The sequence below is a fragment of the Lolium rigidum genome, chromosome 7, assembly GCF_022539505.1.
Source record: "Lolium rigidum isolate FL_2022 chromosome 7, APGP_CSIRO_Lrig_0.1, whole genome shotgun sequence".
Classification (NCBI taxonomy): domain Eukaryota; kingdom Viridiplantae; phylum Streptophyta; class Magnoliopsida; order Poales; family Poaceae; genus Lolium; species Lolium rigidum.
Window position 1 is genome coordinate 59,371,343 of NC_061514.1, and position 62,181 is coordinate 59,433,523.

At 44.2% G+C, this 62,181-nt stretch overlaps 3 protein-coding genes and 1 long non-coding RNA gene across 5 annotated transcripts; 2 read left to right on the forward strand and 2 right to left on the reverse strand.

Moving 5' to 3' along the window:
- Window positions 1–23,294: 23,294 nt before the first annotated feature.
- Window positions 23,295–24,286, forward strand: LOC124673061. 2 transcript variants are annotated; one of them, XR_006992743.1, is made up of 3 exons: window positions 23,295–23,380; window positions 23,519–23,629; window positions 23,734–24,285. It is a non-coding gene; the product is annotated as an uncharacterized LOC124673061 (long non-coding RNA). The 2 variants fall into 2 exon arrangements; XR_006992744.1 differs by having other exon boundaries at window positions 23,321–23,410; window positions 23,734–24,286.
- An 88-nt stretch (window positions 24,287–24,374) lies between these two features.
- On the reverse strand, window positions 24,375–27,041 carry LOC124671416. Its single transcript, XM_047207789.1, has 11 exons — window positions 26,784–27,041; window positions 26,575–26,709; window positions 26,272–26,478; window positions 26,136–26,198; window positions 25,754–26,065; window positions 25,513–25,677; window positions 25,265–25,390; window positions 25,074–25,198; window positions 24,931–25,006; window positions 24,747–24,842; window positions 24,375–24,662 (listed from the first exon to the last, which is right to left on the reverse strand). The coding sequence occupies exons 3-11, from the start codon at window positions 26,476–26,478 to the stop codon at window positions 24,375–24,377; spliced, it is 1,458 nt and encodes a 485-aa protein (XP_047063745.1). The 5' UTR covers window positions 26,575–26,709; window positions 26,784–27,041.
- Window positions 27,042–31,291: 4,250 nt separating this feature from the next.
- Window positions 31,292–36,234, reverse strand: LOC124673060 (protein FAR1-RELATED SEQUENCE 5-like). Its single transcript, XM_047209193.1, has 4 exons — window positions 36,078–36,234; window positions 32,751–34,904; window positions 32,590–32,647; window positions 31,292–31,743 (listed from the first exon to the last, which is right to left on the reverse strand). Exons 2-3 carry the CDS (start codon window positions 34,896–34,898, stop codon window positions 32,618–32,620), a joined length of 2,178 nt encoding a protein of 725 aa, XP_047065149.1. The 5' UTR covers window positions 34,899–34,904; window positions 36,078–36,234; the 3' UTR covers window positions 31,292–31,743; window positions 32,590–32,617.
- Window positions 36,235–54,842: 18,608 nt separating this feature from the next.
- Window positions 54,843–57,002, forward strand: LOC124677559 (protein RGF1 INDUCIBLE TRANSCRIPTION FACTOR 1-like). Its single transcript, XM_047213541.1, has 4 exons — window positions 54,843–55,163; window positions 55,284–55,475; window positions 55,851–56,066; window positions 56,220–57,002. Exons 1-4 carry the CDS (start codon window positions 55,095–55,097, stop codon window positions 56,490–56,492), a joined length of 750 nt encoding a protein of 249 aa, XP_047069497.1. The 5' UTR covers window positions 54,843–55,094; the 3' UTR covers window positions 56,493–57,002.
- The last annotated feature ends 5,179 nt before the right edge of the window (window positions 57,003–62,181 follow it).

Here is a 62,181-nt window from a genome sequence, read left to right on the forward strand (position 1 = left end):
CAGAGAAATATCGCTAAAGACCAAGAAAACACTGAGCAAGACTGAAGAAATAAGGATAACATGACTGAAGAAATAAGGATGAAATGAATTTTGATGAAACGAAAGATACAGAGGCCAAGAAATAAGACTGAAGAAATAAGGATAAAATGGCTAAGACCAGAAGTAACAGAGAAATATCGCTAAGACCAAGAAAAAACTGAGCAAGACTGAAGAAATCGGAGGAATGAAAATGACAAAAGGAGCACTGAGAGAATAAGGCTGAGAGACCAAGGAATAAAAGACTGAGAAAATAAATATGAGAAGAGACTGAAATAAAGACTGAGTAAATAAATAAAAATGAGAAAATTAAACTGAGAGACTGAAGAAGGAAAGACTGAGCAAAGAAGGAGGGACTGAGCAAAGATGCCTGAAAACTGAGGAGAAAAAAATGAAGAAGAAGCATACTGAGGTGAGAAATGAAGAAGAAGCATACTGAGGACTGACCACAGCGAAATGAAAAAGAAGCATACTGAGGTGAGAACTAAAGAATGAAGACCATTAAAAAGAATGATGAATGATGAGGCTGAATAATAAGATAAAACTGAGAAAGACTGAAGAAATAAAGATGAAATGAAATACAGAGGCCAAGAATAAACTATAGGACTAAGTGACAAAATGAGATAAAACTGAGATAAAACTATAGACCATTAAACTATAGGACTAAGTGACAAAATGAGATAAAACTGAGAAAGACTGAAGAAATAAGGATGAAATGAAATACAGAGGCCAAGAATAAGACTGAAGAATGAATTAATGAAGAATAAGACCGAAGAATAATGAAGAATGAGACTGAAGTATAATGATGAATAAGACTGAAGAATGAATTAACCAGAGGCCGGAGCTCGCAATTATCACAACTTCACAGCAGAATTTCAACAGTATGGACGGTTGCAACTTGCAAGTAGTAGATAACAAAAATGGTAACAATGCAAACTAGAGTATTACCAACCAAGATCGCCTTGAACTTGGGAGTCTTGGTTGCACAACTGCAAATTAAGCAAACTATATACGTCACAGACACTAATTAGTTCCTTCCAAAACAAGGCCATGATCCACCGATCGAGATGACATCAAAACAAGTGGTGCCATGCAATGCAAAAGCTAGTAGAAGGCGTCATAGGGCTCATAGCAATCCTCGTCATGCACATACACGTCCTCCACCTGATCATAGCAATCGCTGCCGTCATCATCCTGACCATAGCCGTCCTCGCCGACCTGGAACACCCAGGTGCTGTAGCCAGTAGAAGGAGTAAACAAAAACATTAACCACCTGAAAAATCAATGGAGCTGCCGCACAAATTCATCCTGCAAAAAAATTAACAAAAATAAAATAAAAAATACAACACTATGGAAGAACACGCAAAAGATGCAAAAGAAAAAAAGGATACCTTCACATAGTAGTTGGTAACTATGGAACGATCAACTAGATTTCCACTATGGAAGAACAGGCGGTTTGCGTACTGAATACGCATATGAATAATATCAGCACTACTGAACTCTCTGCGTAGGTCCTTGGTGGGATCAAAAACCTCAAGAGACTTCATTGCAAAGACACCACAATCATGACTACTCAAAAAAAAAAAAAAAAGGTTATTTTACTTATAAGAGCATACAAACAATGAAAGAAATGCTGAGACTACAAAAACAACCAGGAACTGAGAAAATTCTGATATATTAAGGAAAACATAGCTGCCAATACAAAAAACTTACGCATTCTGCTGCCGTGGCATATTTGGAGTCATAACTTTGAATTTCTTGAAATCAGGTTCATCAGTGTTGAAGATCTTATTCCATAGAATTGTAAAATTCTCAATCTATTGCCAATAAACAAAAAAGAATGTGATTAAAAAATCATGTATGTATGAAGTATATAAAATGAATATAATTATTAAAATCAAGAAATAACGTACTAAGGGGCCACGGACAGCAATCTGATAATCTGACTTTGGGCCATAGAATGAGTCAAGAAAAGCAAAAAGCTTCCATTTGAAGTCCACCACGAAAGTAAACCAATGATCAACATGACAAATTGGGAAAAATAACTGCATGGAATATGTATAAGAAACATTTTAAAAACACGAGATACGAGTCCACAGATATTTGTACAAAAAACTTACAAACTCTACCTACTTTCTCAGAGTTTTCAAGACGTTTGCCTTTACTAGCACTGGCGGCCCCAAGAAAAGAAGTACGAACAATGTTCTCATGCATTGTACTGGATAACTCGAGAAGGCTTTCCTGAAAAAGGGAATGAACGACGGATATGAGAAAAGGCCATACAAACAAACTAGTGTAGGATAAATATGTACATATACATACCCCCACGTAGGAGAAGAAGTAATGCCTCCCAGATTTTGTAGGATGGTTGTCTTCAAAAAGCTTCCACAAAGCAAGGGATTAAGAAGTTGTCGATGTGTCCATCACGCATGAGGGTCTGACCAAGAGATACAAAACTACAATGCACTCCATGATATTTAAGGGCACAGTTCCTGTATTCAAAAAGAAGAAACCCAAAAAAGGAAAATGTGACATAAGTTACAAAAATAAAACAGAAGTTATGAAGCAAGGAGAGACTGAGATATAAAACTCACTTCTGAATTCGATCAGTGTAAGCCAGCTCAACAATTGCACAGTAATGCATGATATCGTCATCTGATACAGGGAAGCGTGAATTCTGTGCTAACGGAAAAACTAGACGGTTCTTTGGCTGAAGACTGATAAACCCATTGACTGGCCTTGTCTGCTTCTGAACTAAGGTATCAACATCTACACACTCAGCAACTTCTGGAGACTCATGCGAGCTGGAAACTCCAACTTTCACAGAATTCTTGACATGATTAAGTTCCGGATGAACCGCCACATTGTAAACTGCATCAGCTTCCGAAGATAGCTTGCTTTGCCTATCCTTGAACCTCGATGTACCAGTGATACAAACATCAGATGATACATCCCCCTTTCAAGAAAAATCAAAAATAAACACAAAAACAAAAAAGACTATATACCAAAAGATTTTGGAGAAAAAAGAAAATTACCAAGATGGATTTAGGTGTTGTGTCGCCAACAGGTATTGGATCTTGTTTGCTTCCATTTGATGCTTTAGATAGCATCTTCTGCATTACAGCGGGCGCTGGTACCTTCATAGCTTCCTAAGTGAGAACAAAAAAGGGAAAAAGAGTTGGAAAATAATGATTAAAAACCAGAGCTAAAAATGATAAAAATAGAAATGGAACAACTATATTAGAATCAATGAATACCTTCACAACAGGAGCAGGTGACAGATTCATACGACCGATAGGAGAGATAAGATCAGATTGACAAAAGCCGGGTACATCATTTTCTGGTAAACGTATATTTAATCTTGACTTGACCTTAGCTACGGGTTGCATTTACGGTGCTGATTTGAAATGAAAAAAGAAAACAAGGGACATATTAAAAAAAGAGGAGAAATGAAATAAAACAATCATTGAAGAGGATGCTGTTGTTGTTCTTTCACACATTTTAATCGACTTCCGAGAATCAACTTCACATGGCATGAAAAAAAATGCTAGTTGTCTAACTCAAATACAAATAAAACAGTAGCAAGTGAGAAATAGTAGAAATAACTTGTAACTCATGTCCAAAGAAAAAAGAGAGGAAAGGTTATAGTGTCATCATGAGCTGCATAGTTGTAGAAGAGAAAATACATAGGAGGAAATGGCTACAACTCTAGTTGCCCCTGTCCAGTGGAACTAAGTATTTTTGGTCGTTATTGGTTAAGGTGGTTGTTCATATCAGCAAATCAAACCTGTGGCAGACCACAAACCTTCTATTCAAAAAAATACACAAATGACTTCCCTTCTATACTTTAACTTCCCATGATATATTAAAAAACAGTTGTCAATCAGTTATGCATGGTTGAAACTAGGTTTAGTTTAAAGAGAATAGCAGTGCGAGATCAACATCTTCGTAAACGAGAAGACAAGTACACTAACACCAAAAACATAAGCACAGCTAAGGCAGAAATCTACAAAACAGAGAGGTGAAATGAAAAAATACCTGTCATCTTCGAGTTCTGAACAATATGAGTACTTTTTATGCCAACAGGAGTATCTGCACATTAAAAAGAGGTTCCATCCCCATAAAACATGAGCACATGAAAAATAAAGGATGACATGCCCAGAAGTCAAAAACTGAATAACCAAAACAACCTATGTCCGTCGGGATGCTTCTGCTGCTCTTGTAACAAGGCAGTGAGTTTGATAGATATTCTAGAACATTGTGAGATAACAGTTCTAACATGTTACTGGTACCACATTGAGATGAGTGGAAACACTGGATAGTTTCGAAGATACCATCTATTATCTGCGGCGGATAAAAGTAAAAATAAAGAGAGGTTAGAAAAGCAGGAAAAGAGATGCATATAACACTAAAAAATACAGAAAAGTATAATCAAAAAATTTAAAAAAGGAGTTATGAAAAATCATAATACCTTTCCATCCAAAATCATGCCAAATTTGAGATGAAATGATTGCTTTACTTGTGCAGACATAGGCTCACAATGTGTACCACAGTTCATGCAATGCATGTTACTCATGGGCATTCTCTAAAAAATGATAAAGCAGAATACAGAATTTTATATTAGAATTACAAAAAAAAATCAGAAAATAAAATGAAAAACAAAAATTGATGACCTAAAAAGACAAGAAATATACATTCAAGTAGCAGCTTGGAAGATCGGTTCTCATGCGTCTCCTACCAAAACATCTATTGCTTATACGGTCCAACTCAGAGTATTCTACAATCATATCACCGCGCCACGAAACTGACCTAGGAACTCCACTACCAACAGTATGAGCACCGAAATCAAGGCAATCTAGGTATTGTACCTGCATGAAATCAGAAAAAATAAACACAAAAAGAAAAAAGAATAAAGAATAAAAAAATGAAAACAGATGGAAAAATCAAACTATGAAGAATTACTAGACTTACTGCAAGGGCATATGAACAGAACTCAAACGACTTCGGTTTCCTTCCTTTTGCTTTTATGAACTTCAAAGTTTTTGCAATCCCAATGATGAAATGGTTGTAAACTAACTGACAAATATCAAAACTGCGCGCTTGTTCGACATCACCAAGCTGCTTTATGTATTTAGTGTCCAAGCGGTCATTGGCGGATGGACACAAGAAACAAGAGATGGCAATTTGCATGAAACGGACAAAAACCTCTTGATCAGATAGGGCTTTTGTGGACTTAAGCTTGTCACCAAAGAAGGTGATGTGAGGAACTTCTGATAAATTGAATAGTGACATGATGAAGTCCGCTCCACCATCACTGTCATCAACCACCTCAGCACCAGAATTTGGCAAGCCAAGAACAAAGTGGAAAGAATCTTTTGAAAGATTTATTATCTTGTCATCGATAATAATTTGCGAAGAATGAGAGTCAACACAACAAGAGAGCCAGCGCATGAAAGATGAAGGAATGTGAGTCTTTGAAAATACAAGCAAGCAACCAAAACCAAATTTCTGGATAACACTCTTCTGCTCAACAGTAAGCCGATGCAATACTTCAAAGAAGTACTTGAATGAATATACAGTGAAGCATGATTTGTCAATTCCAGACATCTTCACCTTCTTATTCTGGAAAAATAATTTAAGAGGTACACAAGGAACAATTTATAAACCCCCCAAAAAGGGAAAGCAGAAGGCAAATCAGAAAAGACATAAACACAAAATAAAACGACAAAAAAAAGCTATCGGACCTCTTTCCATACAGCAGAATCAGTACAGAAAATTGAGAAATCTCTCTTCAATGATTTCATAGCCTGGCAAAAACAAAATAAATATGAGAAGAGGGGACATTATAAGCAAAATAAAAAGTAAGCAGAAAAAGAATAATAACAAAAATATGAGAAAAAGGTACTTCAGAAAAGCAAAACTGCTACCTCCTTGCTGAAAAACTGAAACAATGCATCATCTAAAAATCTCCTCCTTCTTGATTTTACAATCCCCTATATAATTTAGAAAATTCAAATAAAAACACAAATGAAAAGAAGATGAAAACATGAAAGGATAGACAACGCAAAACTCTGAAGTATTAACTGGAAAGTCATCACTAGATAAGGAGATATCATCATGGCTATCATCATTTGGTAACCCATGTACAGACGAGTCGCAACTATAAGAAGAAACACGATGCCCCTTCCTGCAAAACATGCCACGAGTGTCGTTGATACGATGCCTACAAACACAAACACACGGTAGCAAAAAATGAGCATGTTGACATATGCCATGAACCAGGAAAAAAATAGACAGTATCAACTGGGCATATTTATCAGAAGATATTATTTCCATTGCTCAAAAGAAAAAAATCGATGTGCCAATGATAGTTAGACAGGACAGAGTTATTCAAAAAACAAGACAAAACTGAAGATTAGAACTAGCTAGTACACATACTTGCTAGTACCACCCACTATACCAAACAACAAATTCAGATTCGGAGATTACATAAGCTACATTCAGGTTTGGTGTTCATTTGGAGATGGACTTCGCCTTCTCCTTCCTCCCCCGCCGCGGATGGCCCCAAGATTACTGAAGATTTCCCTTCCCACCATTATTTAGTGAGCTTCGACAGTGTTTGCAAAAACTGAAAAAGATTTCTAACAGAACAAGCAGGTCCCCCCACTCATTTCATATACAAAACTCTCAAACCTATCTAACATACTTATCAGCACTGAACACAATCTAAAAAATAAGCTATGATAGTGATGATGTGTATCATTAATCGAATGCAACTACAAAAAGGACAGCAAACACACATACAGGAAAAAGTTTGCTGCATATTAGTGCTAACAACAAAACCATCCCCAAAAATCCTTTTACACGGAGCTGGGGGCACACAGAGGAGAATACATTCACGCAAAAAAACCACCTACATGGATTCGTGTTCACCTCGGCCCCAATAACTAAGAACAGGAACTAAAATCACCAGATCCGCGCATAAAAACACATACACACCATGGATCCACTAGTTAGGGTTTAGGATGCCGAGGAATGTGCAGCTAGAGGAGCGAAAATCGACAAAGCACCACGGATTCGTGTGCACCCTGATCCCCCATTAACTAATTGCATGAACTAACAACGCCAGATCCGAGCACAAACCACACGCGCCATGGGGGGGGAGGGGAGGGGGGGGAGGGGAAATCTAAAGGAGAGGTCGACCAACGAAGAAAACGTACCGTCGACGCCGGCGACACAGACTCCTACCGCCGCCAAGGAACGATGGAAGCTCGCTGGACGCTTCGGCTTGCGGGGACACATCGCCATGGCCGCCACGCGCGACCATGCCTCCCGCCCTGAAGCCAGCAGATCTCTTGGCGGCGCCTCCCCTCCGAAACCCCCGTGACGGCGGAGGAGCTCTCCCGCCGAGCGAGACGGCAACCCGGCGACCAACTCCCTCGTCGTCTCCGGGCTCCTCTCAGACACACGCAGCGGAATGAGATAGACCTCTGTCGCTGGCTACAGACAAAAAGGGCACGGACCACGAAATTCAAACAAAAAAACCACCGCTGCCGATTAAAACCGAAAAAAACCCAGAAAACCCACTGCTGCCGCGCGGGACAACTGAAACGACGAGAACGTCGATGGTTGCTACAAGATTCGCGCCGAACGACTGAAACGGACGGCACACGATCTGACTTATGGCCAAATGAAAAAACAGCTAGCTGAAAATTAGGAATTGTGAAAAAAAAAAGATGCAATTTTTATACCTGACACGTTCCAAATAAAACATATAAAATGAGAAGGACACGGTCTATGGTAAACTTGGTATCTCCATGGGACTCTAGGTGCAACCTTTTTTTTTATGGTAGCCAATCTATAATATTTGTAGTATGTACAAGATCAAACCTGCTGAACTACCGATGCATGTGCATCCTAGAGAGATGAAAAAAACGCATTTCTCTGACATGTAAAGCACCCCCTACAAAATATTACACGGCACAAAATTACAGAATCGTACGGGAGTTACCTATCCGGGCCGGTTCTATTTGAAACCAAATAAGCAGACTACCTAGCTAGCTGAGTCCGCTCCCAAAAAAAAAAAGATGCAATTTTTATACCTGACACGTTCCAAATAAAACATATAAAATGAGAAGGACACGGTCTATGGTAAACTTCGTATCTCCATGGGACTCTAGGTGCAACCTTTTTTTTTATGGTAGCCAATCTATAATATTTGTAGTATGTACAAGATCAAACCTGCTGAACTACCGATGCATGTGCATCCTAGAGAGATGAAAAAAACGCATTTCTCTGACATGTAAAGCACCCCCTACAAAATATTACACGGCACAAAATTTAGCAATTAGGCTAATGCGCAAACTTGATTAATATGGGCTTAATTCTTTTCTCGGATGCATTTCCAAAATTTCTCCTCAACCCGGTTTTTCCGGTTAGTAGCGAGAGAATTTGTACAGGACAAAAATTACTGGTATCTATATAATTTACTCAAATTTGATATACTTTGGCTAATTTTTGATGATTTTGCAAATTTGTTTGACAAATCTCAGATGATATTACTAAATGGTATTTTCGAAAACCAGTAATACCGGTGACCATCGGTATATTTTCCCACCCGAGATAAAAAAACGATAATACACATTAATACGCCAATGTATAGAAAAAATTCAAGGGAAAAAAGTAAAAGAAAATTTGAAATATCGGTCGGTTTTTCCGGTTACTAGCGAGAAAATTTGTACCATACAAAAATTCCCGGTACCTTTTGTAATTTTCTAAAATATAATTTTCTTTCGTAAATTTCGGATGAGTTTGTACATTCGTTTGACAAATCTTGGACGGTATTCGATCAGTATTTCCGGGTATTTACAAAAAGAAAATATTTGTGACCACTGGTATTTTCCACCACCAGAGATACAAATGATGATAGAAGTTAACCCATCAACTTAAATAAAATTTTCATGGGGCGAAAGTAAAGACAGATTTGAAATATCGGTCAGTGTTTCTGGTTATTAGCGAGAAAAATTGTACCATACGAAAATCACTGTCGATATAATTTCTATTGGCCGGTGTTTCTGGTTATTAGCGAGAAAATTTATACCAGACAAAAATTACTATGTCTATATAATTTTCTCAAATTTAATTTTCTTTCGTAAATTTTAGATGAATTTGCCAATTCATTTGAAAAATTTCGAATGGTATTCGATCGGTATTTCCGAAAACATATGATATTTGTGACCACATGTTCTTCCCACCCGAGATAAAAACGATGATATACGCTAATACGTCGACCTATATATTTTTTTTATAGGAAGCAACGGTGGTGTATCAACAACAACCTATTTTCAAAAATAGCAATGTATTTGAAATATTGGTATTTTCGGAAACCGGTAATATCAGTGGGAACTCGCTGATATAAGCTAATATGTCGATGTAATTTTTTTTTAGGGAGGCATTAGTGGCATACTAACAAATACATCCTTTCCAGAACTAACGACATATATGAATATTAGTAGGGACATGAAAAAATTAGGCATTAATTGCATGATCTACGTCGAGTACAACAGTCTATTAGTTGTATGATAATTGACTTGGTTTTATCTCATATGTTATCTACGCAAACATTTCTTTTCTGAATGGAGTATGTTTAATAGATAAGAACCATTACCCGTGCAAAGTTAGTGCAAAAATTTCATGGTCAAATCTTAAATAGTCACGAGTCTTTCTAAGAAAATGCTGATGTGCCACCGTATCTATGTATCAGAGACACCACATTAAGCCATATCACCCAAATTATATTGATAGTTAGATCTAAATATGTGACTAGGATTTAAAAAAACATAAACAATTAATTGTATAATCTGATTTGACACTGTTGATTATCGAAATTCAAATATGAAAGAGATGAACGTACCAAATAACCGTTAAAAATGAAACTTGTACTTCTAAGCAAAGGCGATTATGTAATAGTTTGTAAAAAAATTATCATACCCGATTAGTCTAGCGTCAGTCCAGTTCGGAGAGCTTGATAGATGCACAACATATATAAATTTAGGAGAGAAGATAACTTCCTTTTTGAGGACATGCATGACCTCATTAATAGCATCAACAAATGCAACATACGGTTAGTATATTTATTTTGCAACAACCATAACAATTAGTTTTGATTCACGTGACATCCTGAGAATAGAACGCTATTTGCTTCAATGTTAAAATAGAATGCGATCACCGAAATTAAGAAGAGGTTTGCTTCCGTAGGTACATGCCAAATCACATAAAAGAAGGACTGCTACAGTTGTACTTCACGTATGGATAAGGAAATCAGTTTTTTTTTTCTTTTCTAAATAGCTTCGTTAGTTATTTCAAAGGAGCTAGATATGTGCGCTGACAGTGTGTCAGGGGAACACATGCTAGATTATAGATGGAATATATGTAACCAAAACTATACTGTATTGCTTAATTATGGTATTTATTAAACTATAAAATTGTGAGACGTCCAAGTCTACTTCAATTTTCTAACTGCTTTCTTCATGTGCATACTTTAATTTTTCTATCCACTTACAAATGTTTTCGTATGTAGGTAAATCGGAGCAACTTATTTTCAAACGGAGGCCGTAGATCCGAAAACTGAAAGGATAGACAAAAAGATAAAAAAAAATGATAATAGAGCATCACGCTAAGCAACTTTGTCCAAATTATTTTGATATTTAGATCTAAATTTTATTGTTACGATTTAATGAGAGGTTAGTTAGATGTACGCCCTCCTCTTATGAAGCATGTGTTAGCTTTGTCTAAATTTTAACATATCTAGACACTAAATATTGTCTAGAGATCGGACAGTACAACAATAAACTTTGTCATGTGCGATTGATCTCTCTCGCATGCACTTCATCACTTTGTCAAGTATCATGTACGCATCTTCTTCAAGCGAAAAATAAATATACGTAAGCAATTCCAGAACGACACAACATGCAACACAATTCAATTTGCCATCCCAACCGATATATCACGTAAAAATTGAGTCCCATCTGATATATACATTAATTCATTCTACACACGCATCCCGTTGGTTCCGAGAAACAAAAGCTCACCAAGATATCTTGCCCTAACTTGAATATAGTTTACTTTGGATCAATCCACACAAGCAGCAGCAACCTGATCGATCATCACTCCCGCGACTTCATCTTAAGCGGATAACCGAGCGATCGTACCTCGCCAGCTTCTTGCCGTCGCTAGACAACACCTGCAAACCATGGAAAATGAAGGCAATGAAACTTTTTTTTATTCTGAAATATTTCATGAGTATAATATTATATGAGTAATTTTATCTGTCATGTCCCCATGCTGATTATGTTAACACAAAGCAAAACTGACATGGATATTAACGGATATGGCAAGGACGTCGATAGTTGAGCCAAAAATAACGAGAAAATTAAAAGAATTCATTTGAGTAAAATTCATTATATAATAGTTTTGGTACTTTAAATAATTATCTAACATTACTTCCATAATATAAAGTTACAACATATAAATTAGATAAATCATTATAATTATAGCTTTTTAAGATGTTGCCCTCGCATTTGCGAGGGCCACCTTGCTAGTTCATAGAAATTCATACGAAGTTCATACAAAGATAGCTCGAATTTAAACATAAACTAAAACTTAATCCTATCTACTGGCCGCCGTCGGTTGGGCCGCTCGACGACCCTGCCTCGTCGTCGTTCTTCGCCATTGGCGCCTGCGACCGTGCCCGCTTCTCCTCCCTTGCTTCGCGCATCTGGCGGTGCAGCATGGCGGCCGGCGTCGCAGGGGCTTGCCGGCGACACTGTCCCGCGCTTCCATCCTTTCCCGAGAAGCGGCGATCTCGGCGCGCCGAGCCACCTGGCGGGCGAAGGCCTCGTAGTGCCGATGGGCGTTGAGTTCTGTCGCTCCGCCGCCATGAGGCGGCGTCTCGCCTCCTCTGTGGCCGCTCGCTGGCGCGAGATCTCGAGGCTGTGCTGGAGGTTCACGTCGTTGACGAACTCGTCCTCCTCCACCATCAACCGCTTGTACCGTTGGGCCTTCAGCGACGCGAGGATCGCCGCCTGATCCGGGTGGGCGGGGACCTGCGGCGGCTGCCCCGACTGCGTTGCCTCCTCCGCCGCCTCTTCTTCCGCGGCTGTGACGTAGATCTCGTCCCACGCCGCGAACCATGGGTCTGCGTCCTCGTCGGTGCTGTTGTCGGTGTCGGCCTGCGGCTCCGGCTGCGATGGTGACGGAGGAAGCGCGCGGCCGTTGAGGCCAAGCATGGAGTACGTGGTCTTCAGACGGCGAGGCATTTTGGTATGGAGAGGAGAGAATGGAGCGGCGGTGGTGGACGGCGTACGAACTATATAGCGGTGGCAACTACCCACATTTACGCCGACTGGACGCCGCGTGGCCAGTCGCTGCTCTCGTGGCCGCCTCGGTTTCCACGCGGAAGGCCATTAAACGCCGACGACCAACCTTCCCGCGTCGCGGTCGATGCGAACCGTCGCGTCCTCTCGCTGACAAGGCGCCCCCACCCGCGAATACCATCATTCCGCGATGCGCCGGCGCGCCCGATTTGTGCCCTTGGTGAAGGGGCCGGTACGGGGATGTCGGCTATTCTATTGGGCTCGAAAAATGACCGACGCCGTTTGGGAAGCGCCGGTGCGAGCCCAAAAATGACGCCGGCCCCCAAATCGCTATTGGGGCCGCTATCGGGGCCGCCGGTGGAGATGCATGAAGCTAGCTAGCTTGACGCCGCGGTGTCGGTCTATGTTGATTGTTGAAGGACGTCCTTTAAGCCCTGTAGCCAGCGAAAAACCGTAGGCTTTTGAGGTGTGCGTACGTCTTTCCCCGGAAATGAGATGCTGTCTCACCGGATCAGATAACTGATGTCCTGGAGATGGTGTGTGCATCAGTGCATATGATATGGACACCTAGGTACTCCTATCTGGCTAACTATATATGCGATGGAAAGCGACGAATCATGGTTAGGTACCCTAATTAAGCTCGCAGAAAAATTTCGATTACATTACCTGGTTTGTGAACGCATGGTGTCAAGAGCGGTGCCTGTCAAAGCATAATGAAACGTAAATCATGGACACGTACGTCAATTGGTCTCCGCCGGGAATATGGCAGAATTGCTTCACACAATAACTTCGATCAGAGTTCAGACTTCACCACCATGAATTAGGGGACGGACGATCGGCGCGTCACCATTACATCAGGCACCAATAATTCGTGCATAATGCAGCACCAATGGACTTTGAGTTACTCAAGCTAGGGGTGGAATGATTTAAAAGGGAAGCTCAGTGTCATACTCTTTACTTTTTCATGGTAATTTGCCGGCATTTTCGTCGATCGCAGCCTGGCCTGATTGGCTCGTTTCATCATCCTTCCGATCGATCGAGTTGTTAATTGGTTGGTGCGTCATGATCAGCCTTTGGATTAGGACTGGTTCCAAGAGGTTGATGTGATGTTTAACCGTAACATGATTACTTTACGCGACACATGCGTTGTTGTAACCGACCCTAGCTATATCAGGTGCATAATTCAACACCGATGGTGTAGGTTCAGTACTTGATCCAATATGGAAGTCATGCATGACTGGCCGTCCAAGAAATTTGACGCCTTAGTTATGTGTAGCACAATGTCATTCATGTCGCAGCTAATAAAGATTAGGAGTTTTCAAAAATCATGAAATAGTACGCAAATACAAGTCCAAAGGTGTTAGAGTAGTTGACCAAACTACCGAGCACCGTACATTGGCTATGCAATTTTTCTGCTCCTTAGCCTACTAGGCTGCTACATTACTCATCCAATGACATGTGAGCAAAACAATTATTTTGTTTGTTTGAAGTAGACCAATTAAAACAAAGGCGTCCACACGGCTTAATCATCAACAAAAACAATATAGGTGATTACAAAATGAACATATTCCGGGAGAGTTTTGTTATTTAGCTTATGATTCTAACAAGGCCGAAAGAAATTAAAGGTGAAGCAATTAAAACACATGTAGGAGGGAACATGCATGAGTATAAAATTTTCCATTCACACTAAAGAAATAAAATCATCATGGCATCAATAGCAGTTCTCCCATCGAGATCATTTTTTGCATGTAAGAGTCTTGACTTGTGATGCGTCAAAGTGCGTTCTTGACGAAACCGTTGATTCCCTTAAAAATCAGTTCTAACCACGTTTCATTCATAGTGAGCTTACAAATGTTAAACAAAAGAATCAACATAGTCGTCCTCAGGATACCATAGGAACTTATTTCCTAAGCTTCTATGCCACTGAAAAATGTGTCATCAATGAAACCATGACCGGGATGAGCTTTAGTTATTTCACTGTGTTGAAAGGGTCTTGCAAACCTGTTGACATAGAGAAAAATGTGACAGCCTTGATGTTAAAGATAGAAGTTTATAACCCATATGCACGAGCCTTTTTTGATCTGAGCTGGAACAAGGAAATATTGGTGTTAGATGCTATTATACTACATAGAAGTGGTTGTTGGGGCTGCATCGCGTCCCCTCTGATCAACAGTTGAGTTCCTTCGCCTTTGGTTTCTCCTTCAAGAGGTTGTCCTCTCTATTGAAGATGATTAAATCTCCTGGCTCTTGAACGATACAACCACATAAACTATGACGTTTTGCTTGTGAATGCCAATTTGTTTGGGTTCTTCTTATCACATATGAACTTCAGCCCAACCTTTGGAAGTCACTGGTTGAACCCCAAATGCAAGTTCTTATGGTTGTGGCTTTGGGATTTGACCCTCACCCAGACTCTCATTCAAGCTAGGACCCGGGGACTGCCTAGATGAAACTTGTGTCATGTGTGATCAGGAGAATGGAGCTGTTTTCCACCACATCATCAACTCCTTTTTTCACTCGATGTGTCTACAATTGGTAGCTGATTGGTTGTCTTTGGCATGCCTCTCCAGCAAGAGTGCCTTGCAGCGCATCATATGTTGCTATTGACACATCTGGAAGGAGCACACCATTTGTATCTTCCATCAGCAGTACTCCTCTGCGGCTCAGGTCTTGAGCACATCAAGCAGTATAGTCTTTTGCACCATATGAAAAAAAACATTGGAACAATATCGACAGATATGAGGTGGACATGTTACCCACGAGCAATCAGTTATGTATCCGGACCTGTAATCTTCTATTTTAGAGGGCACTATATCAACCTCTTCTATAGTTAAATGAATTTGCAATACTACTACTTTTTTCCTGAAAACATAAAACATGGAATGTGTGTACTTGGTAATGTGAACTTAATAGGCACAAGTCGAGTCAGAATAAATTATTGACACATGTTTATAGTGAACATTTTCACTTTTTGCTACATCTTAATTAATTGATACAATATTTACTTAACATTATTACTAGCTATTAATTTTAAAATTATTTATCAACATGACCATGATAAGTTGATAACATTGCTAGGTAGTAGCAAGTCTCAAAATTATGTTCTACAACTCAAACTTCATTAATCATATATGTTCATTTTCGTATCTGTTGTGCCTATTTTAGAGAGTTCTAAAATGTACACTAGTATAACAAATATCTAAAATGGACACTAGTATAACAAACCATCTCTCACAATTTGTCGACCTTTGGTCCCTCCTTTCCTCCATCAACCTCAACCCCGAGGTGGAGGATGACATCACCTGGAGGCTTACCCCGAGCGGGTATTACACGGCTAAGTCGGCTTATGAGCTTCAACTTCTTGGGCCAACCGCCTCGCCCATGAATAAGATGATTTGGAAGGCATGGGCGTCGCCCAAGGTCAAGTTCTTTGCATGGCTTGTCTACCAAGGTAGAACTTGTACGGCCGAGCGCTTAGCAAAACGAGGTTGGCCTAATTGTGGCCTTTGCCCCCTATGCAAACAATGTACGAAATCCACCAAGCACCTTTTTGTCCATTGCCGCTTCACCATACGTCTTTGGGGCCTCGTTCGAGAGTGGTTGGGGCTTACCTCCATCAATGTCACGCAATGGACTAACTTTGATACGCAAGATTGGTGGAACCACATGGCGGGTGGTGGTGTGCCACAACGCAAGGCTATGGCATCTATTAATTTGTTGGTCTCTTGGGAGGTTTGGAACGAAAGAAACGCTAAAGTCTTCCGCTCTAAGAGTGTGCCGGCACAAGTAGTTCTTGATAGAATTAGGGGCGAGGCCCGTCTTTGGGTTTTAGCGGGAGCCAAGAGCTTGGGTACCTTGATGCCGCGAGAGTAATCCTCTTTTGTAATAAGGTTCGGTCCGTTTGTAACCGCATGCTCTTTCATGCAAACCTTCTCCTTAATTAATAGATTGGGGAAAAGCTTTTGCCCCCGTTTCAAAAAAAATCTAAATAAAGATTCACAAAATATTATTGTCTTGCTTACTTTTAGCTAACATGAATTTCAATATAATATGAAATGCAAGAATTGTGTACCATGTGTCTAAAAAATTGATTTTAATAATATCACCTAAGAAAATGTATGCAACAAATAGCAAAAAAGTAACTTAAGTATAGGAAACACATTTTTCTTTCTCATAAATAACCATGCTAAAAGGTCTTGAGAACAACATTAACAGTAGGCAAGTAATCTCCCCGACATGGGAAACATAAGTGGGGAAACAGTGTATATATAGATTGATTGACTTATAACGAGCTAGAAAGATATGAACAGAGGAACTTGTAGGAAATCGGCAAAGCCCTTTTAAGAGTGTTGGTGATGTACCCCAGGTACTAAATATTGTACGTGTGGCATGTTAAGCGAATCCAAATATGGATTTCCAATTTGGAGAGGGTCCACCAAAGAGCAGAAGTTACTCTAGGGCGATCGGGAGGCGATCGTGGTGAGCTAGGGTTTTGTCCTCGAGGGTGGTGTGTCTCCGGCGGCGGGGCTGATCTCGGCGGCGAGGTTGGACATCCGTTGGCTGGATGAGGCGCTCTCGCGGTTCTTCCTCGGGGGAGCGAGGAGCAGGCTAGGTCGCCGGCCAAGAGTGGAGGCCACCCAAGGATGACAACGTCGCGGTCACCGGTGAAGACGGGAGCAGACGATCTGGCTGCGGGTTTGTCTACAAGGATGGGTGATCTCATGTTGACGGATAAGGAGGCCACTTGGCTAGTGATCGGAGAGATCGGATCGTCCTCTGTGCCGCGACCCCGCTGGGCGGTCGTGGGCAAGGTTTGCTCTCCGCGTCGATTGATGATCGGCGCCTGGAGAGGGCAATGGAGAAAGCCTGGGGACTCCACAAGTCTGCGATGTTCAAAGACATTGGAGATAACAGGTTTGTTGTCCGATTTATTTCGGAGGGAGATTGGAAGCATGTGATGTGCAATGGCCCATGGCAATTCGATTTTAATCCCATCCTGCTGCAGAAGTTCGATGGCTCTGTTAGACCGTCGGACATGGTCTTCAATTCCCTGGATGTGTGGGTGAGGGTTTTGAACTTGCCGCTGGATAAGATGAATAGGGCTTATGAAAAGTTGATTGGAAACTGGGTTGTAAAGTTCATCTCGGTTGAGGTGAACGAGGATGGCATGGCATGGGGAGAAGATCTTAGGATCCCCACAGAAATCAGAGTTGATCAACCCCTTATGCGTGGAGTAAATCTTAGGAACTCTGATGAGGACGCTGATGGTTTGTGGTTCGACCTGAAATATGAAAAGATTCCTCATTTTTGCTTCGATTGCGGGTGCCTGGTTCATTCTAAAGATGGGTGTCAGGGAGAAGTTGGAGATGTAAAACAATGGGGAGAGTGGCTCCGGGCGGAGCCGCGCAAACACAGGAAGTCTCCATCGCAAGTCAGGCCGACCTTCTCTTCTAGCAGCTTCAGTAGCAGGTCTGCTGGGACTGATTCGTGGAATAAGGGTGGTGCTTCTGTCCGTGACCTCCCGCCGAAGAGGAATCAGCCATGTGACTACTCTTTCTCTATCTCTTCCCGCACTGGCGGTAATGAGCTAACAAGGCACGAGGGAGATGTGACAAGCCCGGAGAAGCGCAACAGGGCGAGGGCAAATGAGAGAGCTGATGCAGAAGAACTTGAGCCACCGCTAGACCAAAGGACCAGACCAGGTACTTATGTGAGGAAGCGGAGGCAAACAGAGCAGACTATCCAATCAAGTAAACCCCAGGCGCCACAGAGCACTGGGAGCAGGAAGCGTGTGCAGAAACAAGTATGGATGCCTATCAATGTACAGGTTATTGGAAAGGGCAGCTCTGAATCTCAAGGAAAGAGGCAACGCACAGGGTCTATCTTCGACATGCTTGAGGAACCAACGGCGGATCCTACCGGTTCTGTTTTTGATAGACTTGAAGAACCAGCAGCGGACCCTGCGGTGCAGGGCCGCCGAGAGCAATGAATTGCCTTGGCCTCAACTGTCGTGGACTGGGGTTGGACTCAGCAGTTGGCGAACTTAGGGACCTATGTAGGTCTTACAACCCAGCGGTGGTGTTTTAAAGCGAGACAAAGAAGCGTTCAAAGGAGATGGACAAACTCAAATGGAGTCTTGGTTTCCCACATGGTGTTGCTGTAGATTGCAATGGCATGAGTGGGGTTTGGCATTATGGTGGAGGGACGGTGTGGAAGTTTCTGTAAGACCTTGGTGTCAGTACTATATAAATGCAGAGATTTCATACAATGGCAAGAAATGGAGGTTCAGTGGCATTTACAGGGAGCCACGAACGGAGCAGAGACATAGGACATGGGAGGCATTGAGGTATCTAAAGTCACGGGACAATTTACCTTGGTTATGCATGGGGGATTTCAATGAGATAGCCTTTCAATCGGAACAGAGGGGAGGTAATCCAAGAAACCAATCGCAGATGGCTTCTTTTTGCGAGTGTTTATCTTTCTGTGGCCTTACCGATTTAGGGTATAAGTGGTATGTTACCTGGTCCAACAGGAGAGAGGGGTTTGACAATTTTTTTAGGGATTTTAGCGTGTTTCCTTATCTTCTGAAAATCTCTCTATACTCCCGCGTCAATTGTCTAGGGGTATTCCACCCAAAACCTTATGCAATGTTTTGACTATTGTGTCGGTGGTCACAACACGGATGCACAGAGCATCGGTGTTCTCCAAACCCGGGCCCGCCTGGCGGTGGGCAAGAGGCCCGAATCGCTGCCCTCCTGCACGGCTGCATTCACATGATATTTACCTCATCTTTTTAGGTTGATAAACTCTTGTTTCAGTATTTTATGGGGCAATTCCTACCAAATATTAGGACTGTTGCAATATAATTTTCTATGTTTAGATTGTACATGTAGGTCTTTCTCTTTCTTTTTCTCTGTTTTGGTTTGTACATATGGTGGGGTTGGTAATAAATTGTTGTGGGCATTTTTGCCTCACAGTTTCATGGTCAAAAAAAAAATATTCGGACTGTTGCAGCAAAAAGAAAAGTTTTTTTTGACATATGCAGATCCTTTTCCACGTCATCAGAGTCGACGCTCGCCGGTGCAGCCCTCTTCCCCTTCGCCGAGAATGATGCGGGGCAAAGCGACAAATGGCGGGAGAATGAGGCAGGACGCAGCGAGAAATGATGGGAAATTTGGAGGGAAAACTGGTGGCAAAATATAACATTTTGGCCATATGTAAGCCAATAAGACTTATTGGCTAACAGTTAGCCTATAGCTCCTATCAGCGTCGAGCACTGTTCAAAAACTAGGCCGATTCAACGATTACTAGGCCGATTAATCGCTACTAGGTGACCGTGTCGATTACCATTAATCTCTCGTGTTAATCCTTTAGCCCGATTAATCAGTTCGAAAGTCCGATTACTAGGTATTTTCCCGATTAACTACCACACTTGGTCAAAAAAGTTACAATATTTTCAATGCATATCGCTAATACAGGCGCTACCTCTCCTCAATAAAGTAGATTTTGCGAAGCTCCCGCTTGATTGCAGCCTCCAGTAGCTTCATTTCCACTGTTGCCAAATAGTTTCTTGCCCTCCTAGACTAGTTACTCATAGTTTTCCAGACCTCAGATACAGGAGCTCGATCACCATGAGGAGCTCGTCCAGGAACTGGAGGACGCCTTCAATAGGTTAGGTGGTTGAGGTGTAAGCGGGGTCATACCCTAGGTAGGTGGTGGGAGAATATAAACTTCAGAGGTGAGAGGAGAAGAAGTGGATGGAAGGAACGCGGCTTCGGCTAGTGATCCGGATTCGCTCCTGGCCTTAAAGATTAAGTCATGGAGGAGAAGCGTACAAGTTTTTCTAGGATTTTAGGATTTAGAGAATTAGGGAGAGACATATAGAGTCTTATATACTATTATTTTTCTTATATATATTATTTTAAGTGCTAATTTGTGTAGGTTGTACCGATTAATAGCCGACCGATTAAAGCAGTTAATCGTTCGAATTCCGATTAATCTCTACTCCCAAGCTAGCCGAGCAGTTAGCGATTACCGATTTCCTTAACATTGGCGTCGAGTACGCCAATTAGTCAGATGATGTGATGACTTTAACGGACGACAGGATAACTAGGGATTTATTGGGAAACAGTTAGCTAATAAGTACTCTGTTGGTCGAAAGGTTCTTGTTTGCGAACTGTTGGTCTTGGTCATATTATTTTTAATACCTCCTATTTATGTAATATTTGTTAAATTTAATAAAAAATGTATTATTTAAAAAATAGCGAGAAACATAGCATTTAGTAGGAATGGAAAGTGCGTTTAGTAGGATAATCATATATCATTTTTTTAAAGGAGAAGCTTCAGCCTCTGCATCGATCTTTATTTAAATTTTGTTCAAGAGAGATGTGTAGAGAGCATACATTGCTGAACTCGAAGTCACCACTTCATACCGACATACCCAAAAACAGTTGAACAACATGCCGTTACAGTCTTATGCCCTAGAAGCACAAACCACACACCATAAACCGGGAGCACACATATACTGGGGCTTCACTGAGACACCATATATATGGTCGAAATACGAGCACACATCCCGTGTAACTCTCGACGAGTACCTCGTGCACTCTCACTTTATAAGTTGTCACCTCCATCAACCTCTGGTCCATTTTGATAGCAATGCGTGAGTCCATCACGCCGCGTTGGTCACCGAAGCCCCGCTACGCCATGCCACCTTGGCTTGCCGACGACGACTCGGTAGATGCACACCACTCTAGCACCTTTCACGATCCAGCAACAGCTCCAAAGACGATGCCCCGAGCCATCGTCCATTACAGTATACCCATATATAAAGTTTTCTCCGAAGCAGAACGATGAGTAGACGTTGGTTGCAACGGCGATGCCTTCAACAAGGTAACAACGCGTAGAATTTGCCGTCGGCCGCCATGACCAGGATTGAAACTCGGTTTTCACGGCAACTACGCCTCCCCATCTTACCACCGGCACTAGATGTGAGATAAACCGCCACACGCAACCGCAAGAAGACCGACTGCCTCCAACGAATGAAGATACCGCCATCGCCATGATCGGCATTGTTGACCCAGTTGTCCTGAGTGATGCGGAAGCAGCCCCGGGGGGGCCTCCGCTGGCCGCCGACGAAATTGCAGCGGGAACAACTGCACAAACGCTTGCCGCCTAGCATGGCCCAATGGGCCTAAATCAAGCCTGGCCTCCGCGCGGCCGCTGCCCGCTATCATCGCGGCCACCAGCCCTCACAGCACCACGTTGGTCGCTGCCACTCAGCGTCACCGTCGTAGGATACGAAGGAGAAAGTCACCGCCGCACCCACCCGATCGGCGAGGAGGCCATTGGGAGGGAGCTGATGGACGCCTCGGAATGACGCGGCACCCCCGTACGGAAGCGAGGGTTCAGTATACTAGCGATTCAGGCTCTATGTGGCTCGTCGAAAGAGAGACCCCGCACTTGTCCTACTAATGCATCCTCAGCATTCAGCTAATATATTGCCAGACAATATGTAGTACTACTATATTGGACGGCTGAGCATTATCCGGCAGCCTCCATGAAATCAGCAACGCAACATGTCGATTGTCAGCATCCGATCGATGCCGTGGCCAACTCCGGCACTCGTTTTCCTTGAGTAGCGTGCAGGTGGAGCTCTCACTTTGCCGTGCCTACATAAAGATCAAAATCTGGCCTAGCAAACGTAGCAGGTGGTGGTAGCACAATGCTGTACGCGCATCGATCATGTATGCTTTCAATTCGTCCCCTTCGGCCAAACCGATAGCGTCACCCATTTCGTCTGCTGGCATGGGCTCTCTGTTGTTATCATTGGGTCGACGCTCTCGAACGGGTGTATTGATAGCACGATCCGGTGCATCACTTCCCTTTTTTCTTTGAGGTTGAATGGTGGGTTTCCCCACTATATATTTTTTCTTTTACAAGTTTTAGGGTGATTGGCATTTTTAATAACCGTTCATCTGCCCCGATCTAACGGTGATAATTAGACGGAACCAAATTGACGGAACCGGAACCGCGGGACCGGAACCAAAATTTGTGGGACCGGAACCTCAAATATAATTTACCAACATTATAAAAAACACCTCATATTTACACATATCTTAAATCTGCCCGGTGTAGACCAAAAAAAAAACCACCTCATATTATCAGTACTATCCGCTCGTCTCTCTCACAGCCGCTCAGCTCAGTCTCTCTCACTCTCTCCACAGCTGCGACTAGTACTGGCGTCGGGACGGAAGGGATGGCGAGGGGACGGCGACGGAGGAAGGGGCGATCCCCGCGACGGAAGGGATGGCGAGGGTTCGGCGGCGGCGGGTCTCTCCCGTCCATCTAATGGAGGGGAGGGGAAGGGGACGGACCAGCCTGCCCCGGCGATCCCCGCGACGCAGGTGACGGTGAGGGGACGGCGACGGAGTCCCGGCGATCCCCGTGACGGAGGGGACGGCGGCGGCGGGTCTCTCCCGGCCATCTAATGGAGGGGAGGGGAAGGGGACGGACCGGCCTGCCCCGTCGATCCCCGCGAGGCAGGGGCGGAGACGGCCGCCATCCGACGGAGGGGAGCCTGTCCCGGAGCCGCCGCCGCCACGGAGCCGCCGCCGCCACCGCGAGCCGCCGCCCTCCCCGTGGCGGGACTCACAGCCCCGGCCTGTCCTTCGAGCGTCGACACCCCCTCTCCTCCGCCGCGAGCCGCCACGCCCTGCTCCCGTCGCGGGACCCGTCTTGTCCGCCGACGAAGGGGATGGGATGGTGGGAAGCGCTTGTCGCCGCGGCTGAGGAGGGGAGGAGCGGCGGCAGCGACGTTTGTAGAGGCCGGAGAGGGAGGAGCGGCGGCTGCGGCGTGTAACGTGACCGGCGAGAAGAGAAGCGGTGGCGGCGGCGGGTGGCTGTCGGCCGACGGAGCTAGGGGAGGAAGGAGTGGGCGGCGGCCGCTTCGGCGCAACTTCACATGCCCGGTAAGGCATCGATCATTGCCAAAATGCCAGGTGACCTTAGTATAGCCTACTTCCGATGCCCTGTGCTTATCAGTATTTGATGTATCTCCAGTATTTGATTTATCTTCGGCGTTTCTTCTGATGCCCTGTGCTTATCAGGATACAGAAGGTATGATTGTTCTGATATCGTTAGCTACATGGGTGGTGTGAACTGTGGCAAAACGACAATGACAAGAATCTGAATGCACTTAAGAAGCATAATCTTGTAAGGTTGTCCTCCTCCGATAGTTCTTCCCCCTGTTCTTGAAATTTTCAATTTTGGACTAATATTCTCTGATGCTTCTGTTACTGAACTTTTGTAATTCTGTTTCTAGGTCCAGGCCACTGGTGAGGACTTTTCTGTTGAGCCATCTGATGAGAGGAGGCCGTTCAACTACACATTTTTACAGTATGTAAGACGGCAGGTGCATGTGTTTGATCTAAGGTAATGTATAGCTGTGACTGGAGCAAATATCTTACTATGCTTACCACATTACCGATGAACAGAAAAATCAGAAGCGGTATGGTGAAACAATAAAAATGCCTTCTAATGATGTTGGAACTTGTTCATTTGGCGTTTGTGAATAGTGATATAGTCAACCTTTATATACAATAACTGTGGTACTAATCATACTGATAACATCAGCCCTTATTATCAACTTGAAACTTATCGGAAGCCAGCTGATGATCACAAGGATTTTGTAACCTATAACATTGCTTAGAACTAGTAGCATAGAAATAACAAGTCAAAACAACTGGAAAATTGAAGAGAATTCTAATAAGATCATTCATCACCGTTTGAGCAACTTCAAACTTATCGGAAGCTTAAAAATAATAGGTGATGGTCACGAGAATTTTGTAAGCTATAACAGTTGCTTAGAAGTAGTAGCGTACAAATAATCAGTGAAAAACAACTGAAAATTGAAAAAAAAATGCTAATAAGATCATTCATCTCATTTAGAGACCACATCAAACTTCATGGTGTTGTGTACGGGCTGGTCTTTGTTTTTGATAGTTTGCGTATGCGTTTGCCGTCGGCAAGTCCAGCGGGAGTCTCGGTGGCAATTTCTTGTTCGACCGTATCGGTAGGAGTGTTAGTCTTTACTTTTCTCGGACGGCCACGTTTGCGCTTGGGTAGAGGAGGGCTGGTTTCCATGACGACGTCTTCCTTGGGTTTCTCGGAAACATTAGGATTGCTGATTTCCGTGATGTCGTCTTCCGCATCTTTAGGATCCTGTGCAATGCTGGCAGTATAGTTCTCTTTCTGTACAGCAGAAAGCGGTGTGTCAGTTGCATTCATGAAAAGTAGGAAATATGTGACATGAAACGTTGGCTGTGTAGCACTAACCGTTATAGATTTCTTGTAGGATTCTTTTCGAAGCGGGTTGCAATCTGAACGCAGCAGCCTTGAGCATATTTTGAAGCTAAAAATATCTATCAGCGCCTAAATTCGATACCGACGTAGATGTTAGCATAGCCTTGAAGGCACAGAAAATTAATGGGTGCAAATGAAATAGTTTTTTCACACTGACCTGCGTGAAATAATCCGTCATATCATTTCCGTCCCATGACAACATGTATTTCAACGTGTACGCCCCACAGGAGTGGCTGCAATGTAAAGTAAAATTTTGGTAATCTTGTGCAGGTGAGTAATAACTTAGCAAGCATCACATACCCATCCTTCTGTTGTGGTATGTTAGTATAGCATACGGTTTTCCACTTGGCAATATTGATCTGCTTAGACGTTGTTACCCAGCCAGTGTACACGGCTTCGTTAATGCACGACTGAATGGACAACACCTGATTTACAAATAGTTGTGTTAGTAATTTAGAAGTTCACGTGCCATGCGGTACTCACAGGCTTACCAGGTCTCTTTCCGACTGTTCGTCACGATATGCTTGGTGGGAGTTGAGGACCTGAACCTCTTCCTTGTCGAAATTAAAGACTAGTAGAAGCCAATGGGAATTATGTACATTGAGTGGGACACGCACCTGCCGAAAAATAAATGCAAGACTCGTAAGGGCTATTAGAAGCCAGGTTGATAGGACCGAGGAGATGAAATGTTTCATCTTGTTTGTGTTTACGAAATAAAAAATCCAGGAGATGTATGTACCATTCGGCGCCCTACAAATTTCTTCGCTATACGTTCAACCCAGCTTCTGGGTCTTTTTGGAGTTAAACCCTGATATTCCTGTATCAGCTTCCTGCTTTCTGCTGTTGTTAAGACTGATGCCGTAGCAGTCTCAGCATTGCTTATGTGTGCATATGCATCAATAACCTGCGAAAGTTGCATTTATGTAACATACGCCACAAGTTGGAATAATTCATAGAGGTTGCGGCATAAGGGGGCTCACCTGGTCGTAAAAGAATCCTTTGTTCACGCATGGCTTCAGCTGGTAGACTTTTAGGACACATTCTCCAATGTTGGCTACTTCAGCAAAATCGTAACTCTCGCGGAGGAAAAGTGCCACTTCCATGTCTTCATCTGTAATGTTGTAATCGTCGTCGAATATAGGCTTCCGCGGCTGTTTGCGTTTGTCACACTCCTTGTTTGGCACGACGTGCTTTGTGCTTTGTGTTCTAGCAGAAGTATCACTAAACATTGCCGTCGATGCTTGAGCCCGAGGATCTGGTCGCAAGTCATATTCTCCTCGATTGACTTGCTCCTACAAGCAAAAGTTGATCATTGATCAAGAATTTGTTTATTTTATCAATTTGTTTAGCCGTGATTATCACCTGGACGTATGTATCCTTTGATGCTGATGGTTGTGTATTTGTCCGAATTAGGAATTTCATTTCCTGTACAAAAGAACACATGTTATGCATACATAGTAAGATATATGGGAAATTTTGATGTTGCCGTATCGGTTACCTCGAGTTCTTTTTTGACGTCTCTAAGTTCGTCCTCCGCCTTTGACAGCCTAGGTTGTGCTCCATTGGTTCTCTTAATATCTATCAGCTCCTCATTTATGGCAATTAGTTTGGCGTCAAGTTTGTGCTCTATTTCCATTAGTTGCCTGCCTATCTTCTTCTCATGATGTGAAATGCGCTCGTCGACGGTTTGAAGTATCATATCCATCTGTGAAAAATAAAATAGCAACCCGTTGTGTACAAAGCTAAATGATTAAATTTCATGTATCCTTTCGGTGATATAGAAAATGAACCAAGGACTTACTTGTTGGCTACTAATAGTCTGACATTGTGGTTGTGCTCGATAGGTAACATCTTCATCCACGATTTTATTTGTGCAGGTAGCATGACCATTTGTAGTGTTTGTCGGTCCATTTGGCGCACAAATTTGTTTGGTAACCTTGCACAAGGTAGAATTCATCAGTCTTAAGAAACAAATAATCTTAAATATAAAAATCATGTGTAGAAAGGTACCACTCCTCGATCTAGATAGCCAGCACCATAAGCATCTGTTCTAAGTTTTGCATTGTCTTCATTCCAACGTGCCAGCAGCGGAGGTTGTATAGCAGAATAGATAACAGAGCCAGCACGGACATGCTCCCAGTACCAAACCTATAGCATACATTAGTTGATCAATGATAAAGAAGCATGCATCATGTCATTAATTGTAGAATGTTAAACTAGTGTTGTGGCACATACTTGCAGCAAAGGTAGATTTCCTTGAAGAGCCTGGTCATCGTCTTCATTAAACTTACAGATGCAACTAAACAAATGGTTCAATGTGAAAAATCCCCAGTTAAATTTGGGAATGTCTAGCACATTCTCAACAAGTTTTAAATATTTATTCTTAACGTAGCCCTTTGTTGTTGGTGCTAGAATAACGCCGATAGTGTACAACACAAATGTCCTGATGAAATGATCATCAGGAGTTTTGGATGCTATAATGAGTTTCTCAAGGTTAGAAATTGAAAGTTGCCCTCCAGTTCCATAAGCATCCAACATATTTTCGTCAAAAGGTTGTTGCATATGGACACTTATGTCTTTCCCTTCTATCGGAAGGTCCATTATTTGCTTTACATCTGTTAGAGTGATTGGAATGTCGGTACCACCGATGTAGATAGACTGCTTGTCACTGCTGTAGCGCTTGGCAAGCCTCACCATCATGGGACGTCGGAGTTGCACTGGGTGCATATGTGTGAGCCCTCCAAAACTGGTCTTTGATGAGATTGCTTCTTTGTGGGCTGGTGATAAACGTTTCATTGTGGTCCCGAACCTTCCCGGTGAGCATGCTATTTTCATTTGTGCATGTTTCTCAGAGATTTCCTGGTGCACAACATGAAATATGTGTTTAGTCCGAAAAACGTATCTATGTATGCAGATATTTCAATAAAAATGAGTAATAAAAACGTATCTTTTTGGAAAAACTAGATAGGTAGCAATGCTGGAGTGAGGCCATGGTTGACAAATGGTTGCACCATGGCATGCCTAGCACTGCTAGCCGTGAGATCTACAAGAAATATGTGGGGTAGACCATGCTCGGTTGCACCAGACACCCCAAATATAGGGTTTTTGCCCAAAACGGAACTTTTCGGAAAAACTATATAGGTAGCAATGCTGGAGTGAGGCCATGGTTGACAAATGGTTGCACCATGGCATGCCTAGCACTGCTAGCCGTGAGATCTACAAGAAATATGTGGGGTAGACCATGCTCGGTTGCACCAGACACCCCAAATATAGGGTTTTTGCCCAAAACGGAACTTTTTGGAAAAACTATATAGGTAGCAATGCTGGAGTGAGGCCATGGTTGACAAATGGTTGCACCATGGCATGCCTAGCACTGCTAGCCGTGAGATCTACAAGAAATATGTGGGGTAGACCATGCTCGGTTGCACCAGACACCCCAAATATAGGGTTTTTGCCCAAAACGGAACTTTTTGGGCAAATTAGATAGGTAGCAATGCTAGAGTGAGGCCATGGTTGACACATGGTTGCACCATGGCATGCCTCACACTGCTAGCCGTGAGATCTACAAGAAACATGTGGGGTAGACCATGCTCAGTTGCACCAGACACCCCAAATATAGGGTTTTTGCCCAAAACGGAACTTTCTGGGCAAATTAGATAGGTAGCAATGCTAGAGTGAGGCCATGGTTGACAAATGGTTGCACCATGGCATGCCTAGCACTGCTAGCCGTGAGATGTACAAGAAATATGTGGGGTAGACCATGCTCGGTTGCACCAGACACCCCAAAAATCGTCGATGGCCCTGCGCCGTTCTTCTTCTCCTCTGCCTTCCTCGCCGCCTTCTCGGCCCTCGCCGCCTTCCTCGCGGCGGACTCGGCGCGGCGCTTCTCGCGGCTCGCCTTCATCTTCGCCTTGAGCGCCGCCTTCTCCTACTCGACGCGCATCGCCTCGTCGCGCTCCGTGATGAGGAGGCGCTGCTCCAACTCCCGTCGCCGGCGCGCCTGCTCCTGCGTGATGACGGGCGGCGGCGGCGCGAGCATCTCCGCCTGCTCGCGGGTGTAGACGTCGTGGAAGTTCAACGACCGCCGGGAGCGGCCGAGCCGCCACGCGACGGCGTCGTAGGCGCGCGCCGCCTCGTGCGCCGTGTCGAATGTGCCGAGACGGATCCGCTCCTCGCCGGAGCGGATCTCCGCGTCGAATCGGCCGCTCGGCCGCGCGCGGACGCCGTGGTAGCCGGAGGATGGGCGGCGGCGCGGCGGCATCTTCGCGTCGTCGGGGAACGGCCGGAGGTGGAGCGGCGCGGGAGGGAGAGCGGCGGGGAGAGAGAGAGGCGCGGGAGGAAGACGCGTGGGAGGAGTGTCAGTTGACGCTTCGAGCGTGTCGTCTATATAGCGCGCGGCGGACGCGGCAGATTTCCCGCGCGGAATAGCGCAAACGCGGACGCGCGGCAAACTTTTTAGCGCGCGCGCTTTTTTCCCGCGTCCGCTGGAGCTGCGCGCGAGCGCCCGCGCGCGCCTAACCGGCGGTTTTTTTGCCGCGCGGGGCATATAGCGCGCCTGTTGGAGATGCTCTTAGGGTTTTTTTTCGATGTCTTTAACTATGCAAATTATATTTTCATGTTATAAAATAGGGAATTCGAGCAAAAAATGCGTCGTGTCACTGAAGTCATCTCCGACGCAAACAGACGCGACGACGGCGTCCAAACCACAGTCTCCGAAATTACGGGGATTTAAGCTACCGGCTAAAAAAAAATGGACCGAACCTACTCCTAAATTACAGGGAGGACAAAAAAAATTGGACCGAACCTACCGGCTAAATTGCAGGGATTTAATTTTGAAAACAAGATTATCTTCTCCAAGAAAACAACGTTTATTATCCCGTGATTAACTACCAAATTCAACTGATTCACCCCTATATGAAACATATTCACGCCACGCCCGCCCTATACGAACTCCTCCCGTCTCTGCCGCCTGCGCCTCCCGTCTCGATCCGTCGCCTGCGCCTCCCGTCTCGATCCGTCGCCTGCGCCTCCCGTCTCGATCCGTCTCTGGTACTAAACTCCGCCGTCTCATCGATCTTTGTTTTACTTGCTTCGCTTGTTGCTATGATCGGTTGTATGCCTAGAGCTGGATATATATCCAAGATCCATATGGACATGAATCCGCCTGTAAGCCAGCGGGAAAATGCGAACGTATGTACGCATGCAAAACTCAAAACGCGTATGCCTCCAGATTTCTTTCTTTTTTAATTGTTTTTTATCGCGATCTGATAACAAGCCCTGTACTACAAACCCAATTAATACCAGTTTAATGTTTTGTTTTGAAATTTTCATCGGGTGTATAGGATCCCCACCTGAATTTAATTGCAGTCCAACCTGTCTTACGTCTCAGAATTATTGTTACAGTATAATGCACTACTTCCTCCGTTCGGATTAAATTGACGTGAGTTGTACAGAGAAAGTTGCCTACACACGTACATGCCTGGCGTCAATTAATAAAGAACAGAGGTAGTAGATTTTAAATTCATATAGGATGTGTGGTGCCAGGAGTTTTTCTCCCTTTAACTTCGAACCTTTGTACAAATAATTGACTACAACTTTCATACTATGCTCCTTGACTATTGGTTTGCGTGCCGTAGGGAACATGGATGCAAATAAAGCACACCAGGAGATGGAGAACAAGATTCAACAGGAGCGCCAGATGGTGGATGACAACATTAAGAAAGAACGTGCTGCATTAGATAAGTTTATAAGGGAGGAACGGGAGAAGCTGTTTGGTGACTTGAAGGTCGTTTATGGGGAGATAGACAAGAAAATGCAACTTGAACGTGAAGAAATGGATAAACAACTGAAGATACAGCGTGCCAGGATGAACCAGAATTTGAAGATACAGCGTGCCAGCATTATTTTTAAATTAATTTTAATACTTTACTATGCTTTTCGCCAGGATGGTGATGATGGGTCGAATGATGAAGCCCCTTTTGGTGCCTGCCTAGATGTTGGTCAGAGTGGGAAGGACGAAGATAGATCGTCGCCATGACCGAATATTATGTGTGCTTTTCATTTAAAATGATGAAGCCCCTTTTGGGTTGAATTATAGTGTCCGAAAGTCTTTTTGGCTTTCACTTAGGTGCCACTTTGGCCGTTAGAAGAGCAAATTTGCTCCTCTAAAGGTTTTTTTGCCTTTGGGTTACAGTCTTACAGATGCTCTTATTTGAAGACTCGAATAGTCAATTTATTTTGCATGAAATAGTCAATTTATTTTGCATGAATGAGCAGAGTACTACACTTGTGAAGTCTAGAAACAAATGCATGAATGAGTTACGTCTTGTTGGGCTTACTGAATGATGAGTAAAATGCAGTTATCAACCTGTATACAGTTACTAGTATATCAGTAATAAACAAGATTGCAGCGCTTCCGTTTCTACAGAAACATGCGGCTAAAAAGACGAAAGAACCGCAAATAGGCCGTTTTGAGACTGCCCGAGGAAATGAAGCAAACCATCACGATAAACAGGTACTTCAGCCAAACATGAACAAGACCACTCAATTTCAGCAAAATAGTACTAGATGCAGCAAGTCTTGTCAGACATGGTTGATACAGCAAACATTCTAATGGTGCAAAAGAGCAGGTTTTTGCTTGTGGCCGGATTGAACAAGAAAACGATAATCCAGCAAGCATTTATCAACACCAGAAACCTCCAAAGTGCTTAATTAAACAGTTTCAAAGTAGCGACCACAACAGTACGCGTACTAGAAGATTGCTATCGAAATCCAAGACCATCGGTTTCTGTTACACCCCAAGAACAGCTGGCGCATCAGACAAGTGTCTGGATTCAGCTTACTGTCCTTCTCCAGATTCTTTCGGAGCTGGGGCTTCCTTGATCTCATCACCACCATCTTCCTGCAAGAGTTGGAAAGAGTAGGATTCTTCACCCAGGCTGTCCAGCTCTGATATAGCCTCATCAAAGGCCTGCGACACAAAGGAAAGTACATTTGAGCAAATTCATAAATCACAAGTATATCAAAAGTGGAAGTAATAGAATGTACTAAGTTGCAAATGGCAAGTATAATTAACACATTTCAAGTCCATACGTGAAGGATATGTCGATTTTATATGACATATTACTTGTGGAAGAACAATACTGCATCAGTTACCCTCATGTATGCAGTGATACTAGCAAGTAAGGATCAATGGGTAAAATACAAATCAACAGTTCTCACATATCTCCTTTTTTAGTTCTCACTTCAGTTAAATGTAGGTAGCATAACACAGATCAAGAGGAATTATTTACGGGCCATGTGAAATTCAATCAACATAGTACACCTGAGAAACCACTACAAGATGATTGAGTTCAGATAATATTACTGCAGACATAGGGACACGTCAATTCAGTCAAATAAAATTGGCGTTGAAGCAGACTGCGCAAAGTATTAATTTACGATTTGTCAGATACACATACACAATCCATGATAAATGGCAATATGTAGTGCATCTTCAGATTATGCAGTTCATTAAGTTCTCAGATATGAAAGAAATGCAAGTTTCCTAGCAAAGTATATGCTTCCAAGACGAAGACAAATTGAAGTAATTAGGGAGTTTTACACAAGCAGAATGAGTGTTCCCCACAAGCCTAGATGCTGAAAGTGGATTTGGTTTCCTGCAACTTCATTTTCCAAGCAGAATGAGTTATTGAAATTAAAATTTACGCAAGATGCTTCCACCTATACAGAGATAACATGTTTTCTTTTTATTTTTTCTTGAAATCACTGACAAGTTGATAGAAAGTGAAGCACAAAGATCAGACAAGAATAATACCTCTACAATCTGACTTCAAATGCACCCGTCATAAAGCTTCTTCTCGCAGCTTGTTGTCCTACACAACAGAAGCAACCATTAATGGCACACACCACATTAATGACTAATGCACACACACGAAACAAGATCAGATATATTTTGAGTTTCGATATATTTTCTACCTCTTTCAACTTTTTGCATGTACGAACATTGTGACCCTCGTCCCCGCAATAGCCACATTTGCCCTTTGATCTTGGCTTCTTCATCTTTGCCTGCAGCCTTTTCTTCGGCGCACCTCGGCCTTGCACACACAAGGGATCCAGAACCTTCCCCAAATCCCCAGGAACAGTTTGCTCAGTTAGAGGCAGCACCGGGCCAAACCTAATAGATTCATTCTGACCACTAGTTGATTCCATGCTGTCGTCTGGTGCTTTCAGAACCATCTCAAGACGATGGTACGCCTCGTCCGACTGACATGCCCTGAAACATGCCGCGTGACTCAATTTCCGCAACTCACGGTACCTCATCAGGCTTTTCGAATAGTCATACATGCCACTATTTCTGCTCGGAAGAGGGTATGCAGACCTTGCACTCATCGTCCACCTGGTGGGAACACAGCACCTAGGAAGTTCTTTTGCTTTAATTGTTCCTAATACGTACAGTATGTGGGAGCATGGTGTGCCTACGCATTCCAGCTTACGGCAAGAGCAACTGATCCTGTACGGAGAGCCTTCTTTCTCCACAGAGCGCACTTCAAACTTCTTCTCTCTTCTATCTTTCTTAGCCACAACAAACGTAACCAAGTCGGATCCATCTAGGTCACTTCCATCTAGTATATTGCTCATAAAACATTTGCTGACAGCATCTAAGCTATATCTGACCAACTTAAACACACTAGATGTGAAAACCATTGCAGCGTGTACCTCAAGACTTGAAGCATCCGGCTCTGTATATGGAACGGACTGCAAGGACACGATGTTTAGGACCGTCTCATTCAAGCGTCGTGTCGAAAGACAACGCTCATAATGCTCTAGCATTTTAAATAATGTCATCTGCGAACTAAGATGCGTATGAAGGACAGAGTTTAAGCTCTCGCTCCGCTGATTACTGCTCAATCCTAAGAAACAACGGCCCGCCAGATATGGGGCACACCACAGCTTCCTCATCTGATACATCTGATGCAGCCACGACTCCTCACTTGTTACTTTATTCCTTTCCAAGAAATCTAGCCATTTGCTCTCATGCTCGGTAATGGAAGAGGAATCATATATGAAAGATCTGAATTCCTCCTTAACCTTGTCATCACTAAGATGACGTACAATGTTCTGCTGAATGTGCCATACACACAGCCTATGGTTCGAGTCGGACCAGATCACCCTGATTGCTCTCTGCATTGCAAGGTCCCCGTCGGTGATCACAGATATTGGGTGCTTCTGGGACATGGCTTCACTGAAAACCTCCAGCATCCACTCGTACGCCTCCGTCGTCTCATGGGAAATAATACCACATCCAAAAATAACAGTGCTGCGGTGGTGATTCAACCCAACAAACGGCACAAATGGCAGATTGTACTTATTGGTCCTGTAGGTGCTGTCGAAAACAACAACATCGCCGAAAGCCTTGTAGTCAAGCCGGGATTGACTATCACACCAGAACAGTCCCTTCAGATGATCATCTTTATCAACCAGGTATCTGAAGAAAAAACCTGGATCTCTCTCTTCACGCGCCATCATGTGACGGATCACAGTTTGAGCATCACCGTCAGCAACTGTTTCCTGCTTGTACTGATGGCAGAAATTATAAATGTCCCTTGTCGTGCATCCAACCTTATCGAAACCACCGCATTGCATGCGCAATACATCCATGATTTTGTGTTTGCGGATCCCAGCAGTTTCCATCTCTATAATGTCCGCTTTCTGCTCGGCGCTGATTCTTCTGTGTGAACGTAGCAGGCAAGCAATATCCCCTGGGGCCAGTTTATGCGTGTGTACATCGATAAAATCCTTCACAAACCACTGCCCTGTTTCCTCGGCTCTTGCGATGACCAGTTTGGCTTTACACCCAACACGAGTGATATTCCGTGGCCTCCTCTTCATATCTGCTCTCTTCCTCTTCATGTGCTTCTCTTCACGACAACCTTCGCGACTACACACAAATTTCCTCAAAATTATCTCCTTGTTGGCTTCATCCCACTCAACGTAGCTTCTCCGCACGCTAAATCCTTTCTCAAGAGCATAACTGTTGTAGAAATTGAATCCGTCTTCCTCGCTAACAAACGTCTTGATAACGATCTCATGGTACTCTTTACAATCCCCGCTCATATCAGCCATATCTTCCTGCATATCACATACAAACTAACAATTCATATTTTTAATCACGGTACAAGTATAAAGCAGAAAAGACCGAGGACAATATTATACGTGAATCATTAACGATTTAAAAAAGATTGTATGTACAACTAGTCCTTACCTCATTATATACTACGATATAGAATGGTTAAGTTCATAGCTATAATGGTACCAGTCAAACAAAGCATCCGAGGCCATACACTTGCCATAAATATACAACTAGCCCTACCAGCAATATTGTATCTAGTGGTGAACATGTAATAGCAAGAAGCAACCAGGTTCAGTTTCATGCCAAACTGTTGATCATCTATTAAAAACTGGACTCTCGTATAGTTGATTACAGTATCGCGTTATCTTGCTGATTTATTTGCTGCTCATATATCTGAGCACATGGGTAAGCTGATACAGTGATACTTACGGTACTTTTCATGCATATTTGGAGAAAGCAGCATCAGACTGCAAGCTCAACAGATTCAGAACACTATGTATAAAAATGGAAGACTTGTCTTGGCGGGACTCAGCTAAAGCACAGTACCAAAATAAAACTTACACTGTTACACACTATGTACCAGGTAGGACTTTAAAAATCTAGATATTGTGTTAATATAATTAACAATCTATAATTGCAACAGAAAAAGAAAAAACACTCGCAAAGCTGACACCAAGTTTCAGACTTCAGAGAACAAATGGGTGCACTTGCATGGCAAGAAGCAAGCAGGTTCAGTTTCAGCAGATGTTGTACACAGCAGATAGCTAAAGCATTGACAGACGGTGCCCGGAGAGGTCAAAGCTAATCAAACAGCGGAAAATGATAGGGCTTAGTTCAAGGATTAAGCCAATGTATCAATATTGAAGGACGCCAACACACGATCATTCTTGTCACCATTACCACATGGGCAGGCACCAGATCTTGAGACCCTTACATTAGTAGTATAGATTTACTCAGTAATGCGCGTCGACCGGCCAACCGATCCAATGCTACAAGAGACTCCTTTGATGATACTTTGTGTGCAAATTTTAATACTGTGGTTCCGCAGTGAAGAACAAAGCAATGTGCTGGCTCAATTTTAATACTTTGTGAAGAACAAAGCAATGTGCTGGATCAATTTTAACAAAGCAATCTTAATACTTTGTGTGCAAATTTTATGAATCGGAGCTTACCGACGTCCACAGAAGCGATGCTCCCGGCGATCCCAGCGAAGCTCCGGCTGATTCCCGATACCGAGGGGATGGGCCAGTGACTCCCCCGGCGATCCCCGTGACGGAGGGGAGGGGGTGGCGACGGAGATGAAGGGGCAGTGAATCTCCAGGCGATCCCCGCGACGGAGGAAGGGGCGGCGGCGGCGGCTCTCGGCTGCGGCGGACAAGACGGGTCCCGCGACGGGAGCAGGGCGTGGCGGCTCGCGGCGGAGGAGAGGGGGTGTCGACGCTCGAAGGACAGGCCGGGGCTGTGAGTCCCGCGACGGGGGAGGGGCGGCGGCTCGCGGTGGCGGCGGCTCGCGGTGGCGGCGGCGGCTGGGCGGCGGAGGCTGCGGGGCGGCGGCGGCTCCGGGGCGGCGGCGGCGGCTGAGGGGCGGCGGCTGTCTCTCTGGAAGACGAGTCAACTCGTTTCTGTTCTGGCCCGTTTTTCCTTTTCTATCCCTTTTGATTTTGGTTTCATACAGATTCAATGAGTTGGAGTTTAAAAGGTGCTTTCAGAATTATCGTAATATTGTAGAAGTTACAGAAAAAGTTATCACTGATTTAATCAACGGTCAAGATAAATTAGATTAGACGGAACCACATTTTAGTTAGACGGAACCAAAGTTCCGTGCCAATCACCGTAAAAGAGCTTTTTCTTTTTATTTATAAATGAAAAGAGAGTTATTTACAAGAGTTGCTTGAGAACATCAACTTAACAAAATAAAGCAAAAGGAGGGCTAAGAATAAAACTTATCTAAAACATTCCACCCAGGTGGCTAAGCCATGATAGGATTTCCATTTGGCCTTATGAATAAGAAGGGCCATTTCATCTCTACATTTCTTCCGGCATCTATAGAGGTTTGGGGACACAACCTTAAAGATGTAGTCATTTCCGACAGTCTAGATTGCCCAAGTGATCAACATGATGATCTTCATAAAGAAAGGCCTATCAATTGTTGATTTGAGACTGATCATGGTACCCTGGAAATCCAGAGGCCCTTGAACTGATGGAATCCACGATGGACATAGATATTGCCAACATATATAGAATAGCAAACGGACGTTGAAAAAACAAGTGATCCTGGACTCAAGCTGCTGAAGACCACTCATCACATAGGAGCAATCCTCAAGCATGAAAATTTTCCTCTGTAATTAATAAAGCCCTTGTGTTTAGCCTGTTATGAGTTAATGAGTTATCAACCACAAGAATACCTTACATCACTTCCCTTTAATCGGAGCTCATCTAGCTTTCTGGAAGCATCGATCAATTGTGGGGGTCTTGAAGGAGACGGCACACAAAAGAGGAACATGTATCTTTCTAGACGATGTATGGATCTCCAAGCCACTAGTAGCTGAATAATGCATTGCTCTACGTGCATGATGAGAGCTTGAAACCTCTGTAGCCAGCGGCCGGCCGTGGGCTTTCGACGTGTACGTCTTTCCCCGGAAACGAGATGCTGTCTCACCAGATCAGATACCAGTGCCTACCTGCATATGCGATGGAAAGCGACGAATAATGGTTAGGTACCCTAATTAAGCTCACAAATTTCCATTCATTAGTACAAGGTTTGTGAACAACAAAGAGCCAACAGGCGCAGCGCATATAAAAACATAATGAAAAGCGAATCATTGATACGTACCTCCGGAAATATGGCCGAATTCCTTGCCACAATAACTTCAGAGTTCAGACTTCACCACCACGAATCAGGGGTCGATGCATCAAAGCACGTCACCGTTACATCACGGCACCAATAATACATGCATAATGCAGCACAAATGATGGACCTTGGATTAATCCAGCTAGGAGGGAAATGATATTTTTTGAAAGCTTGGCGTCATGCTCTTTTCTTTTTAGCTGTAATTTGCGTGTGTTTTCCCTCGATCGCACCTGGCCTGATCGCCTCGTTTCATCATGCGGCCCTCCTTCATCGACTAGGTTAGGACTGGTTCCAAGAGGCTGATGTGATGTTTAACCGCCGCATGGTTTTTATGGGACAGACGGCACTGTTGTAACCGACCCTAGATCAGGTGCATAATTCAGCACCAATGGTGTATGTTCGTAGCTTGATCCAGTACGGAAGTCATGCATGGTTTATTGGCTAGTAATGTGTGTCCCACAGTGTCATTCATGTTGCAGCTAATAAATATTTGTACGAGTTTTGAGAAAAGAATGAAAGAATATCCTAAAGCGTCAGTATATAGTTGACCAAACTACCTAACGCCGTACGTTGGCTATAAAAAAAATCAGTAGATTATGCAACCTTTTCTGCTCATTAACCTACTACATACTCATCCAAGGACATGCATGCAACAATTATTTGATTCGTTTGAAATAGATAAATAAAAAAGCATCCACGGGCCCAATCTTCACCAAACAAGCCCATGATTTGGAAGAGTCTTGTTATAATTTGATTCTAACAGAGGACGGATGACTATAAAGATGAAAATTTATAGCAACATAATGACTACCAAAATACCATTAGCACCGAAACGAATAGAAACATCATGGCAATAATAGTAGTTTCACATCAAGAAAAAAATTATGTACATACGATTTATGACTTGGGGTGAGCTAGAGTATGATATCAATGAAACATATTGTTTCCCTTTAAAGACTCTAGTCATGATTTATTTTACATCGAGTTTACAAACGCTAGATAAATGAACCGACACCGATTATCTACGTGATAACATAGTCCATTATTTAATTTTCTAACCTTCTATGGTCCTAGAAAATATGCCTTTGTCTAAACCACAATAAGTATGTGATTTATATACTTTGTTTTGTTTATGGATTCTTGCGAGCGTTGTTGACATAGAAGAAATTGTGACAACTTTCATGTCAAAGACAGAAATTTATATTCCACATGGGAAAAATACAAGTTAGAATATATACTTGGCACATATTTATAGTAAACACTTTTACTTGTCACTACAACTCAACGAGTTTTTACTTGATATATTATCATGTACTTTTTATTTCTGTATTATCTAATAGCATTAACATAATAACATTGTTAGGAGTAATAAATCTAACAATTTACACTATACAACAAAAAAAGTATCCTCGTAGTTAATCCTAAAGCCACTTAGATATATGATTGTGTTTATATGTGTTGTGCCGATTTTAGTACTACCTGAGAATATCATGATAGAGAACATTAAAATGGATAATAGTGTAACAAATATCTAAATAAAAATATTCACAAAAGATGATTGTCCTTGTTCATCTTAGCTAACATTAAAGTTAGGATTACATGAAACACAAGTAATTTGTACCATGTGCCTAAAAATTAAGTTTACTCTTATCGCGTAAGAAAATCTTGGTAACAAAGAGAGAAAAAAAGTAACTTGAATACGATAAACACATTTTCTTTATTATAAACAACCACGCTAAAAACTCACGAACACAACATTAACACTTGGCAAGTAATTTTCTCGACATGGGGAACATAACTGGGGCAACAATGCATTGATTGATGGACTTATATCGAGCAAGAAACATATGAAAAAATGGAATTTAGAGGAGATCGGCGAAGCTGGTTTAAGAGTGTTGGCGATGTACCACAGTCCCTAGGCTACTTAAGGTTGTACATGTGGCATGTTAAGCGCATCCAAATATGGATTTCTGCATAGGTGCACATGTGTCGGCATCTTGTGCATTGGCCCAACATTTTCCTTAAGATCAGAGACGTAGTTATCACAAACCATGAGTCATTTAGACGGGATTTGCATAGCATGCAGTTTTTTTCGGTGTAACATTCAACTTTGGAGAACAGAAGTTCGATTCAGACCTGAACGGGTATGCAATAACTAAATTTAAGATTTAAAATCAAATTCAAGATGTTCCTCTCAATTTATGTCGTGGGGTTATTATGCTTACTATCGATAATTTAACTAAATGAATGTGGCAAGTGGATACACGATAGTAGAATTTTGCATGAACATGAAACCATTGTGCATCTTTGTGATTGTGTTAGCACCCCAACATTGTACATCTAGCATTCGACAGTACTCCGTACATAAGCATTCTTGGATGCAGAGTTATTACATTCCATAGTTTTTATTTGGGTTGTAAGTTTTGGATCTATCTGGCTATGCAGAGATAATGTTGTGTTCGACGAGTACGCCGCCATTGGCGTCTACTCCTACTCGTACGTGGCTGTAACTGTCCAAAGACGCGGCCTAGCTACTCGCCCAGGGCAGAAAATTTTGAAATAAACGACGGGTCTTGGAATCAAAGATAGGACAAGCAAGTTTGCTGTTGAAGGCTGCAGTGGCGCTGCACGGGCAGGGCGATACATTCCCTCCTGTCGACACGAAGTGCCCGAGAAGTTTCAGGCAGTAAACGTGGCAGAAACGTAGTAGTAGGACAGGTACTGTACTATCTTCGTACGCGGGTGTGGGTGGACTTCGCATGTGCCGTTGTTTGGTTCACTATCCGGTGCACCAAAGTCCTCTCCTGTAGCGTAGATTATTATATGATGAAGCTGGATTAGCTTGAACGCTGACTTACATGTATTTACTATATTTTTTTATTGCGTGGACAAGTCAAACAGTCTACGGATCTCAGAGCATGGGCTTTTCGTCGCATGCACGGGGATTGACCGTTGGCCTGGCTGCGTATTTGCGGGCTATATATGTCAGCAGCACCAACAATTCCACTGTGCTCAAGTTAATTTTTAACAGATTATCGAGCACACATGCGTCAAGCCCTCGCTTGGGCGGAAAGTGCACACCCCCATCACTCGCGTCTGTACCAATCAATACCCGAGAGAAGAAACGACGAGGCCGGGAAACTCCTCTCGGAAAACTCCTCTCGGAAAAGCTACCTGGCCACGGAACTCACGACACGCACACGCTCGAGTTAACTAATCAAGTCGACGCGCCACGAAGGGCCGCAATAAGCTACGCACATCACCACGGCCACCATCCATAGATTACTCATTTCGTTCTTCCACCTATCCGTCACACACAATAGACTCGCGTCGATTTTGACCTATTTCTGATGACAACTCACGAAATAACCTCTAGAAAAGATTTAACGAATCGATCTTTTTGTTTGGCTCCGCACCAGACGGAGCCAAGCTTCATACCTTGACTACCCCCGATGGTGCCGTGCCACCACGACGCCACGGTGAGCGGCGCTAAGCTCACGCAGACGTGGCGGTCAGCGGCTATGGTAGGATCCGCAACTAGAAAACTTGGCTCCGTCCCGGACGGCGCCGTGCCATGCCCCTGGATGGAAATAACACTCAGGCCCGCATCTAGACTGTCCTTAGCATCAAAACGAATCGTTTCTTCCACCTCCCGACCCCGACCATTGGTATCTCCCTCTCTCACTCACTCCCCCACTTAAGTGCCCCATCAAATCCTTCAGATCTCTCTCACTCATTTCGTTTACCTTTAGGCCCAAGAGGTAATCTCCCCTATTTTCCCTCTTTTTGTCTAATTAATTTTGTGGATTTGGTGCTTTTCTTCACAAGTAATGAAACCCTAGATCTTGCATTTGAAAGAGTTTATTCTTATGAATTGGCCAATGGTTCTTGGTTAGACGGCTATGAAATATTAGGTGTTGAAGTTGGTGCTTAGGGTTAGGGTTATCAAAGATTTTGGTGCATTTGGATTAATGTCATTGTTTAGATGACAAGAATTGTGAATGTTCATCATGTGGACAAAGCGGCTTTCTTGAAAGGCAATGTTGAGTGTGTTGTCCCGGAGGAGGTATTCATAGTATTCATCACTAGTCCTACCTACGCAGAGATTGTTGAAAGAATTAGATTCGATTTGAAGTGGATGGAGCCAAGTGATGCACGTGAACTGATTGGAGGGTATAATGCTAGATTTGGACATCACAATCGGTTGAAGATAATGCTCATTGACTCCGAGTTGAATTGGAGTGCATACAAGGAGATTGTGGTGGGTTCCCAAGATAAGTCTCTTGAGGTATTTGCCACAGTGAAGTTTGTTGCTCGGTTGAGCATTGAATTGAACCGGCATGCTTCCCCATGTGCTCGCGATGAGCCATCTCAGTACCATATTGCCGATGTGTACGACACTCGTATGAGGCAACCTCCAATGAGCTCGTTCGTAATGACCAATATGAAGAGGAGGAAATGGAGGGTGGTGACTACGAGGGCGATGAAGCGGAGCATGGTCTCCGTGAGAATGAAGTCGGTGACATGGAGGCAAATTGCCTATAGGATGACATGGACCATGACCTCCCTTGTTTGCGATCTCATGCATCGGACTCGGAGGATGAAGGGCCCGACGAAGATGTTGATGAGGATGGGCTAACGGCTAAAGAAGCCGCAGCTCAAAGAAGGTGGTAGGCCGTGCTCATCGCCCATCATTGTTCCGAGATCTTAGCCTTGCGAATAAGGGTATAGTTGATGGTGGCGTTAGTAGAGTGCTTGAACCAAGGGCATCCGCTAAAACGGATAGTCATGGCTCGGTTCCTGCAATCAATAACAGGGTTATTGCAGTACTTATATTAGCAACTATTTATTAGAAAGTTCGTCCCAAAGGAGCTTTGCAAACGACTATAAACACAACCCCGCAACTGCGTTGTCAGGCGCAGCCGCGTTCGCACCCAAACCGTGGTTTGGAAATAACCTATAATATAAGGTGCTAAGATGGAAAATATTTGAGAGTTCTAAGTAACTAAGAGTAAAGTAAATAATGAAAGTAAACTAAAGAAAGAGTGTTTAGAGTGTGTTTGTGGTATGGTTGAGGGTTTCTCAAGGAGTGTAGGTTCACCACTAGTATTGTTATTACTTATGATTAGAATGAAGTATATTTTTGCTATGCTATGTGTGGGGAGAGCTCCATAATAAGATGCGCCTAAAAAGCCATCGGTCATTTTTTTTTGAAAGGAATACGGTAGGAGAAGCCCCTACAATGATTTTATTTTTTTAAATAATAAGAACCCAAATTCACGTGCATGGGGACTTGAACCTGGGTGGCTAGGTTGTACATCCACTTCCCTAACCCAAAGCCATCGGTCATCACATCTCTAAATAACCACAGCAGCTAGTCTTGTGCAAGCCACATATTGACTATTGCAATTAAGGTTTTACCCCATGGTTATCGATATGAGCTTAGTGAATCCCTCCTTATCTCCCTCATTCATGTGTTAAAGCACCGATACGGTAATATCACTTCCCGCCGTTCACTTTACCACACTTCAAAGGGTAATTCCCTCTCTTGTCCTGGAGGCAAATATTATGTGGTGCACTTCACATAACATCAAGAGGAAAACTAACACACATTCATAGATCAAAGGTATAAGACATCTTTATTTCACATCATAATATTACTAGGGTTTCTCCATATCTCCCCAAGAACAAAGGAACTACTCATACATGAAGGGAATCAACATTATAGCAATACGAATATGAAGGTACAGTTGCATACAAGTGTAAATCCTAATAAGGTTCGGATCACAACCAAGTAGACAAAGGGGATTGAAGGTGTAGACGTTGATGATGGTGATGATGATGATGATGATGGTGATGATGATGATGATGATGATGATGATGATGTTGTTGTCGTTGATGATGATGATGATGATGATGATGATGATGATGATGATGATCGATGCATTGCCCTTCAAGATCGTAGTCTCCTCCTCCTATTATGTGTTGATGGAGATGGTGATGGAGGCGATGGCTGTGGAGACGACGATGATGGCGGCGGAGCAGCAGGGCTCCGCCCCTTAGGGCGTGGATGAATGATGCCTCTCCTTGCCTCCTCCCCTCTTTATATAGGCCCTGGAGGTCTGTTTCGCGAACCGACTAAGCCAGGGGCCGAATATTCCCATCGGGCCTTCACAAATTTTGTTCTGTTTGACGAAATGGAGCCGACGGAGCCCAGTACGGGCGATATTACAGACGGGGTTTGCCTATACTGATGGTCGCTAAACTTGCATATTCTTTGGTATTTTGCTCGCCATTTCTTCATCCGGACTTCGATTGAGGTGTTCTTCGGCTCGTTAAACTCGTATGGACGAGGGCTACATCACCATGGCCTTAGTTCTTAAATATAAGATGTTGGTAAAATATTACTTTTCCCACGCCAAATATGGCTAACTCTGGTGCTTGTAATTCTCCCATATTGTACCCTTTGGGTCCTTTTGCCTTCTTTTTCCATGATTGTTCATAACACCTAAATACATGTAAAATACAAGGTAAACATAATAAAATTCTAATAAAACTACTAAATATGCGATGCCCATATGAAAGTGAACAAGAACTCGTAAGTATGAAAAATAGGCATAGGTGTATCTAACCGGATCATGAAATGAGTGACATATGAGTAATAGTATACTTAAAAACCTCAGTAAAATAGTGCTAAATTTCGAGTTATCAGATAGAAAACCCAAAAATATGGGATTAATCCCGGAGAGAAATTTCAAAGTTTGTTGGAATTTCAAATATGGATCAAGGACTACGCGGTTAATTACTATCGACCGTACAAGGTGGTTCACTCAGATGCTAAGGTGCGCTACACAGTCAAGTGTGAGGACAAATGATGTTCATGGGTTGTGCGTGCAAGACCATTCAGAGGAGGGCTGCAATGGAGCATTGTAACTTGCCAATCGATTCATACATGCAGTGGCAAGGATCCAAGTGAAACAAAATAGGCACTGATGAAGGTTGTCTGAGACAAATTGTCTCCAGAGTGCGGTGGCTTTATGGTACTCCCTTCGATCCATATTACCTGATATTAAAATAAATATATCTACAACTAAAATGTATATAGATACATCTATATTTTGTTTAAGTAATACTAGTAAGCGTGCACGTGCAATGCACGTCTTGTCGTATGTCATAAAAACATATATTGTGATCGTTTGTCATGTATTTTACCGAGCCATTTATGCCTAAGAGGTGTGAGAGCGCCTAAAACACACAATCCACACTTACATAAAATTTACAATCACATAAATGTATTTAGAATTAGTTGTAAAAATACTTAAAAACATAAACTAAGCAACAATATGTATTATGTTTCTTCTTGAAGGTCCATCTATGTATTCTTGATACATGGCGAAATATGAGTGACAAATAAAATAACTAAGCAACATTGTATCTTCTATTTATTCGTGGATGACGGTTCTTTCTTGAAGGTCCACTTTTTTATGCGATCAATAAGGCTTCGTGCAATGGCTGGGATATTGCTTAAAGCTTCATTTGCTTCATACTTCAGGATGTGAACCAAAAATCGCTTCCTTAGTTGAAAACCGTCCTATATATGCATTATACAACATTGTTATAAAAAAACATGTGCAAAGTGTATGCAAATGAACATGTGTAAATACTCACCGTGGGTACTTGGAAAATGTAGCAATCCATCGTACCATGAATGCATGAACTCAAAAACCAAATAACCCGACGAAAGCACTGCATGCATATAATGTTACATTGCGGGTCGAATATACGTTAAGATTGTAACACATTGTTAAGATTCTTACTCGTCTAGATTTGTTGGAACTTTGGGAGCCTTGCAACCCCATTTAGTTATGTCATCCTTTGATGCAGGGTTTGCAACTTCGAGGGCAATATTAAAATTACCAGCCACATTTTTAAGTATAGTCTTCGCCAAATATGGTATTGGAAGTGGGTCCAAAAAAGAGATAACTTTTTTGTGCCGATCCAAGACGAACAACTGGAATAACCCAACAATATCCCAAGGCAATAAAATCTGCATCGATACATTTAAAAATATAGCAATCATTATAACAGATAATTGACTCTTAAGAATGAAGGATTGAATTCTTACCATGCACGTAATTAGATGCACGTGCAGCGCACGTCTCTATCACCATGGCCTTAGTTCTTAAATATAAGATGTTGGTAAAATATTACTTTTCCCACGCCAAATATGGCTAACTCTGGTGCTTGTAATTCTCCCATATTGTACCCTTTGGGTCCTTTTGCCTTCTTTTTCCATGATTGTTCATAACACCTAAATACATGTAAAATACAAGGTAAACATAATAAAATTCTAATAAAACTACTAAATATGCGATGCCCATATGAAAGTGAACAAGAACTCGTAAGTATGAAAAATAGGCATAGGTGTATCTAACTGGATCATGAAATGAGTGACATATGAGTAATAGTATACTTAAAAACCTCAGTAAAATAGTGCTAAATTTCGAGTTATCAGATAGAAAACCCAAAAGTATGGGATTAATCCCGGAGTGAAATTTCAAAGTTTGTTGGAATTTCAAATATGGATCAAGGACTACGCGGTTAATTACTATCGACCGTACAAGGTGGTTCACTCAGATGCTAAGGTGCGCTACACAGTCAAGTGTGAGGACAAAGGATGTTCATGGGTTGTGCGTGCAAGACCATTCAGAGGAGGGCTGCAATGGAGCATTGTAACTTGCCAATCGATTCATACATGCAGTGGCAAGGATCCAAGTGAAACAAAATAGGCACTGATGAAGGTTGTCTGAGACATTGTCTCCAGAGTGCGGTGGCTTTATGGTACTCCCTTCGATCCATATTACCTGATATTAAAATAAATATATCTACAACTAAAATGTATATAGATACATCTATATTTTGTTTAAGTAATATGAATCGAAGATATTATGTGTAATATGAATCGAAGAGAATACTAATGTACAGTCTTCCACAAAAACAGTTTGCTAGTATTAGAGATTAGACAGAGAAAAAAACACCGTACCACATGGGCGGTTGGGAGAGCCAAGCATTCAACTAAATATTGCCATATATGTTTGCTTGTCCGTATCTGGATGGCGCATCATTATCCGGCAGCCGCCATGAATTCAGCAGCGCAACATGTCGTTTGTCCGCATCCATTGCCGTGGCCAACTCCCGCATCCGTTTTACTCAGGTATAAACTCCAGGTTGCGTTCTCACTTTGCCGTGCCTTCGTAAACATCAAAATCTAGCCAAAGGCAGCATATATAGCAGATGGGTACAGTACATACACAATGGTTCGCCTTTCGTCGTGTCTGCCAACCCGATTGCGTCACCAAGTTTGTCTGCCGGAAAAGTCTGCTTCCGAATCGGACGGCTGTTATGATGGATCGACGCTCTCGAACGGGGTGCAATGATAGCAGGATCGGGTGTATTAATGCACGTATGTTTCGTTCGATTGATCAGTTCACATCACTTCCCTTCAGTGAGGGCTTTCTTTCTGGAAGCATCGATCACTTCTGGGGCCGATCTTGAAGGAGATGGAACACAAAAGAGGAACAGGTATCTTTCTAGACGGTTTATCGAGCTCCTAGCTTAAAGGAAGCTCAAAGAAGAAAAGCTGAATAATGCATTTCTCTACATGTATATGATGAGTGAGCTGAGCTAGCTAGCTTGACGCGGCGGTGTCTACATATATAGAGGGGCCTTCTTTAACACCTGTAGCCAGTGGCCGGACGTGGGCTTTTGAGGTGTACGTCTTTCCTTTGAAACGAGATGCTGTCTCGCCAGATCAGATAACAGATGGCCCGGAGAGGGTGTACATCATATGCACACCTAGCTACTCCTATGTGGCTACCTATACATGAGATGGAAAGCGACGATCCTAATTAAATTTTCCGGTTAGTACATGGTTTCTGAGAAACAAAGCGCCAACAGGTGTAGCGCCTGTGAAAATAGGAAGTACTAATGCATCATTGACACATACGTCAATTGGTCTCCAGGAATATCGCCAAATTGCTTCACACAATAATAACTTGAGGGTTCAGACTTCACCACCATCAATTAGGGGATGGACGAAAAGCGTGTCATCGTTGCATCACGGCACCAATAATTCGTGCATAATGCAGCACGAATGATGGAACCTTGAATTACTCGAGCTAGGGGGGAAATGGTTTAGAAAGATAGCTTGGTGTCATGCTCTTTTCTTTTTTCCCGGTAATGTGCCGGTATTTTCCTGGATCGCTACCTGGTCTGATCGGCTCGATCGTTTCATCACGCTGCCTATCGATCGAGTTGTTAATTGGTTAGTGCGTCCTCATCGAGCTTTGGATTAGCACCGGTTCCAAGAGGCTGATGTGATGTTTAACTGCAGCATGATTACTTCATTCAACACGGGCGTTGTTGTAACAGACCCTAGCTAGATCAGGTGCATAATTCAACACAAATGATGTATGTTGGGTCCTTGATCTAACATGGAAGTCATGCATGATTGGCCGTTCAGGAAATTTGAGATGGAAAAAAATGCCTTTTGGTGATAAGTAATATGTGACCCACGATGTCATTCATGTCGCAACTGGTTAAGATTAGGGGTTTATATAAAGCATGAAAGAGTACACAATTATAGTCCAAAAGAAGTTAGGGTAGTTGACCAAACTGCCGAACGTTGTACGTTGGCTATGAAAGTTTCAACAGAATATGCACCCCTGCTCCCAATTTTGTTACATTGCTCATCCAATGACATGCGCGAAAAAACCATTTGGTTTGTTCGAAATAGACCAATCAAAACATGTATACTATACATCACCATAAAAGGCATCCAAAGGTTCAAATCTTCAACAAGGGACACGACAGGTACCTCCCTATAATAGTCCGTATGATCATGATCAGGGCTGGACGTAAAGTTCAAAACTCGGTAAGCTAAATGAGCGCTTCATCTGTTAGTAAGATCTGATGGAAATTTTTATAACACAAAACTATTGAAATGTGAAAATTTTCATCTAAAATAGATGTTAGTAATCAAAAGTTGACTTTAGCATGATTTAACTTCTAAAAAATCAAACAATATTGTTACTTGACAAGTTTTATTTCTATTTATTCTCATATATATTGTAGCGGGACTTTTGTTTCTTAGTTTTCTTTTCTATTTTTTGGTTGTGTGCATCCGTAGTACCATTATGGTGGTGCGTTGTTGCAGTCTTGCAGAGGCTGGATGTAATTGGTATCTTTTGATATTAATATATATTCCCTTTATCAAAAAATATACCGTAACATTCATTTTTCCGCAGCACTTCAAGTTTCTCTCTCAAGGTGGGCATGCATCTTAGTATGGTAGAAAATGTGAGACCCTTGGTGGTGATGATAGAAATTCAAGTCACGTATTTAAAATATGTGATAATTTTACATTGTTAGTTGTGCAATTAATGTGAGAACATGATGAGTTAATATAAATAATTGACACACAATTATACTGAACAACTTTACCTTTCTACATCGGGTTGTCCCTAATTCCTAACAACTATTTAATTAACACATTTTTACTACTACTAAAAAATCATACATATTATTCATTTTATGCTATGTAACAACATTATAAAGTAAAGTCTATTAAGTAAGAATAAATCTCATAGTCTATCCTATATAACTCAGACAACATTTAACATCAAATGTACTTAGAAACACTACTATAATTGTTATAAACCCTATAGTCATCTTTGTGGGGAAAAGCTTCTCTTGCTACGACGCTCTGCGCTTGTAGTCCGAACAATTTTTTTATATACGTGAGCGTCATCACTCGTGCGGTAAGACGTCAGTGATGGCGACAAGAAGGCCACCCTTGAGGTCGATCGCCGACACTTATATGACATCTGAGCTGTCGTGGTCGTCTTCTCCTCCATTGATCTGACTGACGGCATTACAACTTGTTGGTTTTGATCTCCTCTAGTTGCTCGTGGGGGTTCTAAGATTTCTTCTCACGCCAAGATGAAGATCGGCCGGATGCATGTACCCATCGATCTGGTTGAAATATCGTGTTCCGGTAGGCTCCGCCAGCGAGCTCTACTGGGTGCATCATGCCTAGAGATTGTTGGTTCAGAAGGATTCATCTGTGCGCACTCTTGTTTTTCTCTGACTGTTGGGCTTTAGAGGGAGCGCTTCGAAGCTCTGTTGGTTGTTAATATCATGTGACATGTTCTCGTTCCATGGTGATGGCGGAGAATGTCATAGAAGCAGAGATCTGAGGACTAGAAATAGTGGTTCGAGTCTGGTGGGCGATGAGGAATTAGCTTGGTGATTCGTGACTTGGAGCAGCGGCATGCAAGTGGGGGCGACCACATAGGAGAAGTTCATAGTCGTACATTTTAGGGTGAAAATCTAATGTTTGGCCTTAATAGATTGTGCCCATCAATGTCATTATTAAAGGCACTATTTTCAGAGCGAGGACTTTCTCTAGGGTGAAAACCTAAGATCTATGATCGGACGACGGCGACGATTGTGCACTGTTCTCCTCTTGCAGGCGTCGCTTTTGGAGAAGATGCACTTCTGGTGTTGTCTTGGTGGTGTTAGTACTATTGTATCAAGAAATAGATCATTGTAGTGGGACTTTTCTTTTGTGAAATTCTTCTTTTTTTGGCTGTGTGCATCTGTAATGCCGGTATGGAAATGCGTTGTTGTAGAGACTGGGTGTAATTGGTATCCCCGCGATATTAATATATGCTCTTTGTCGAAAAAGGCTTCCCAGGCTCGAAATTCGGCAGATATCTAAAAAAATACCAACACTTTGAAACATGAAATGAGAAGAATCATGTTGGAAAACTCATATGGATCTAACATATGATATAACATTGAGACATTGGTCAAACTACTAGCACAAACGAAAGTCTAGGGGTAGACTACTCCCCTCTCATGGTGGAGAGCGACGTGGATGCGTTGGTGAAAGAGGAGAGGCCACGAGAGGCAATTCCAACAGCAGTCCCCCCTCCAATCGTCCTCTGACGAAGTTCTATTGTCTCGATGTTTTGTTATTTTTGAGCTCTGCCTCCGTGCATCACGAAAGAAATCATATCACAAAGGTCATTTACATATGGTTTGAGGTAAAAACAAAGGCGGTGGCACGAAGTTTGATGCAAAATAGGCCATGAGGCTTCATATCCCCTCTAGGGCCATGCCATGGGGTGCTTCTGGGCCTCTACAAGCCCATTTCCTTCTCCCCTACTATCATAGTCCTTCATCTTCAAAAAAAATTGGCGTGGCAAAAAACTAGCTCCGTTTGAGTTTGTGAAGGTCCTAAAACTTAAAAACACACAAAACAGGGTTAAACACTAAAATAAATGAGAACTTCGTGGAAAATTCCAGAAATCAATGTAAAAATTCCTGGGAACATCATATATGATAAAATTATCATTGAATATCATATAATAAGCATCAAAGTCCATGTATACATTTTTCGTCTATCAGGAGGACGGACGAGAGACTATCTCACAGCGCGGCCAACATCGGAACCATGTTGGGGAGATGTGGGTGTGTGTCCTCTCAGGCTCGACACCAAGTGACGCCCTGCTTTTGTGAGTACTTGTATAGCTTGGTTGCTCGAACATTGCTCACCAAGAGTTATATAGTCTAATGAAGATGTCGACTATTGAAAAATTCCATAGAGATTTTCCTCCACTAAAATTGATCGTTTGCAAACAATAGGTAACCTCGTTGCAACATAAAAATCGCTCGCTCAATATAAATTATAATTAGTTATTTTTAGAGAGAGAATTGTAACTTTTTCTTATGAGAGTGAAATTTTATAAATTCAAAATGGCGGTCACATTCTACCATGACACAAAGATGGTCACGGACTCGCTAAGATATATGGCTTAAAAGTTACTTTGATGGATCTTGCTTAGTGAGATCTGATTGAAATTTTAATAACACAAATCGATAGAAGCATGAAGGATTCATCCGAAATACATTTTAGTAATCAATAGCTGGTTGTAGCATGGTTTAAACTTGGAAAAGGTTTTTTCTCAAACCATTTTGTTTATTGACAGATTATATTACCCTAGTTTCTAATATAGTGTAACTTTCATTTTCGCAGCAAGGGTTTCTATCCTCAATCAAGACTGCAAAATGGGGGACCCTTGAAGATGATGAAATTGTTTTAAATTTCACATGAAAGGATGAGATGATTCATTGTTATTTGTGTAAACAAAATGAGAACATGATGGGTTAGAATAAATAACCGAGACACATTTATACCAAGCATTTTTACCTTTTTACATCTCGTTGTCTCTAAATCCTAACTAGTATTTTACCGATACAGTTTTTACTACTAAACAATTAACTAGTATTTATTTTATGATATGCAACAACATTGTAAAGTAAAATCTACTATCAAGTAAGAACGAATCCGAGAGTCTATCCTATATAGCACATGCATCATTTAGCATCAATGGCACTTTGAAATATTATTATCATACGTGGTCACATGTGTTTTTGCGTGCATTAGTATCTACGAATATCATGGTAGAGAGTCCAAACATGCACGCGCGCGGGTCTAGAAAATATCTTAGCGAAGATTCGCAAGATGTTTTAACTAATGAGGTTTTACAGTGCATGATGAAGATTTAACTAGTGATTATGTGGAAATTCTTAGGAGTGAGCTATGGCCGAGACGACGTCCGCTTGAAGTCGAGATGGCGAAAGGAAGCATCCGATCCCTCTCCCTCCACCGCGGGGTTCAACGCACACGCCGAGGTGAATTTCCCTCTCCTGCCCATCCGATTCCGATAGTGTGCTTGCGCGCTATCGGTAATGGCGTGGGTAGTGGCCGTAACTTTCCCCGCGGAGAAAACGTGTCTCGGTGCTCGCTTTGGCGCTTTGTGCGCGCCTTGTGCCCTAGCAGCCAAAATGGGCACTCCCCTAGACCCGCATTGGTGGAGCGAAGCGAGGTGACGATCGACGAACGGCGAAGGAGGGAAGAAACCGCACGCACGAAGCACCACGCATAGTCTACATCGGCAAAGGACACGTACGTCTCCGTAGTCGGCCGAGAGCGCGGATTGCTACAGCAAACGGGCCAACCCGACCCGCGAACCCTGAACGATGATGGCCGCGTGCCTACCAGTACCACTGAGAACATATCTAGTGATACCACACCTTATTTGATACCATAATATCACTCTTCAAAATTTAAATTGTAAATGTCAAAAAATCCGGAACCAAAATTTTGGATGTTCACAAGATGTGTGTTTACATACCTTGTAACTTTCATAACCAAACTCGAAATATCCTTAGAGAAACAAAAAAGAGAAATCCAGCATGAATAGTGTCACATAAAGACAAAAACACGCAATGCCACTATTCACACAACATTTGTCTTTTTTGTTTCTCTTTGTGTATTTTAAATTTGGATCTGAAAATTTTAGACAATGTAAACACACATCTTGTGAACAGCCACAAATTTATTGTAATTTTTTTTGTCACTTACAAATTTAAATTTTGTGAAGTGGTATCATGGTATCATGTGAGGTGTGGTATCACTAGATATTTTCCCCAGTACGACTGCCACCAATGGTCTGCCGCTGTTGCGCCGAGATGTAAATTCCTCTTCTCGACAGGACAGCACAGAGTCCGTGCACGCAGCCACGGCCACTCCCTGCTCCACCAAGCAACAGTGTACTGAGTAATTTTAATGGAGGACTAGATTCCGTCACCTGGACTGAAGCGTGGACAAGACGGCGAGCGGCAACAGTGTACCAAAGGGAAGAGTAAAACGCTTGGCTCGGCCAGTCGGCCCCGGGTGAAGCTCCCCTCTAGGGCGAGTCGGAAGGCGACCAACCCTAGCCGCTGCTCCCCCTTCCTCCCCTTTCTCTCCTTTGCCAACGCTTAAGGTGATAGTTCGGAAACACATGCGTGGTCACCACTGGCGGAGGGTCATGGAGATCATCCCGGGTTGTGGCCCAGTCTTATAGCAGTAAAACCAAGTTATTTAGCCTACGAAATTTACGAAATATAGACCATTGGAAGACATGCTGCTTCCTCGGCCCAGGCTAACAGTTTGTGCTGAGTTGGCCCCTCCTAATTTTCTTGTCACGCTCCGCCACTGGTGGTCACCGAGGATGGTGGCGGCGAGGATATTGCTGCTTCGCTCCGATCGCAGAGAGCTCTGGCATCTTGGGTAGTGGCCTCGCGAGGTGAGGGCATCTCCAGCGGCGCGACGCAAACGGACGCTGAGCGATCGTTTGTGTCCGCCGTGACCGGAAATGCGTCTGGGGCATGTTCCAGCGGGGCGACGCAAAGTGACCGGGCTGTCCGCGGAGACGCAAACCTGGTCCAAATATGCGCCAGGTTTGCGTCTCCGCGGACGCTCGGCGGTCGCACGGAGCGTCCGCTCGCGTCCCCACGGGCCCCATGGCAGCGACCTAGGTTCGATCGGCCTCGAATTCACAACGCGCGCCGGTGTGACAACCGCGGCGACCAACCGCCGCAATGGAGCGCCGAACCACCGCGGAAGAGCAACCGCCGGCCTCTTCGTTTTACGCGCCACCGTTAATCCGCGCACATTATAACCCCCGCGTTTACGGTAATTCAAGTTCAACCACCTCCTTCTTCTTCCTCTTCTTCTTCTTCTCCAACACCGGCACGTCATGAGCGACTACACGCTGCCGTCCGACTCGGAAAGCGAGGGCAAGTCGCCCGGATTCCTGCATTGGTGGGAATCGCCGGCGATGCCAAGCGATCCGGGCTCCACGCCCAGCTACCCTACCTTCACACCGAGTGAGGACGAGGAGGAGGGAGGCGGCAATGGCAGCGAAGGCCAGGAGGAGGACGGAGGCGGCGCTGCCAGCGACACCGACGACGAGGAGGAGGGCCAGAAGGAGGAGGAGGACTCCGACAGCAAGTTCGCCCGATTGGAGGCGCAGGAGGCGGCGGACGACAGGGACTAATTTTATGTTTTAAAAACAGGGTACGAAGTGCAAGACGGGTATGCCGCTGATGGCCCGGTCATTGCCCGGATCCGACAAGGAGGGGATAAGACTGAAGGGGCGGCCTCGCTACGGAACAAAGCTCCCCTGAAAAGAATCCACCCTTGCTGGTTTGGTTTACCACCACTCTCGCTCTACCTAGGGTGACACTCGCAGCCTTTCTTCCTCCTCCCGGTCTACAAAGACCTCTTTCGGCTCTCCCCTGCCTCCACTTCTTTGCCCCTTTCCCTCTCCTCCTCTTTCCTCTGCTTTTTCCTCCCTCAAATCCTCCGCTCCTCTCCTCGCTCTGCTCTGTCTCATACCTTCTTCTTGCTTCACACCGCACCTTGCTCCGTTGGGCTCCCGCAATGGAAATGGCATTCCACCATGACTCGCCGCTGCTGCTCAGAATCAACACCAGAGGCGGCCACCACATGGTAACTTCTACAACCTCCTCTCTTCTTCCCCTGCTCTCTTGTTTTTCGGAGCCATTAAATGCTCTATCTACTGGTTTATTGGTTCAACTCCTCTGCTAACTAACTAATCAATGGCGGCAGGGCGGCGACGAGGCGGAGAACCAGCGCTGGCCGCCGTGGCTCAAGCCGCTGCTGGCCACCAGCTTCTTCGGCCAATGCAAGATGCACGCGGACGCCCACAAGTGCGAGTGCAACATGTACTGCCTCGACTGCGTCAGCGGCGCGCTATGCTCACAGTGCCTCGCATACCACCACGGACACCACGCCATCCAGGTTCGTGACCACGCCATGCTCTTCTTCCTTTCGTTTCTTGCCATTTCGATTGGAACTTTCCTTCGACAGAGGCTCTCCTTCGAGACTAAGAATCTACAGCTAGCTCCCCTGTTCCGTTCCCGTTGGAACACACAAAGGGGCGGCGAGGAAGCTTCTTGTCTCGAACGGAACAGTCCCTCTCTCTCTAAGCTAGACTTGCGGTTGCTGCATCTCCCCCGCCCGCTCCCAACGGCCTCTCTTTCCCCACACGCATTCGAAAGTGGAAACATCCGAGGAGCGGGATAACCAACTTTTGCCTGAACCGGCATGAGAAATGCCCCTGTTCCATCTATCTTGCTTCTCTCTGACTCTGACGATGCTTGCTTGTTTGTGCAGATACGTCGGTCCTCGTACCACGACGTGATCCGCGTGTCGGAGATCCAGAAGGTGCTGGACATCACCGGCGTGCAGACCTACATCATCAACAGCGCGCGCGTCGTCTTCCTCAACGAGCGCCCGCAGCCCAGGCCGGGCAAGGGCGTCACCAACACCTGCGAGGTCTGCGAGCGCAGCCTGCTCGACACCTTCAGATTCTGCTCACTCGGATGCAAGGTAATACAGTAATACTACTGCGCTAGTGCACCGCAGAGTCGACTAGTCAACGCATGTTCATTCCAAGATTTCTTCAGTTCGGTTTGGTTCGCTCGTGCTACGCATCGGCATTGTTATTAACTAACTCTGTTATTAATTGTTCTGGTGTGGCAGATCGTGGGCACCTCCGGCGAGTACCGCGGCCGGAAGAAGCACGCCGCCGGGATGAAGAGGAAGCTGAAGAAGCCCACGACCGGCGCCGTGGCGTCTGACTCGGACGACTCGTCCACCATCACCAGCGGCGGGAGCGAGAAGAGCAGCGTGGTGCAGAGCTTCACCCCGTCCACCCCGCCGGCAACGGCCACGGCCAACAGCTACCGCTCCGCCAAGCGGCGCAAGGGCATCCCGCACCGCTCGCCATTCGGCAGCCTCATGCTCGACTTCTAGTCTCTGCTAGAGCAGAGCAACCCTAGCGCGCCTACCTCGCCGACGGTACACCACTGTAGTATACACATCCATATTATGTCTACTATAGTTTGTCCTGTTCTACATACAAGCAAGGAGCTTAAGCAAATAACGAGCGCCCCCATTGCCGCCGCATGCACCCCTGCGCTTCTGGACGAGGAGGCCGGTGCAGCGCAATGCGGGATGGCAAGGATAGTTGTTACTACTACTTTCATACTAGTTTTTACAGACAGATAGTAGCAAGAAGGGTGTGGGTTTGTCTTCTTCGTCTCCCCGGAAGGGCGTGGGAGGAGGTAGTATGTGATAGTAGCTAGTAAGTTTTGCAACTCCTCTTTGATACTAGGTTTTTTTTAGCTGTGTTTGATACAGTGTACTATGGTAGATGTACATATATGCATGTATACTATCACAGATGGGGAAATGCTAGTACTATGACTCCGGTACGTGTTCATATTTGTCCTGTAATAAAGTTGAGAATGCTGCTCCTCATCAGGCCTGTTGCTTGCTTGGTTTCTTCTCTATCCGCTCTATCTATCATGAGCAAATGCTTGAATGTGTCCAGTTCGTGCAATGCAATGCAGGGAGAGCTGAGGGGCAAGATAGTTCTTCTGTGGTACTGGAAAATGTGGAAGATTGCTAGCATGCCCTGCTGACCAGAGATATGGTGGAAAATGGGAGAAACTATGGCAAGGTCAGCCGCCTGCCTAACTTGCTTGACCCGGCAGGCAGCCATTCACCGAACCCAACCCAGAGGCAAGGATGGATGAAAGCGGCCGGCCGATGTCGACGTTATCGTCATCGTCCATGGACCGGTTCGTTGCTTCCGCCCATACGGCAGCGCGCGCCATCCCCTGCCCGTCCAACCGCCGTCCGCCATTCAACCCGGCCGGCGCGGCGCGGCACGGCATGCAAGCTTCTCTCTCTCTCCGTGGTAGTGGACGGTAGCCCTAATGAAGTCGGGCCGATCCCAGAGGCTAGATCGGCCGTACGATACCGCCAATGATACATACGTGCACCGGCAAGGTAGTGCAGGACCACGTGCGTGCGTCGATCTCGAGCATATCTCTCGGCTCCCATCTAGGGCTGCCGGCCGGCCTGCTGGTGGGAGGACGGGCGGCAGGTGCGCCGCACGGGGACGGGGACCGCTAGCTCGTTTGAATGAAACTGGAACGCCCTTGGCATGGCATGTGTGCGGCACGGCCGGCGCATCTCAGTGGACGGCGCAGTGTGGGGCTCTGGATCTCGGCTCCCCTCCTCCAGCATCGGAAATCACCGGAGAGCCCAAGGGTTTTCTCGGTTTGTTCCGGTCACAGGTACGCCACGCCTGGCGTCATTTGCTTCCTACCCTAGCCGTCCGTCTGTCTGTCGCCGCCGGTGACGCGTGTGCCTTCATCGGACGACGACCCTTTTTGCGTGGCAAAGCCAATCAACGGCGGCGGCGGCGGGCGCGGTCACCACGGCCGGGGTAGGTTTCGGCTCGACGTACGTACGCGTGGTCCACGGACGTGGATAGGTTGAGTTAGGGTTGGATCTTGCTCGATCGCACGCCCCGGATATTTCTCCACTTTCGCTTGGCTTTTTCCACCACGAAAGCAACGGCGGCACCGTACTTGCTCGCTTCTTTACCAAACTGCTCCGCGTACGCGCGGCAATCTACGGGGCTTCTTCTGCAACAAGTGCCTGACTGACGGGCCCGACGATGCTGGAAGCATTTTTTATTATTATTTTACCCAATCCATTCATTGGCAGAGGCATGGCAATGCCGGCGTTCATGTGCTCCAGCTGACTTTTGGGTGCACGTACATTTCCCCTGGAATTGCTCTTACTTTGTGACGACTGACGAGGGCGGATTGGTGAGTGGGTGGGTGGACTGTTGTTTGATGGCATCCACGGCTCGAGTGGTCGAGTGGTGTGGTGTGGCGACAGTTCACTCCCTTCGGGGGCACACATCTTTCCACCAGATAAGTTCGGGGCAAGACGGTTTACATGACAAAACAAGGAAATGGCCGTGGGGCAGCAATATATCCTGCCAATCTCCCGGCATGCGGCGGCGACCCAAACGATTTGTTTCCGTTCATTTGGATTGACCCGCGGATAGAATGCGGGAGGCGGTCCGGCCGGCTAGAACAGTGCACCCTGCAGCGCGATCCATTTATCCATGCTGCCTAACCAAATCCATTAAAAACAAGTGAAAACACATATTTTTATTCAAATTTCGTTATATGTTACGTGTTTGAATGAAAAGCAACTAAATTATTTTCAAAAAAAAGAAAAGCAACTAAATTAAAAATAAAATAGCCCTCCTACTCGCTGTCGGTAGGCGGGCGCGATGGCTCAGCTTCGTCATCGTTCTTCCCGCGAACTGAGGTGGCTCGATGGATCATCGCGAAACGCCACCTCGCGATTCGCAACTCTTTGCGGCAGGCTTGCTCGGTGAGGGTCCAAGCGTTTACCTCAAGGATCCTCTGCCGCTCGGCCTCCATGAGATGCCGCGCAGCCTCGTCGGTAGCCAACCGCCCGCGGGAGACCACCTTGACGCGTTGGAGGAGCTGCTGATCAGCCTGCTCTAGGATGCGGGCGGCCTTCCTCTGGTCATGCGTCAGCCGGTAAGACTCGAGCATCGCCTCCTGCTACGGATCAGCCACGTGATGCAGCTCCTCCTCGGCCTCTTCGCGGTCCACGTAGACCTCGTACTGCGCGTACATGAGGATGGACTCTGCTATGTCTTGTTCGGTGAGGCATGCGTTGAAGATGTCTGACAGGATCCAGCTGCGCTCCGGCTCTGGAGGCGGAGGTGCAGGCGCCGTGCGCCCCAACATAGAGTAGGTGGTGGCCTTGCGGCGAGGCTTGGTGGGTGAGGAGCTTAGTGGTGATGAGCACGACGAAGGACGCGCTATAAATTGGCATAGGGCATTGGATGCCGGCGCGGAGCTCGAGCCGAGTGATGGCCATGGCAGCAGCCGCCGGTCAACCTTCTGCCATCAGGTCGTCTCCAACGCTGTCGTCGGTCAGCATTCTGCTTTGGAGTCACTTCCAAGCAGGCTTGTGGCACGCGCAGCCAGACACACGACATGTGTCTGCATCGACGCGTCGGTTCCCCAAATTTAATACGTCGATGGGTCGGTGCGGATGGGTTGGTTCATTTAGGTCGCCCCGCAAGAGCGTGGGTGGTCCGTTCCTCTATCCACGCGGTCCGATACGGTTGGGTCAGTACGAGATGGGTCGGCCTATTGGAGATGCCCTCAGTGATGGGGAAAGAGTCTTGGCGTGATAAAAAGGAGGCATGTGATGTGCATACAAGTCAATCAACTGTTCTAATAGGATCAGATCGTTCAAACCTAAACTCTTAACAGAAACCTTTTTTTATTTCAGGCAACGCCTTTTCCTTCTGTTAGCGACCTCATCACTACGGGTGGGGCCACTTGCCAGGTTTTTTCCTCCCGTGGTTTGAATTCCAACAGAAAAACTTCAGAAAATTGTGACTTTTGACGAAGCCAAGTGGTGCTCCGTTCAAAGAAGGAGACGCTGCCTGAAAGGGGCCAGGTCCCAGGAATCAGGCGCCGTCAGCCGGGAGGTTCCTTCCTTAGGAAATCAGGAAAGACTAATCTGTCTCCTTGACCCCTCAACAATCTAGGTCAAGCATGGTGATCTACTGTACTGGTGTGGCTGTTATTCCAAAGGGCTATGCCGATTGTAATTTAAACCGATCAAATAATATGCAGTAAATCCCGCCACCCAATATATTTTGTAGTAGATGGAAGGCAATAAGGTTCCGATGTCATGTTAAATCCTTGCATTTGCATGCAGATCTATATCGTGGAAAAGGCTTCAAATGACATCGATGGCATTAATAATAATGTAACCTATTATGTGGCATGTTAAGAAGCTATCGGTCAGGTATATGTCAAAAGGTATTTTCCAGGAAATTAAGGTGATGGACAATATTTCTAAACTACTTGACGTATTATGAACACATAGTTTTCTAGGCGAGTAGCAGCAAGTTAAATTATGTGCCACAGCCATTGACAATATATTTCATGTTATGGAAGATATAATCTAAGATCAAGCAATTAATGTAAGCATATGAGTATGATTTACCTATCCGTTTATCGAAGGCATTTCATCCATATTTATGATTATGTTGCCGTCATGGGTTGCTGCAAAGCTTTTAGGGCATCTCCAACGGTCCGACGCAAACGGACGCGGAGGGTGACGAGGGGGCTCCTCGGCAATGCCCATCATGTGAGGCTTAGCGTTAGCGAAAGGCGACGATGGAGATTTCGGGAGCGACATGGCACACGACGTACCCAGGTTCACGTCCCGCGGTGGAGGATCGCTACGTCCTGCTAGCAATCTAGTATATGAATATATGTGTGCAGGGTGCCGCCGTAGGCGGATTGTATACAATCTAATCTAATCTGCGGGGTATCATCGTATGAGTCTATGCGTGTTGCGTTATGATAATCTGTCCTAGGGGTGCTCCTGACTAGCTTTATATATGCAACCAGGTTAGGGTTTACAAAAGTCCTAGTCTATTACAAATTGGAGTTCTCTTTCTCGTAGTCTGATAACTGCAAGAACATAGATCAGATGTAGCTAGTTTCGAAATAAGAGTATCGAACTACGAGGAGCTACTGGTTAAGGTCTTAATGCCCCTTGCTACTTTCTACTAAAGGTTACTTAATAATTGTTTTCTAATCTCAAAATGATTAAAGGTGGTGTTGTAAATGGTTGCAGGAAAAGTAAATAAAGCCGTAAAAACGTTGTAAGGAAAAGGTTGAAACTTAATAAGACAAAGTGTTCTCAGGGATTATTGGATCCACCTCTACCACTAGGATTCATGTTAATTAAGATAAAATATGTTTTTGAGCATGTTGTGTGTGGGAGAGCTCCGTAATAAGATGCGCCCAGAAAGCCATCGGTCTTCACATCTCTAAATAACCACACCATCTAGCCTTGTGCAGCCGCATATGGACTAGTGCTATTAAGGGGTGTACCCCATGGTTATCGATAAGGGCTTTGTGAATCCCTCTTACCCCCCTTATTCATGTGCCAAAGCGTCGATACAGCAATGTCATTTCCCGCCGTTTACTTTACCACATTTCAAAGGGTAGTTCCCTCTCTAGACCAATAGTCAATATTACATGGTGCACAACATGTAACATTAAGAGAGAAAACTAACACACATTAATACATAAATCCATAGATCATCTTAAATTCATTTCATATTCATGATAGGGTTTCTCCATCTCCCCAAGAACTAATAGGACTACTTACACATGGAGACAATCAAGACCATCATCATAATCTTGTGGAGAAGGAATTAAAGGAATGGAACAAATTCGAATACAAATCCATAGCAATCAAGATTACAACTATGATTGGAGGATGATAATGATGGAGGTGCACCAGTTGATGATGATAAAGGGGATGATGCCTTGTCCTCCGAGGATTCACGTACCAGCCCGAATCTTGTCTTCTCCAAAGTTCCTTCTTGAGATCTGATCTGGGGCGGTGTTTCTCGGTTTCGCGGAGCTGTGTGTGTCTGATCTCTGATCCGTCTGCGGGAGGTGAAAATATTTGACGAGACGGTGCCCTTGGAGGGTGGTACGTGAGGACGGTACAGGCAAGACCCGCCTGTACCGATGACCGTTAAACTTACAGAAAGTTG

What these genes read in the sequence shown, in the direction of transcription:
- LOC124671416 (XM_047207789.1), bottom strand. Translation starts at nt 26,478, where the DNA reads ATGGATATGATACTTCAAACCGTCGACGAGCGCATTTCACATCATGAG. An exon ending in AATTTGTAGGGCGCCGAATG is followed by an intron (nt 25,391 to 25,512) that starts GTACATACATCT and finishes ATTTTTCGGCAG; the next exon opens with GTGCGTGTCCCACTCAATGT. An exon ending in TGACGGATTATTTCACGCAG is followed by an intron (nt 24,843 to 24,930) that starts GTCAGTGTGAAA and finishes TATCGAATTTAG; the next exon opens with GCGCTGATAGATATTTTTAG.
- LOC124673060 (XM_047209193.1), bottom strand. Translation starts at nt 34,898, where the DNA reads ATGGCTGATATGAGCGGGGATTGTAAAGAGTACCATGAGATCGTTATC. An exon ending in CATGCAAAAAGTTGAAAGAG is followed by an intron (nt 32,648 to 32,750) that starts GTAGAAAATATA and finishes TCTGTTGTGTAG; the next exon opens with GACAACAAGCTGCGAGAAGA.
- LOC124677559 (XM_047213541.1), top strand. Translation starts at nt 55,095, where the DNA reads ATGGAAATGGCATTCCACCATGACTCGCCGCTGCTGCTCAGAATCAAC. An exon ending in CCAGAGGCGGCCACCACATG is followed by an intron (nt 55,164 to 55,283) that starts GTAACTTCTACA and finishes CAATGGCGGCAG; the next exon opens with GGCGGCGACGAGGCGGAGAA. An exon ending in TCTGCTCACTCGGATGCAAG is followed by an intron (nt 56,067 to 56,219) that starts GTAATACAGTAA and finishes CTGGTGTGGCAG; the next exon opens with ATCGTGGGCACCTCCGGCGA.